At 31.1% G+C, this 71,865-nt stretch overlaps 6 protein-coding genes, 1 long non-coding RNA gene and 1 pseudogene across 8 annotated transcripts; 5 read left to right on the top strand and 3 right to left on the bottom strand.

The window, feature by feature from the left end:
- The first annotated feature begins 73 nt into the window (after positions 1-73).
- Positions 74-600, top strand: LOC114367296. Its single transcript, XR_003657159.1, has 2 exons — positions 74-310; positions 411-600. It is a non-coding gene; the product is annotated as an uncharacterized LOC114367296 (long non-coding RNA).
- A 5,272-nt stretch (positions 601-5,872) lies between these two features.
- On the bottom strand, positions 5,873-10,037 carry LOC114425732 (aldehyde dehydrogenase family 2 member C4-like). Its single transcript, XM_028392683.1, has 9 exons — positions 9,819-10,037; positions 9,034-9,176; positions 7,866-8,249; positions 7,319-7,408; positions 7,046-7,219; positions 6,838-6,975; positions 6,532-6,669; positions 6,370-6,431; positions 5,873-6,273 (listed from the first exon to the last, which is right to left on the bottom strand). Exons 1-9 carry the CDS (start codon positions 9,919-9,921, stop codon positions 6,000-6,002), a joined length of 1,506 nt encoding a protein of 501 aa, XP_028248484.1. The 5' UTR covers positions 9,922-10,037; the 3' UTR covers positions 5,873-5,999.
- An 11,696-nt stretch (positions 10,038-21,733) lies between these two features.
- Positions 21,734-29,161, top strand: LOC114368858 (aldehyde dehydrogenase family 2 member C4-like). The gene is made up of 9 exons (XM_028326129.1): positions 21,734-21,994; positions 23,525-23,667; positions 26,910-27,293; positions 27,403-27,492; positions 27,836-28,009; positions 28,098-28,235; positions 28,368-28,505; positions 28,610-28,671; positions 28,774-29,161. The coding sequence occupies exons 1-9, from the start codon at positions 21,892-21,894 to the stop codon at positions 29,045-29,047; spliced, it is 1,506 nt and encodes a 501-aa protein (XP_028181930.1). The 5' UTR covers positions 21,734-21,891; the 3' UTR covers positions 29,048-29,161.
- Positions 29,162-32,336: 3,175 nt separating this feature from the next.
- Positions 32,337-40,697, top strand: LOC114368859 (aldehyde dehydrogenase family 2 member C4-like). Of its 2 annotated transcripts, none has more exons than XM_028326131.1 (9): positions 32,337-32,435; positions 37,648-37,790; positions 38,091-38,474; positions 39,049-39,138; positions 39,235-39,408; positions 39,502-39,639; positions 39,799-39,936; positions 40,121-40,182; positions 40,287-40,697. In XM_028326131.1, exons 1-9 carry the CDS (start codon positions 32,375-32,377, stop codon positions 40,558-40,560), a joined length of 1,464 nt encoding a protein of 487 aa, XP_028181932.1. In that variant the 5' UTR covers positions 32,337-32,374; the 3' UTR covers positions 40,561-40,697. The 2 variants fall into 2 exon arrangements, with proteins under 2 accessions (XP_028181932.1, XP_028181931.1); XM_028326130.1 differs by lacking the exon at positions 32,337-32,435 and adding an exon at positions 35,919-36,125.
- Positions 40,698-40,957: 260 nt separating this feature from the next.
- LOC114368489 lies at positions 40,958-41,929 on the bottom strand (annotated as a pseudogene).
- A 31-nt stretch (positions 41,930-41,960) lies between these two features.
- LOC114366961 (DNA mismatch repair protein MSH7-like) lies at positions 41,961-50,513 on the top strand. Its single transcript, XM_028324022.1, has 17 exons — positions 41,961-42,299; positions 43,246-43,786; positions 43,908-44,003; positions 44,093-44,148; positions 44,366-44,432; positions 44,868-44,963; positions 45,049-45,180; positions 45,289-45,322; positions 45,624-45,671; positions 46,410-46,606; positions 46,712-46,838; positions 46,937-47,214; positions 47,690-47,884; positions 48,369-48,773; positions 49,088-49,184; positions 49,403-49,530; positions 49,869-50,513. The coding sequence occupies exons 1-17, from the start codon at positions 42,034-42,036 to the stop codon at positions 50,343-50,345; spliced, it is 3,240 nt and encodes a 1,079-aa protein (XP_028179823.1). The 5' UTR covers positions 41,961-42,033; the 3' UTR covers positions 50,346-50,513.
- Positions 50,514-51,717: 1,204 nt separating this feature from the next.
- Positions 51,718-57,655, top strand: LOC114368488 (ARF guanine-nucleotide exchange factor GNL2). Its single transcript, XM_028325737.1, has 3 exons — positions 51,718-52,293; positions 53,498-53,979; positions 54,592-57,655. Exons 1-3 carry the CDS (start codon positions 51,718-51,720, stop codon positions 57,653-57,655), a joined length of 4,122 nt encoding a protein of 1,373 aa, XP_028181538.1.
- A 2,107-nt stretch (positions 57,656-59,762) lies between these two features.
- Positions 59,763-63,271, bottom strand: LOC114368857 (trihelix transcription factor ASIL2-like). The gene is made up of 2 exons (XM_028326128.1): positions 62,026-63,271; positions 59,763-60,106 (listed from the first exon to the last, which is right to left on the bottom strand). Exon 1 carries the CDS (start codon positions 63,222-63,224, stop codon positions 62,031-62,033), a length of 1,194 nt encoding a protein of 397 aa, XP_028181929.1. The 5' UTR covers positions 63,225-63,271; the 3' UTR covers positions 59,763-60,106; positions 62,026-62,030.
- Between the last annotated feature and the right edge of the window lie 8,594 nt (positions 63,272-71,865).

The raw sequence follows: 71,865 nt of genomic DNA, 5'->3' as shown, positions 1-71,865 counted from the left end.
AGTCGAAATCCGTGACGCGTCTTCAAAAACTCAGTGTTTGTTTGGTTGAAATTTCTGACAGACGCCACGCCACCACAACAGGCTTTCTCATTTGGCTCCTCTTATAAATATCACCCACCCTTCTTCAAACACAAACACCCTTTTCAGATTTTATTTGTTCAATTTCCTCCCTTCAAACGACATCGTTTGGAAATGAGGACTGTGAGTGTTTTCGCTCTCCCACTTGTCGCTTTGTTCATCATGGCAATCTCCCGTCTTGGCCAAGCTCAAGACTTGCCTCTTTCTCCAGCACCTCCTCCAACCAGTCATGGTCATTTTTCTTCTCCTTTTTCACTTCTTAATTTATATCAACTAATAAAATTCTCTCTTTTTATTATTTATTAATCCTGTTTTTGTTTTGATTGTTGCAGGAAACGCAATTGATCAAGGAATTGCTTACATTCTTATGCTGGTGGCTCTCGCAATCACATACATGATGCATTAATTTTTCTTATTCTTATTCTTATTATCATGGCCAGATTAGAGAATATTTCAGAACTTTTTGTACTGTAATTATTATTCATGGAATTTGTTATTATTTATTCTGACTCACTTTCTTCAGAGGATGGTTTTTCTTCTTCTTCTCTCTCAGCTCTTTTTTCTTCTTTTTTTGTTCAAATTTCCTCTTTAATTTGTTGTATGTATGGGGAATTCTCTTTTCATTATTCAAGCTTCCATTTTTTAATGACGCGGTTTGGCTGTGATTCTGTCAGATGACTCATGATAGAGATAGGAATAGGATTCTACTCTTATGCGTAAAAAAAAATCATTTTGATGACTTTAAAAAAACCTAAAATAATAGATTCCCAATTCTACACGCTTACAAGCTGGTCAAGCCGTGCGAATTTGAATGTTATGGGCTCAAAGGATTAATAACCAGTTATTTATTTATGGGTTTTTATTGGGTTAAGAGGATATGCTACTAGCAAGCAAAGTGCCTGAGTTATTTTGTAACTAGGTTCACTGAACTTACACTGTTCATGTTCTGTTAATCAATTTTTAAAGTGAATTTCTGATTCTGGTTTATTTGACTTAAGGTTACTGAATTGGCCCTTCATTTCACTTAACAATGTTTTAAAAAAGATGGAAAGGATTCATCCAAAATGTTGCTTATATGAAAAATCACACACGAACAAAAAATTATATTGGACAGGATTATTATACTCATCGAGATGAAAAAAGGTGGAAAACCAAAACGTAGCATACGCTCAACCAAGTATGTGGTTAATATACATGTGTGTTGGATGTCCATCTAAACGTACTTCATTTGAGATTAAACTTGAAATGTTTGTCTGTCCAAAATGACACTTTAGACATATACACCTCTTGTTTATGTTTGGTCTTACCCATCAACATGGAACTTGTTTTATTTTCCAACACTTCTCCTTGAGTTGAAATAGATTGACCCAATTATAACTTGCCTTCAATCTTCAAGTTGGCCTTCTACTTCATGCTTAAGACTTGTAGAACATAGTTTTTTTTTCCCATTAATTATCTACACCTTTGTTAGTTTTCTTTCTTGAGTCTAGACCACACGTTTGCTTTCATTTATCAAATGAACTCATGGATGAATTCACTTGTAGGTTGCAAGTTCGGAGGACCTTGCCTCCCCCTGCCCCCTTTTTTTTAAATTTCTAAATTTTTTACAATGTAGAATATTTTAATTTAGTATTAAATTAATTTTTTTATAGGATTTGATTATAGAAATAATAGTACTTAAGTATTATTTATCTCTTTCCTAATTTTGACAAAATATTCTAATTTTCTTTTATAGTATTAAAAATAATATCATTCTTTCTCTTTTTAGAAGAAAAAAATATGATTTTCCTCTTTATAATCTTCATTTTAGAAATAATTACACTTTTCCCTTTTTAGATAAAATATTTGAGTATTATTTATTTCCTTTTTAATAGTATTTTCCTTTTGCAATGTATTGTTGTTACTTTGAGCGTTTGGTACAAGATTCTTTTTAATTTCCTGAGAATTTGAAGTTGAAAATATTTGTTTTTCATGTTTGATTTGTTTCTAAAAAAAATAATATTTCCAGAATTTAATGCTCCTTGGTTATTATTATTATAAAAGATAGTTTGGAGAGTAACATAATTTATTACGATTTAGTAGATTTTTAGAACATAATTAATATAGTTTTTTTTGTAAAAAAAAAATACTTAAGCAATTTTTCTTATAAATTCAGGAATTTTTTTGGATAGTAGTATGTAAAACGATTAATTAACCTTTGTAATTTTTGGTCTTTTAAAAAGATTTTATTTTCATTTTCTATGTATAATTTTTATTATTATTATAGTCGACTCCTATCATTTAAATATGCTTGAACTTGTCCTATTTTCATAGGTTTTAGAGGCTACTGGATAAGTCTGATCCAAGTTTGATGCAGCAGAATGCATCATCTTCTTCATTTGAGCTTAAGTTTGAGATTAAGATGTTTGTTTGCCCCCAATACCCAAAAATACTTTAAATTTATAAATTTCTTGCTTATATTAATACAAGGGTAAATAGTCATTTTTGTTCCTGAATATGTAAATCGCTGATAAATTTATTCATGAAAGATTAAAATTCAAAATTTAGTCCTCGAAAGTGTAAAAAGTGCGATAAATTTATTCGTAAATTAACTTTTATCCATTACCGTTGATAAAATAATCTACGTGGTACAGATGGATGAATTTGTCACAAAATTGATTGACAACGTGGCTATGTTGAATAAATTAGACGAAAATGGTAATAAGTTATTATTATTGAACCTAAATGTTAGTAATTTTTTGTTGGAGAAAATGTCATTAATTTTTTATTTGACCTAAATATCAATATGTTTCTATTAGACTAATTTGTTAGACTCCAAATTTCATTTCATTTAAGGGTAAAATATAATTTTAGGGTAAATTTCCCCAAATTTTAAATTTTAATCTTTCAGGGATAGATTTGTTAGCAATTTACACATTCAAGAACAAAAATTACTATTTTATCCTTTTTTATTGGTAACTCAAAAGGTGTGACTTCAACTTGAATGTGTGGAATTGCTGTGATATACACTAAACAAACTTGGAAAGAAATGAAAAATCTTAATTGTGACTATATTTTAAACAAGATTTTAATATTATTTTTTAAGAAAGAAGATATACCTATGCATAAAAAAATTGCCTAAAAAATAGAAAAAATACAAATAGTTTTAATAAATTTATATTTATTATTATTTAGAATGTAAACATACTCATTTATTTCAGGTAAACTAAAATGATAGTTAAAAAATTGTAAAATTCAAAGATGATTTTAATATACAATTACTTTATGAATTTAGTTCATCTTAAGTCTGTTATATTTTCATTTGGAATAATATATATATATATATCACTTTATTAAAAAATGGTTTTTTTAGATTTTTAGTTTTAATATCTACATATATATTATTTAATTTATTTCAAAATTTACAATAATATAAAATATCGAAAGAAAAGTGTTCGATGACGTTAATTAGAATTTTATTAGAAGAAGTCTCTTATTTAATGTTTAATATTGTATCATATTTTAGTTTTGTGTTAATCTTTTTAACATTTTATATAATCATATTAGTATATTTATTTGGTAATAAACATTTGGGGTCTAATAAGTTAGTCTAATAGAAACATACTGATATTTAGGTACAACAAAAAATTATTGGCATTTGTGTCTAATAAAAAATTACTGACATTTTGGTCCAATAATGATAATTTATTGACATCTTTGTTGAGTGGAAACGTATTGACATTTTGGTCGGGGAAAAATAATTATTGACATTTTTGCCCAACAAAAAATTATTAACATTTAGGTCCAATAATGATAACTTATTGACATTTTCGTTCAATCTATTCAATATGACTACATTGTCAATCAATTTTGTAACAAATTCATTCATCTATGTCAAGTAAATTATTTTATTAATGATAAAAAACGTAGGTGAACAACCGGATAAATTTGTCAGACTTTTTACACTTTCGGGGACTAAAGTTTGAAACTTTAGTCTTTTAGGAATGAATTTATCAGTAATTTATACATTCAGGAAAAAAATAACTATTTAACCGTAATATGTAAGTCTCATTTTATTTTCCAACAAACTTAATGGTGCTCGTGAGAATGCTGCTATTAAATAATGCTTCATTTTTCTCTTAGCATGCACTGTTAAATATGCCTCACTTAGTCACATTATCAATAACAGTAAAATTCTAGTTTCAATAGAAAATCCTAATAACCCACACAGTTAAATGTAAGTTGAAGTAGAGATAGAGAAGTTCAGTTCATAAAAAAATGAGTTTCTGAGAATTTCTCTGCCTAGTAATACGTCTCCAAGTAAACCATTACGAAAGGTCATTAAACACCCTAACCGCAAAATATTAAATTATAACAATGCTGCTCCAAAAGAAAGAAAAAAAATCATTCACATGGCAAGTTGCTCCATAAACACAGCTCCACAAGGCAATAGGATGCAGTATGTCATGTGCATCACGTGACCAAGTTACAAATACACATTACTGAATGTGATAACATATTATGATCCACATAGTCTAGATAAAGTATTTGGTGACGTTGGTTTTGGGGTAGGATCTTTTTTATTAAAGAGAATAGTATTTTTTGTTCAGTTGAGGTTTTCTGATTTGCTTTTACTACTTGGCCGGTGAATAACAACACCATTCTATGAAACCTAAAAAGAAAAAAGTAGGGTCCTAGAGAGTGGCTAATTCCCTTGTTTCAAATCCAAAACCACGGTGCTTATATATATATATATATATATATATATATATATATTTTTATTTTTTTTATTTGTCGGCAAATATTAAACGGTAGTTTGCTAGTTTTTTTATCAGCGAAAAATCAAACTCATGAATTTTCCCTCTTCCTCTTTTGTTAGTTATATCCAAAGTCTCCTCACTTACCTGCACACATTTTGAGTTGAGAACACTTGAACTATTTGTTCTAGTAAAGCCATGGATATAAGAAATTGTTGTCATTCATGCAAGAGAATCACCATTTAATCAGGAATGTGTTGTTGCAATGAGATTGAGCATGCAAATTGTAAATCAAGATGAGGTGGAAAATGTTGTGGATGAAGCTCAAGAAAGAGAAGAAGACGCTGTTTGAGTCTGCATCATCACCCCTTCAGGTCCCTTATGACCCATACAATTACTCTCAAAGTTTTGACCAAGGGACTGCAAAGGATGAGCCAGAAAACTTCTCTGGATCCTTCTCTGTTCGGTTTGCTGATCCTTCTACTTCTAGAGTACTTGTGAAGAAAAGGGTGGTTCAAGACAAGGCTTTGGAAACTTGTGATTTTACTATCTCTGATTGCAATGTTGAGTGTGCTTACATTTAATGTACCTCTAACTCTCAGTTTCCCCTCAACACCTGGCCTGATTCCATGTGGTAACCACTTCTCTGAATAATTTATATAACATGTGAATATATGCGTTTCTTAAGGTCGTGGAACCTTAAGTTCAGGTCGAATTTTTATTTATTTAGTTCCCTTCTGATTGAATATTGTTGCAGGGAGTATCATTAATGAATTGAATGTAAAAGTTTCACCTAGTTTTGAAGTTAATGATTTTATCATCTACTTTAGAACTCAAATAAATACTTTCACCTTAGTTTTCTTCTATTTTATATTTAAGTATTTTCAGAAAGTATTCATTATAAGGGGCTAAAGTACTCCCTCTATTCAAACTTCTTAATTCTCCTTGTAACCGACCTTATCTAATGGGATAAGTTCACAAGACTTTATTTGTAATTGTTGTTGCATTACTTTTCTTTGAAGTGCTTGGGCATCACACAAGCTCTTTACAAATTATAATTACTAAGAAGATGCCTAAAACTTAATGCTTAGCATCCCAAAAAAAGAGATAAAAACGTTGTATTAAGTAGTTGATCCAAATGATGTATATGTTTAGTGTTTACAAACACCCTGGGAAAATGAAGTTTCAAAGCCAAGGAGAATTGTAAATAGGAGTTGCAACAGATTTAACTTTGAGAAACTTATGAAGTGCTTCCAGTCCATAATCTCTTCCAAATCCACTCATCTTATACCCTCCAAAAGGGCAATCAATATCAAAGGCAAAGAAGCAATTGATCCAAATGATGCCTGCACGGATGGACCTTGATACAGTGTTTGCAATATCCAAGTTCTTGGTCACAATCCCTGCTGCTAGGCCATATTTGGAGCTGTTGGCTTTCTTAATTCCATCCTCAATGGTCCTGTTGCACGTATATCAAACTTGGTTCAACATTCAGTTGCACAATAACAAACTTTTTTTCTTGTACTAAGTGAAAAGGAATATAAGATGGACTCACTTGAACTTGGAAAGTGTCATCACAGGTCCAAATATTTCCTCTTGTGCAATCAGCATGTCCTCCTAAATGAATTTTTCAAAAAGAAGCAAAATAATTAAGGTCAATTGTTCAATTATGATAAAGATAGCCGGTTTCACGCTTCTTTTTAGAGCTCGAATGCACCTTAACATTTGCAAAAATGGTAGGCTCAATGTAGTATCCCTTGTTGCCCGCTGGATTTCCCCCAGTCAACAGTGTGGCTCCTTCACTCTTTCCATGCTCAATATAGGAAAGAATTTTATCATATTGTGCCTTACTAGTCTGCATTAGAAAATCATGTCAGAATTACATCGAAGAATTTTCTTTTTATGCTAGCAGCTACATGGAGATTGAAAGAGAAAATGTTAAGAGGGTTACTAGTAATGAGGTACATCACTTTAATTCTAGTGTGAAGATAGTTGTGCACTTGGCAATTTTAAGTATTCTTACTTGGGGTCCTTGCTGAACTTTAGGATCAAAAGGGTCCCCCACAACCCAAGTTTTAGCCTTCTCGACTACCTTCTTCTCAAATTCATCATAAATCCCTTTCTGGACATAAACTCTGGAGAATGCAACACAGATTTCTCCCTGAAAATTATTCAAACTGCATAAGTCTGTTCTTTTCTATGTTGCAGAATTTCCTTGGAAGAAAATATACCTTGTTGTGTAGGATGCCAAAGAGAGCAAGATCAACAGCTTTGTCTACATCAGCATCATCAAAAATCAAAAGCGGTGACTTTCCTCCTAATTCGAGTGAAACAGGTTTCAAATTGCTTAAGGCTGCAGCCTGCATTATTTTACGACCTGTTTCTGTTGAACCTGTAAAACTGACCTGTAACATAAAACATAATCACAGCAAAACTTAGGAGTTGGTGACAAATGCAATACCCTTCAACTTTATCAACGCCATAGAACGTTTCACACAAATTACCGCGTCAATGTCCATATGTGAACTTATTGCAGCCCCTGCAATTGAGCCAAATCCGGGCACTACATTGAGCACTCCATCTGGGATACCAGCCTTAAACAAAAGGGAAAACAGAAAACACCTTGTCAGCATATATTCATGTCCATCATCCATGTATTAATGGTACTAACAAACCAAACATAAATTTCCAAGATACCAAGATATGCCACATGCTAATGTTCCTAAGGTAGCATTTGACTTAAAGACGTGTTTCATTTTCTTTGATTCAATTAAAAAGGGTAGAACCAAAATGTACCACTTTTTTACTCGATGTTCTATTTTTAAGATGTACCAAACATAAAATAAAACAGTACACACGGGTGATATGGCTAAAATGCTTAATGTAATATGGAGTGAGAATCTCTCCACTTATATACACTATTTTGATCATATCATTTGTCAATGTGAAATCTCCAACATGGTATGTTCTGTCCCATCTTAACACATCTACCAAATGCTACTTTAGCTGTGTTTGATAAGCAACTAATAAACAAAATGTGTTTAACCATACCAACTTAGAAAGATGAGCATAAAAGAGTGATGACAGAGGTGTTTGCTCAGAAGGCTTGATGACCACGGTGCAGCCAGCAGCCAAGGCCGGGGCAACCTTGGCGAAAAACATGACGGTAGGGAAATTCCAAGGGATAATGTGTCCAACAACACCAACAGGTTCCATCAGAGAATACAAGTGGAGGTTGCGAGATGTTTTGAACACATCTCCATGAATTTTATCAGCAGCACCGGCATAGTAACGTAGGATGTTGGATGCTTCAGGAACATCCACAGCCTTACACCAACTGAAAAGCTTTCCCCCATCAATGGTGTCCAATGCTGCTATTTCTTCTGCGTTCTGTTCAATTAGCTGTGACCATTTCAGCATAATCTTTGCTCTTTCCTGTCCAACATCCCATGATCATACCAAGTTAGTTAATGCTGCACACTGCTTTTGACAGCTTGAGAACATTGCCTATCTTCTGCATGTGTAAAATTGTTGACACTTGACTTCTTTTTTATTATTATTCAGAAGTTGTACGTTAGATAATGTGTGAACCTTTTGCAAACTCTATTTCATATACTTTTATACTATCACTTTTATATTGACATTCAATAAAAATTCACATTATTGTCGTATCAGATTAATAAACATGATAACATAGTAAAATGGTGAGGTTGGTGTAAAAATATATTGAAAGGACATGCAAATTAAACTATTTTTATTTTGATAACCATGCAAAAAAACCAATTGGAATAGAATGCAATCATATGAAAATAAGTAGAGCAGATTATATTAACTCTCCCTATCTTAAGATTTTATTAAAATTGCACATGATCTTCTATTTCTTTTAACGTTTTTCAAACGATTAAGGAATATCAGTAGAGACTAGAGAGATAAAAAAGAAGAGGTATTGGAAAAATTTGACAAAACTTGAGGACAACAGCTAAATAAATAAAAGCAGTGACTAGAATAGTTTTTTTTTTTTTTTGACACAGACTAGAATAGTTTATAAAGCATTTGTATTCAAACAATTAAATTCTTTTTTCAACTTTTGTTATGAATAATGGTGAAAAGGCAACTTTCTACCTTGAAAACTCACAGCTCAGCTTTTGGTAGTGATGAGTACACAACTTTTCAGTTAATTATAATTGAAATAAATAGATAGGTGAAGAGCTGAACTTACAGCACCGGGGATGCGTGGCCATGGACCAAAATCAAATGCTTCACGTGCGGCCTTCACAGCAATATCAACATCTTCTTTGTTAGCCTCTGCTATTTCAGCAATCACTTCCTCTGTTCTTGGGTCAACAGTCTCAAACGTTTTTCCTTTTTTTTTCCAAAAAAAAAAAGAAAATTCTAAGTGCATACAAGTTTTAATAAGTCAGTTGAACTTTTCAAAAATAAAAAAGAAGGGATCATTTTAATTAAATACGTTTTTACTTGCAAAAGAATAATTTCAAATTTGTTAGAAACAAAATAAAGTACTGACAATTTAACATGTATTAACAATTCTAACATAAATGCATCATTCATATCAATTACTAAAGGCGTTGTATAATTCATATCAATACTATTCTTATCAAACCAACCCCTCCTCCCTATTAAATGGACTTTCCAAATTGTATGTAATTACAAAATAAAGCTTCCTCTTCTAGAATAAAGATATATTTCTATGCCAGGTCCATGTATCTAATCCATTTTGGTTCTATGAAAAATATTGTTTCTTTTATATACGGAGTTTAATTTCTACTGTAGCCAACTAATCAAAATTTATTATTGATATAACTTTTATGATAGTTATTACAAAACACAACATATTTATAATATATTATGATCTGTGATTAGATAACAATATAAAAGAATCATTTATAACTTTAAGTGAATAAACTATTTGCTTTACATATAAAGGGAAGAAACATTTACTAATGTTGTAGAATAGAGGTAAATGATGAGGAAAGTAATTGGAACCTGAAACAGAATCTAGGAATTCTCCATTGATGAAAAGCTTGGCAAACTTTACTGTTGGAATCTTGACAAAGGATTCTGAGTGGCTATTGCTGAGATTTGCCATCCTTATCCACTTGAGTGAATCTGAGTGTCAAGTACCAAACAAGTTTCTGGGAGTGTGTGTAGACTGTAGAGGGAGCACAAGAGTTATTTATATGTAGCACGACACAACACTGCATATGCATTATATGAATATGATGGTATATATTGGTAGCTAGCTGGTTGATCATTTGGTAGGTAGATGGCATAGCTAGGTGGATAGATATCAATCTCAAAACGGTTTAGTTTGTTGGCAATTGGCCTCCCCTTAATACTTGGAATTCACCCTTTTTCTTACTTTCGCATTTTCCACGTTAAATGCCACATTATGGTCAGAATTTCTGGGAATACAAAGAATGATGCAAAACCAAGAAAGGAGGAAAATAAAAGTCCCTTAAAAAAAAGGAAAATAAAAGTATTAAATGTAGAATTTAATTTCAATTTCAGTTTTATATCTTTATTAACTATTACCGTTTCTATTCAATTTCTTTAATTTACTATTTCATTTAATAAAAATTTCATAATTAAAGTAAATAACCTTTAATTGTATGTTTACTTTGATATATATATTATATTTAATAAATTTATTGTGTTTAATAAATACAACATTTAATTTTATCATAATTATATATTATATTTAACAAATACTATAGTCAATATGTTATAAGTAAAACTGACTATATATGTTGGCTATGAGTATTTATATATTATATTTAGCAAATACTATAGTCAATATGTTTACTTCTGATCATTATCAAAAAAAAAAAATGTTTACTTCTGACGTCACATTTTTTTTCCTTTCCTTCCCTAGAATCAAACAATTTACCGAGACTTAGAAACAAATTAATTATGGATGCGCAGTCGTTATTATTAGATCAAGTATAGTACACAGTTCTCAATTTTCAATTAGCTAGCGCGGTATTGTTAAAACAAATTATCAAGCAGTAAAAAAAATGATCAAACTTACTTCACAAAAACGAAAAATAGCTCCGGTATTAGTGTGTATAATTTTTCAAACCTTTTTCTTTTAATATAAAAGTCACACATGAAATGGTTTAATTAGCTGCCTTGCAACAATATAGGATCAAGTAGATACAAATTAAGTTTTATAAGACTTATTTGACGACCTTCGAGTATGACGTATTTGCAAGCAAATTTTACTTACAATATCAAAATTTTAATTTTAGAATTGTTAGTTTAGAATGAAAGTTTTATTTAAATATTATATTTTAATTCAAAGATTCATTTCCCAACCATTCTTGTGAGGATATTAGTAAAAAATTAAATATAAAAAAAGGTTTAGTTAACTATTTTTTATTCTATACTTGTGTCTACTTTTCGTTTTAATTAGTTCATGTTTCTAATTTTTCCATGTTTTTATCCTTCTACGCGCAATTTCTTTATATTTTAGTCCTTATGTTTCAACTTTATGATACTTTAATACTGCCAAAAACTAATAACAAGGGATTAAAGCATAAGAAAATTGGTCGTATAAAAACTAAAATGTAAAGCTTCTAGGTATATGAATTAAAATAAATAATAATAATACAACTACATAAATCAAATGAATAACTAAACCTAAAAAGAAAGTCTACCTCACCTTAATTGATTAGAAGGTTTTTTTTTATGAAAGAATAATTATATGCGTATAGACTTTAAGTTTTTTATAAGCTAAGTAGTACAATAAAAAAAAGTCTTGACATCACTTAAAAATCAAGGTGAATAATAATTTATAAAAATTTTATATTGTTAATGTATTTTTTTTTTTTTGTATTTTATCATGTACAATATGATTTTTTATTTTGTAATAATTACTTTTAAAATAGTTTCTACTTATAGTTGATATTGTAAAAATATTTATACTATTAAATATTAAACTCATATATTATAATACAAATGTTAAGATGTCATTTTTAACCATTTTGAAATTAAGAAAAGTTTTTTTCACCAACCTAATGATTATAGCAACCATTTCACCGGTGCTATATATGTTTTCAGTATGTCATGATATCTACCTAACGAAATTATTTGTTCTTACAAATTTAATTTAAAGTTCCAATCAATATATCAATATGTAGTCACAACTCTCTGCCATCCTGATCCTTTTAAGATTTCAAAATAACTTAATGATAAGACTTTACCATCAATTAATTGTTAAGTCAATGCATGTCAATCTCTCGTGCTTTGGAATAATTCTTAGATACAATGCAGTGTTAGGTGTAATAAAAGTAAACCCTTCATCCTATAATCTAACTTTAGATGCAAGTTACTTCTCTATAATTGTGGGGAAAAAAAGTTGAATTGCATGATTAAAGCATTGATTGGTCTAATTTTTCGTTTTTGGTTTCTTTAAAAGAAAAGTTGGGTTAAACAGGCATTTTAAAAAAACTCTTAAAATAATAAAATCTATTTTTTAAAAACCAATAAATATTTTTTTAATTAGGTAAATGAGTTAACTTCTATACTCTCTTTCACTTTTTCCTTGTCTTTTGTTTCTCTTTATTGTTATCTATTTCCTTACTCATTGTCTTTCTCTCCCACTCTCCTCTCTTTTTTTATGTGCTCTCTCATTTTCCTTACTTTCTTTTGGGTCATCTCATTTAAGTTAAAAGAAATTAAAAAAAAAAGTGTCAAAATAGTGTTCATTTGCTCTTAAACTTCTACTTTGAACTTTAACTTTAAAGTAATAATTTTAAGCCAAAAAATAAAGTTTCGCTAGGCATAGTTTAAGATATTGTGCACATATTTAAAACTATAAAAGGTCTTACAAATTTATATTTTAAAATATAATAGAATGAAATAGAGCAAAATGGAATAAAATATAATAAACTTTCATTTTATCATTTAGATATTTTAATAATGTAATACAGAAGAAAGAAAAAAGACTTTTTCTATCACATTCCATCCAAAATAGAGAAAAAGAAACAAAGTGATCGAGAAACTAAAAGGAATAAGATGAAATCTATTTATCATGTTTCATATCATTCTTTTATTTTAAACAATAAAACATTTAATATAATTTGGTACCAGAAGTACCTAAGTACAGAAACAGAGCACAGTCAATGGTTATTGCAAATAAATAGTATATAATTAGAAGCTGTCCCCAGCCGTTGGAATGAGAGATTACATGAACCATTTTGTTCCAATTACCAACAATACCATTCCCTGTTAAGCTTACCCCCGATCATCTAAGCTAATGTGTGCAGCAGGATCTCTATATATGCCATAGCACAAAAGAGCAATTGAAATCACAGGCAACTGAACCATATTAATCGGTTCATAAACAATTTAGCTTTTCTTCTCAGATGATGTGGTTAATTTCTACTCAAAATTAGTACAATTTGAGTTTAGAAACCAAACTGAATCTTACCAATAATGACAAGTTGTATCACGTATGCAATGATAGTTCGTTGTTTTTCTCTTCCGTTGAAGAATATGTTAACTTTAACTACACAAATACTTTTTTCTTATAATCCGGTTTTTTTCTTTTAACAAGATAAAGAAACAAATTAAAACTCAAATTACAAAAACTTAAAATTAAAAAATTAGTATATTAATAAAAAAAACAAAATTATAAATAAGTTTTAATATAAAATGATCATATTTTGTCCATGATAAATAATAAAAGAGGAACTAAGGCATTATTTTTTAGGGACTAAATTTAAAAATTAAATTAAATTATAATTTTAAAATGATACATTAAATTTAACCAACGAAAAAACTTCATAATAGTTGATCACATATCACAAAAACTAAAATTATATACAAAATTAAACAAAAGATACAGGAGTATAGTGCTATTGCGAGAGAAAAATATTCGTTTTTTAAAATTCATATTTAATAGAAATTATAATTATAGGAAATTTTTATTATATTTTCATATCAAAGTTAAAATTTTAAAACAATAATTGACCCTTAATTATATTAAAATAAAATTTAATTTTTAACTTGGCAATAATAAGAGTAATATATCGGTCAAAATGAAATACTATAATGAAATAATATTCTTTTAATTGTTTCTATTAAGAAACAATTACCACAATAATATAAAGACTTTAGAAAAATTATGAGAAATGATAGTTGTATATAATTTGGGATGTGGATTCACTTTAAGTGATAAGAGAAATACAAAGAGGAAAATAAAATGATAAATGATATTGCCTTATAATATATAGTATATACGTAGTTGGAGTTTTTTTTTTATTATTGTAATGCTCTTGCATACCTTTTTCTAAAAAGAAAAAAAAGAAAAGAAACCTTATACTGTACAAGTGTTTTTCATATTGAAAAGTATTTATAATGATTGTTATAATATCACATCTCAACTTTTTACTAAATGTAATAGTATAATAAATATTACTATATTTTATATATCACACTAAAATAAATCTGTCAATAAAATATAATTATCACAATATATTTAAATTTTAAATTTTGAAAGAAAAAAATCAACAAAAAAATAACGGGTTAACTTAAAAAGCTCACAACTCGCTTAGTGTCAAGCTTAGACATCAAACTAGATGACTCATAAAATTGAGATTTTTCCTCTAGTTCGTCATAATCAGTTATCCTCATTCTATCAACTTGTAATGAGCTGGATAAGGAATTTTGTCACCTCTAAGTCTCTAACAATAATATATATTTATATTTTTTAAATACTTATATATATATATATTATTTCACCGAACCCATAAAAAATCACCAAAACTGTTTTTCATTAATTATCCGAAGAATAAAGTATGCCCCTATCATCAGTTATTACTCCTGAAATAACGCAAGGAGCAGAAAAGACATCGAGTCAGCATGATTTAGCTCAACTTAAGTGGCATTCATTTACAATAAAGTAAGAGAAATGCAACTTTGTACTTTTTTTCTTAAAACTCTTTTGGTTCTTGTGACATTTATTTGATATTAAATAAACTTCTAATTTATGCGGAGCATATCTTGGTGTGATTTTAGTGATACCTATGATTTTCTCGTTTGAAATAGTGAACTTGCTATTTTTAATCTAGTTTTTTTTTTCTTTTTTATTGTCTGAAATTTGTTTTTATTCAAATATGAATATTCCATGAACGGGCCACTGGTAACATGGGCCAACATAAATTAGACCATCTCAACCTATACGGGTTGCATTTGTTACTCTAATTCAGGCCTAACCGTTAGCCCGTCCTGCATGTTCTTAATATGATTAATGATTAATTCTACTTAATAGATATATTCCTTCAAGTCTTATATATTGATCACATTCTAAAAAGAATATTTGATTTTATTTATAAGTTATCAACTAACCTATTAATAATGTGATTTTCCAATTCTGTCTTTTATATTATTTTTAACACTTCATTATTAGAGAAACCTATTTTTCTCACTCCATGTTATTGGTCCATATCCATTGATGGGGATAGTAGAGTAATGAATGAATATTAATAATGGCGTGAAAGAGAGAGAATGTGAAATGATAATTTAGGCCAAACATTTAATTAGTTATTAATAAAATTAGTTGGATGTGTAATTATGTTAGGGTATAATTGGAAACTTGTTTTATTTTCAGACATATTTAATGACTTAATTTTTCTTTTTTAGTCTTGATGATTCGATTGAAAGTGATCAATATATAAGATCGGAGGGAGTAATGAATAACCAATGATTACTAATAACCAGAGAAGAAGATTGTGATTAGGGGTCAAAAGGTAACCACCGGAAGGATTCGAAATTGCTAAAATAAGGTGCGCGATTAAAAAGATAAAATATAAAATTATGATTGTTAATTAAAAATTAACAGTTTAAAATATAATAAAGTGTATATTAATAAAATATAAATATGGTAACAAACAACCTTGAGGATTTACACAGACATTGAGTATGGCTGAGTGGGTCTGCCATTCTCTTACTGAGTCTATGGGGGCTATTATTGGGCCAGTCAGTACCCATGCCCACTGCACCGTAATTATTTCTCTACTCTGCATTCTGCAAACACGCCACAGCGTACATGGTATGCTCCATATAATTGAGACAATAGGATAATTTATTTATTTTATCTATCACTAGTTATTTTAGAACAGAGACATGAATTAATAGTTAGTTTTTCCAAAAGCATCACTTGCAATCCTCACTTAAGTTATTACTTACTTTCTATATATCCAAAACAAAATGCATGTGATTATTATTTTATTGAAAGGCTTAATTATGTTTATAGTCTTTAAAATTTAGGGTGAATCCAATTCTGGTTCTCAAATTTTAAAAGAAAAAATATCTTAATCTCGCATATATGAAAAGAAAAACAGTTCTAGTTTACTGTTTAGGGTGAATAGTGTTTAGAGGAGGAGATGTAGAAATTGGACAACTGTGCATTGTATTAAGGCCATCTCATATTATGACAATGGTTCTTGCATAGGAAAGGTCCGAAATTGGGCATAGGATTCCCAGGATGGTGTATATATGAAGTTTGAACCCAATTCAGTGGCTTTATTCCTGAACTGGTGTTCGTGGTGTGTCCTGTGATTTTTTGGTATAGGTATGATATAGGAACTTTGTCAGCCTTTATTATTTTTGTTGGTCCCATTTTGTATAGCCATCTATGTACACCGTAGATAGTCCTTCTTGAAAGTTAATATATATATATATATATATATATATATATATATATATATATATATATATATATCAAAAAAGAATTGAGGGACTAAAATGTTCTTTTTAAACTTTAGGGATCAAAATCATATTCATGAGTTAAAATATAATTAAGCTTTATTGAAAACGTAAAGTTTTTGTTGAAAAAACGTGGAGTATTGATAAACTTATCTAGCAGTTTCATTAAGCGCTTAATAAAGATAAGCATCAAATGGATGTTGATGGATAGCATTCTTTCAAAAGTGATATGCATAAGGAGTTTTGAGAGTGTTTTAGAAAGCAAATGGTAACTTTTAAAAGTTGTGGACACTAATTTTGAAATGATTATACTTGACGTGATCCACTTGGGCAGCTATTTGCTAAATCTTTTTGTTGAAGGATAATGTTTGGTTACAGGAATTTCTATTTCAGATCAATTCAGTTCTGAAGGCTGATGTACAGAACCTTGGCCTTTGATTAATTTTAATAATATTTTTTCTTTAATTTATCTAATGACTTTTATTTTAAATTATACAAATTAATTTTAGTTTCGGAAAAATAAATCTATTTTTCTCTTATAAATATTTATGGAGAAATGTATTCTAACATATTTCATTAATTATTATTTGAGAGCACGAGTATTTAAATAAATAAAAAATTATAATTGAATTTTGTTTATTGTGATACATTATTGGATGTGAGTGAGTCGGACGTTATATTATATATATAAATATGAAGACACTTTGGCAAACAAAAATGTTGTAACTTACTATTAGAAATTGGTATCCAATGCAACCTGCTAACTACTAATTTTAAACATTAATAGAATTCTAAACTTTTGTTGTCCTATTTACAACTACCGGACTATATATACATATATTTTGACTCGAGACTATAAAAGTTCTAACACTTTTTTATTAATCAGAAATAATGTGATTATGATTTTTAAGGGATTTATTATAAAACTCGATAAATTTAGTATGAGTACATAAGTACATTAACAAAATGCAATGTTTGTGGAGTTTGCTAAAAGAAGTTGTTCTATCTTTAAGGTATTTATCACGTTTAGTACTTGTTCTATCTTTCTTTCTCTTTAAATTGTAAAAGGAGTAGTAGAAATTAATTAGTTAATATATAATTAATTTTTTAAAACAATTTAAAAGGATTTAAAAACGATACAATAACTTAAAAATAAAAAAATTAATAATCTCTTGACTTAATTTTAAATTATTACATAATAATCCCTGCAATTCATCCTTTGTCTCTTCCTCCATCATTCTTCCTTGTTACTTTAACTCTCCAACAAAAGTACAAAACAATCATTTTCGTTCTTGAACAATGCTACTACCTACCTCTCTGTTTTGCATATACCCGGTCATATATATCGTTCTTCGTTCTTCATGTGTTATATTTTAAATAATGTTAATTTTTGGACAAGGAATTTGTCGCTCTTGCCGATGAAAATTAAAGTTGAGAATCACCCGCACAATCAAATCTTAACTCCCTTATATTAATATATGTCCTTTTTACCTTCAAACTTTTGAACTAAAGGAAATAACACGTTAAAATAATGTGTTTTTTCCTCCGACCAAATACTCAGAAGAAGAAGATAATGTTTTATCAATTTAAAAGAAAGTAATATCAGAATTTAGACTCAGAATTTAATTCAATCTCACAAAACTTGGATATGTAAGCTAAGAAGTGCTTAAGTCTTCTTGATATATCTATCTAATCAGTAGGATTAGATTTTTAACACACCCAAGAGCCAAATTGTATTTGATGAAATTAGATATTGTGCTTGGTAGTGGTGTAGAACACAAATTAAGGACTTTAACTTTTAATTTGTACGTTTATTTATCGACAAATATTTCACCTTTTTCTTCTTTCCTTTTTTTTTCAAATCTTAACTACTAAACTAACTTTATATTTCCGATTTCTCTTTGTAGGTGTAACGTGTGGCACGAGCTTGGACCCGGTTTACTGCATGTCTCAGATTTAGCAAAGACATTAAGGATGGTTGGTGTTGTTAGAGGATTTAGGGATGCATATGGGAAGGTCCTGCTGAGAGAAAACAATGCTACACACATGGCGTCGGTGGATAGAAAATAGGAATGAATTTAATATTTAGTTTTGATCTTTATATGAATTTAGTTTTGATCTTTTTGAGTGCTAGCTGTGTGATCATAACACATTTTGTTAATTCTGTTATGGTACAAAGCATTCATAGGTTGACTCTGTTATGGTTTAGTGATGTGTTACTACTTGTGGCAGATCCTAAACTTTGTTCATTTACATGATATATATACATATATTTTGGTTGTTAAAAAAAAACACGAGCCAAGACTAGACATATCACATATGAAACTAGCGTAAACAAACTCTAGTGATCACCTAATAATACCATCAGACATCTAGAACATTGACCTAATAACATATAATTAAAATAAACTTTGATGTTGGCAATTATTTAATTTAAAATTCGAACTTAGAGCCTAACGAGGTATGTCTCTTACGAATACGAGATGTTGGCAATTAACATGTAATGTATAAGATTACGTAATAAAATAAAATTTGAACAGCTAGATCTATTATGAGTATGCATCCTCTATGTTTATGCTAGACTAGTATGTAAGTCTGCTCCCATTTTCTTATCAAGTTTTTAATTTTCTCTGTCTTTGTTTAGTCTAGATCATAGAGGTGGTGGATAATAAAACTATTAACGCATGTTAACTTGTGTTGCTTTAGAATATGAATGTGAATCACTGTTTCGGCGGCTTTAAGTTCTTCTTCGTTCTCTCCAAAAAAAAAGTGTTTCTTGGTTTGCAGCCACACACACACACACACACACACATATATATATATATATATATATAGGGTCTCTTAATTAGGTGAAAGCTACGTCATGATTTGCGTTCTTGTTTAATTTAATTTAATAAAAAAAAAAGGTTACATCTAATGGCCCTCCACTTCATAATTTAATGTTACTTTGACCTGCTACTATAAACATTGTTGATATTTGAGGAACATTAACGAAAGTCTCTCACCATCGACGTGCATACAAGAAAAGAGGATGAAATATAAGCTAACTCTTTCGCTTTAGATAAATATTGTCTTTGAATTGAAATTTCTATTTGATTACACAACATTACACAATATAATGTTGCGTACAAGGTCCACTTTAGATAAATATTGTCTTTTAATTAATTAATAATGTAAAGTCATTTTAAAATGATAATAATAATATTGTATCGAAGTTAAATTCTATGTTTTACTCTCACGTTTAATTAAAAATTTATAATAATATTTTCTTTTATTAAATTTTAAAAGTATGATTTTACATATTACAATTTTGCTGTACAATGTTTAATAGATTGTGTTACAAATTTGTGTGTGTGTTTTTTTTTTAATTTCATATTATTGAATTTTTGGTGAAAGAAAGCAAAATAGGGTGGAAAAAAAAATTAAAAAACAGAAATACAAAGGAAATTGAAAATTGTGGGCAGGAGGAGGATCACTATCGTTGGAGACGTGGATATCGTCAAATGTCGTGCCATAGTAGAAGAAGATTGATTCAATGGTGACTGTAGGAGAAAAGGAAATTGAGTATCATAGCCAAAGAAGAATTGAATTTCTTGCAAATTGGTTGTCTCCTCCACTCTTGGAAATGGTCGTGCATGGCTGCAAGCACACCAAGGGATGCGAGGGGGGGAATTTTTTATGGCTATCTGATTATTTATTTTTCTTATCTTGATTTTTGATTTAGAAAAGGTTCCATGCACACCAGGAGGTAGAGTTGTTTAACTTAATTTGTCCCTGTATTTATCAGTCCATTGATCCTCATGTTTGTAGTATATTGACAATCACTCGTTTTCTCACAAGAATAAAATGTTGGGCTAGTTGGTTATTTAAAATAAGTATTTATTTTTTTATTTTTTATGTATTTACTTTTTTTACTTAAAATAAATAGTTTTTTTTACCTTTTTAAATAAATTTTATCTTGTTCTTAAAAATACTTGTATAAAAAACCTTTTTTTTTAAATTACTTTTTTAAGTTGAAATAGATTGACATATTTTTTTTTTTATGAAATCTGATAATGATTTAATCCAAGTCTAGCTTGGTTAGTTGAACAACGTATTTAGTTATAAATTCTTCAATATCTATTTTAGATTCCCATGGATAAAAAAATGACATAATTTTAGAATTGAAAATAATAATTGTAATTTATGACTTAAAGACTAATTTAAAAAATGTTTTCAGTATGAAATTTATTTAAAGGTGTAGTGTCTATAATGTCCCTAATTTGAGCGGAAAATTATTATAATTTCTGATATCATATTTTCTTACTTTTATATGTTAAGATACTCACTACTACTAACTAAACAACATTAATAATATAATACAAAAAAGTATAAAAAAATAATATTAATATAACACAAAAATTAATATTGCATTGATATATTTATTAACTTATTAATGAATTTAGTATCATTAATATTTTTTTAGGGGAGTATCATTAATATCCTAAAACATACAAATTTATATTTATTAATATTCATTTTAATATTTTATTTATATATTTACTAATTAATAAATAAAAATCAGTATGTTTTAGGATATTAATGAGATTAAATTAATTAATAAGTTAATAAATTTTTGTCAGAGAAAAAGTTTAGGTGACTAAAAGTTTAATTAATATGATTGGAGACAAATGTAATTGAGAAGAAAAAATCTTATTAGTTAAATTTTTCAACACATATTAGCTTTTGATAAAATTTATGAATATTTTATATTAATGATATCATAATAAAAAAAATATTTCAAACAATACATTAACATTATTAACATTATGTTTGATTAGAGAGAAAATAAAATATAATAGGAATAAAGATGTATTTTTTTAAAGAGAAAATAAAAAGAAAAAAGAGTCAACTCAAATGATTGTCATAACTTTGTAAGATTTGATCTATTGTGTTTATATAATTAAAAATGATTTATTTAGTGAGATGATATTTGTTTGATTTTTATTGTATATATTATGAATTATAAGTGATATTAGTTTTTAACCCAATAAATTAAGAGATAAGGCGTCATTAGGAAAAAAAGGTTATAAAATTCTATAATTGACATAATAAATTAACAATTAATTAATTGATTCTATAAAAGCGTTATACTATTAGTTTATTATAAAAATAATATAAGTCTGGCTGGCTCGTGAGTCGTATGTGAGATGTACCTTTTCTCTGTCGACTGGTTGTTCTTGTCTCGGAGTTAAGTGTGCGTAACTCTGTATATATAAAAGAGGTCCCATTCTCACTTTTTCGAAAAACACGTTTGCCTTTGATCTTCTTGTCTCTACTGCTTTTATTTGCAGACACCCAATTAACGATGGCTGCTCTCTCCAACGGCCACGGCTCTTCCTTCTTCAAGATGCCCCCAATCAAGTTCACAAAGCTCTTCATCAATGGGGAATTTGTTGATTCCCTTTCAGGTTTTTAATTAATATACTTATGCCTCTTCTCTCCTTTAATTAATATTCTTTTATTGCTCTTCATCTCACTTTTTCTTTTTATGTGGAAAAAGTTATTCCTACGCTGTATTTTTTGGTGCATAAGTGAAAAAAAAAAAGTTACAAGTATGACCAATGATATATAATGAAACATATAGAGACAGGGAAAATGGCATAAAGTGAAGGACTAAATTTAGATGTATGTTATTTTATGAAAAATCTAGTTGATTACTCGGGGCGGGTCTCCCATCTTGTACTGTTCTGTATTTCAAATCAGAATTCCATCTCAATAATACATGCTCATGTTTAATGTAGATTTTTATTATACATGTTATGAGATAAAACTTCAATTTTGATTAGACAATAACACTAATAACACTTAAGAAATCGCATTTAAATTTTGTCTTCAAGTGAAACGGAAGAAAATTTGGATGTATAATGATAAGATTCTTTCTCTGCTAATCCTATTCATCCTTCTCTGTTTTGCTCTCTCTCTTTTTTAGACTCAATATCTTTCGTGTAAAAATGAAATAATTATGAAGGTCTTTGTTAATCAACTAGAGCATTGGTTAAAAAATTAAAAAATATATATTTATTATGAACAAATTTAATGTATTTTAATATTTTTTTTAATTTCTTAACCAACATCATACATACTTAAGCTACAAATCGAAAGATAGATGATATGGAAATTCCTTGTAGAGGTTAGGTTTATTCAATGGTTTGTGTAAAGCTGTGAATAGATAAGAGTTTCCCACTTGGTCCAGCCTTTGCTCTCAACCATGCAACATACTGTAATATTCATGAAGAAAGGGAGTTTCATTAAATAATTTTTATTTTAATTCCGAAAATATAAAAACAAAAGGTCAATAAGTAGTTCCTACTTTAATTTTGATAATGTATACTTATAACAATAATGAATATGTTTATCTCGAGGTTTGAAAATCTAATCTATTTAAATAAAAATTTATGAATGTTATAATTTCATGCTTATTATGAGTTTTAAAAATTATTTATAGGTATTGACTATGTTATAAATGTAATGTTAACTTTTTTTGGTATACATTAATAAAAATAAAGTTAGAATTTAAGACCTCGAATACTATTCGAATTCTCTACAATTAGATGAATCCTAGTGAATCATTGATGTACAAATTTAAGATTTCACAACAATTATGTATCAATATCTTTGACCGTAATGTCAACTTTGATGGGTGGGTCTATTTTTATTCTCGTTTTAAAAGGTGCTAAAGTTAAATTTAATAATGAAAGCATACGTAACATTATATCTTGAAAGCACCCAAAGGTGGAAAATGCACCAGCACAGGTATCAATTGGAAAGGCTGATATATTAAGTTATCAACCAAATATTCAAGTGATGAATTTTTTTTTCTTTAAATAAATTGTGAAAACCTTCCTGAGTTTTTGTTCTCTTTTTATTTTTAATTTTTTTACTTACCTTTTTTAATCTAGTATTTGTTTAATTTTTGTGTATAAACATGGAAAAAACAGGGAGGGAGTTTGAAACAAGAGACCCTAGGACAGGGGAGGTGATTACAAGAATCGCAGAGGGAGCAAAAGAAGACGTTGATGTTGCTGTCAAAGCGGCACGTGCGGCTTTCGACTATGGTCCATGGCCCCGTATGCCCGGCGCTGTACGTTATCATTTCTCCATTTCTTTCTCTATAACTGTTGTGTTGTGAGTTATGACAATTAATTTGTGGGTCTCACTAATTAATCTCACTACATTTTAGGTAAGGAATCAAAGTACGTAAGAAAATTTATTAAAAAAAAAAATACGTCAAGATAGTACTCCCTCGTGTCCTTTTTTTTTTGTAGTGTAAAAAAAGAAACTCGCTCGTGTTCTAATTATAAGGCCTAAATTTCCATAAAAAAAAGGTTTAAATTAAAACTGTAATTTGTTTTTTTTTATTATAAAAAATTTAGGTGAGTTTGATTTTGAGAGCTGAGATTTATTTGGTCTCTTTTTAATAAAGTACGATCTAAGATATCTCAACATTATTTTTTATTACAAAATATCCTTCATTGACGTTAATTTTGAAATGATACGCCAATGTGACTGTGATAGAAACATAATTCATTTGGTTAGTTTTTTCACAAGAATAGTTTTGAGAAGACCAATTAAGATAAATTTAATGCTCTTAATTAAAACAATTAAATTTTTAATCTTGATAAATTAATTAATTAGACTTTATAATAAATATCGGATAAAGTATTACTAAAAAATATAGTCACTACTATAATAAATAAAAAATATGAATTATTTTCAATATAGAAAAAAATGATCATATATAAAAATTCTTAAGTTTTAATATCTTAACGAATTATCTTTGACCTGTTTTCTGAATTAGATTTTCGAACTGGATTCTTAAAGATGCTGGTTAACTTCATCTTGCTTCCTTTCAGAAGAAAAAATAACTTAATCTTGCCACTCAGTATCATTTATTGATTTGACTTCTTTTCCCCAATAAACTTGTCATCAATCTTATCGTATTCATTAATGTATTGATATTTTCTTCCCACTTGTTTGATAGCTGATGCTAGAGCCAGCTTCGATCCTAGCATGATTCACAGGTCATCGCGTCCCTGTGAGTCTGTGACTTTGATTGACACGTATGAGTGTGTTTGAGTTTTGAGAATGCGTTCAAATCATATTATTAAACGGAAAAAATGATTTTCTAATGCAAAAATTAAAGTGTTAATTTTGCGTTCTGTCAAAGAAAATGCAGACACAAACACCCACACACTTATATATATATTGTTTGTATTTATTAATTTTTTTTAACTAAATGTTGGCATGCATTGCATGGTTCATATTTGGGTTCGAGGGTAACGAAATAAAAGCTAGTACGTGTTTGGTAACAAGTCGATTAGCCTGATTTTTACGTTAATTTTAACAAAAAGACGCAGAAGCATATATATGATAAATAAATTTAATTAAAATACATTGCAATATATATATATACATTGTCACATTACTAAAATTAAAATTTTACTATAACAACTTTAAAAATCCCATGTAAACCGTTGTCTGATTAGTTAATAGTATAAAAATAGCAATATATTAAAATTCATCTTGAAGAACCCTAAGCGGTTAATTAATCAGTGCAAATGATTGATTGTTTATTAATTATTTTTTTTATTTAAAAATTATTTAATTGTATTTTAGGATATTATTTAATTGCTAATTGATTGATTTTGAGATTTCTTAATTCTATTAAATAATCATTCAAATAGATAATATTGGTCAGTTTATTTAAACTTATTTATTAAAAATTATAAAGATTTGTAATTAAAAAAAAAACAAAACCATACGACCTAAGCGTTTTTTTTTCTTCCATTTATTAGTTAATCTCAGCTGACCAAGAAATTGAAAATTAAAACAATACCGGACCGCGGGAACCTCGGCCTTGTTTGGTTGTTGAGGAAAAAAAATGTAAATGTATTAAATTTTTTTAAAAAATTGACATGGATCTCACACTTTCATTCATACATTACTTAACTTAAAAAAAATCTCAATTTCATTTTAAAATATTTAAAATTTTAGCAAATTGTTTTATTTCAATATAGTTGTTATTTTAAAAATTATGAAAGTTATTTCTGTTTACTTTTATCTTTTTAATAACTTTCTCGAATAAAATAGAGTATTAATTAATTTATAGTTTTCTGAATAGTTTATTAAAAAAATAGTTAATGAGAGTCGCATTTTTTAACTTTAATTACTTTATAATTTTTCTTGAATTATATATGTATTTAAAATTGCTTATAAAAAAGATTATTAAAAATCAATATAAGAAATATTCAGGCTAGTTGAATAGTAAATTTTATACTTTGTGAATCCTGTTAAAAATCACCTTATCAAATAGCACAAGGGGAAAAAGGGAGGGGACGGTAAAGCATTAAACTATCTCTTACACGATGAATTTAAGTCTGTTAGAAATTTAAGATGTGTGAAAAAAACTAACAGTTCACATAAGTATTTGTGTATTAAGTTTTGTATGTCTTTTACCGAAGTATGTAAAAACTTAGTGATAAAGATATAAAACAGTTTAATAAGTAGTAGAGTAGAAGAACTTGCAACTTAAGCATGTTGCTTTAAACCGTGCACGGCACTTAGCTCCTTTTCCATTCTTCTCTCCTTCCTTTTATTAATGAGATCCTATCTAATTTTTGTTTTTTCTTTAAAAAATCATAAAAATATGTATATCTAGAAAAGGGATATGATTTGAATATTTAGCCTTTATGAATTACATCAAAATTGGAAAATGTGGAAGAACCTTGTACTCGGTTATACACAAGAGTCTCGAACGTATCGTGTGTTTTGAGTTTGACTTAACATGTGTGAACAAATAGTCTAATAGTACTTGTTAAATTAAAATCCAATACAACATAAATGTTTGGCTAACTCCCACCATGTATACTGTCTAGATACTTTACTATATATATAAGCGTTTATCTATAAATTGTTTGTAAAAAAGAAATTGAGTTAAATTATTTTTAAACTAATTGCAAACTATTTTTATAATATTTTAAAAAAAATTATTGAAATAAGCTGAAAATTATTTTAAGGTACTATAAAGTATATTCACAAGTTTCTATCTTTTGAAAAACCAATGTTCATGACTTAGTCAGATAATTGCATTTCAGATCCTGTAATTAATAACAAAGCTCTCGACCAAGCTCTAGACATGGTTACTTACTACGTGATAATGTTGATATTAAATGTAGTAATGAATTCTCGCATAAAAAATAAATTGTCATTAGCAACCAAATGGATATTTTGTGTTTAAAGGGGAGGGTTGTGGATGTTATGACTTGTTAATGTTCATCCTCTTTTGCAACATAGTATCAAACTTTGACATGGTTTGAAAATCAGGAAAGAGCAAAAATTATGATGAAATGGGCAGACTTAGTTGATCAGAACATTGAGGAAATAGCAGCATTGGATGCCATTGATGCTGGAAAGTTGTACCATTGGTGCAAGGCTGTTGATATTCCTGCTGCAGCAAGTACTATCCGTTACTATGCAGGTGCTGCAGATAAAATTCATGGAGAGGTCTTAAAAGCTTCTAGGGAGTTCCATGCATATACTTTGCTAGAACCAATTGGTGTTGTGGGACACATTATTCCTTGGAACTTCCCTAGCACCATGTTTGTTGCGAAGGTTAGTCCTTCCTTGGCTGCTGGTTGCACAATGGTCCTCAAGCCTGCTGAACAAACACCTCTCTCGGCCTTGTTTTATGCTCATCTTGCTAAGCTGGTATGTGTCTTCAACAAATGCTTCATTTTCTTATCAAATGTAATTGACATTGGCAAGTTATCTACTAAAGTCTAAGTTGATTGATGTTCCTTGCTTTTATGTTTTGAAGGCTGGAATTCCGGATGGAGTGCTTAATGTGGTACCTGGATTTGGCCAAACTGCAGGTGTTGCAATAAGCTTACACATGGACATTGATAAGGTAACTCAAATGTCAAGCATTTGGAAATTGGAAGTATGTTATGAGTCCTACATTGATTGAATGGAATAAAAAACTTAATTTGGTACTTAAGTTATTAGTCTTTTGGGTTGAACTCTCTTTTTGTGCTTAAGTCAGAATAATTGGTGCTTTTGTTGAGAGAGTTGGGACGAAAAGGCCTACTTATATACAGGCTAAATTAAGGTGCAATGTACTGAATTCTGATAAATGACCACCTAATGGACTAGTCATTTTGGATTTATCTCTTCTTTGTGTTTAGGTCATAACAAAGTGCCATAACCAATGTAATTGGCTGATTGTGAATTTTTTATTTGTGCATATGTAGGTAAGCTTTACGGGTTCGACAGAAGTGGGGCGTGAAGTAATGCGTGCTGCAGCTAATAGTAATTTGAAACCAGTTTCACTTGAACTAGGAGGCAAGTCACCCGTCATAGTTTTTGATGATGCTGATGTAGATAAAGCTGCTGAACTTGCTCTCCTGGGCATCCTATTTAATAAGGTGAAATTTCTTTCGTGAAATATGATTCCTTTTGACAAAGTAGTCCAATTGTGCATATTGCAACATTTAATTTTCTTGTTCATTTCAGGGAGAAATTTGTGTTGCGGGCTCCCGTGTGTTGGTTCAAGAAGGAATCTATGATGAATTTGAGAAGAAATTGGTGGAGAAAGCAAAAGCTTGGGTGGTTGGTGATCCTTTTGATCCTAAAGTTCAACAAGGGCCTCAGGTATGAACTTAGTAGCACAATCATGTCTACATTTGTTTTCTCTAGTGACCCTCTAACTATTGAAACAGAAATGAGAGTAGTAAAAATATGAAAACCATTTTTCTCTATCGGCTAATTATCTTCATGTTGTAGGTTGACAAGAAGCAATTTGAAAAGATTCTTTCCTATATCGAACAAGGAAAGAAAGAAGGGGCAACTCTTTTGACAGGGGGCAAAAGAGTGGGCAACAAGGGTTACTACATTGAGCCTACAATTTTCTCTAATGTTAAGGTGAATTTTAACGCCACAAAAGTATGAAATAAGGTTCCTGCAGAATAATTGGATAACTAACCATCCCATTGTCTTTTGCTTTTTATTCACAATATCTTGTTTAGGAGGACATGCTCATAGTACAAGATGAAATATTTGGCCCTGTGATGGCTTTGATGAAGTTTAAGTAAGTTATTATAAATCTATTTATTTATTCTTACTATTGACTTAATGTCATCCTAGAAAATGTTTTGAGAGTTTGGTCATGAATTGTATAAATGAACAACAGGACTATTGAGGATGCAATTAAGATTGCCAACAATACAAGATATGGCCTAGCATCAGGCATTGTGACAAAGAGTTTGGACACAGCCAACACTGTGTCAAGGTCCATTCGTGCTGGCATTGTTTGGATCAACTGTTACTTTGCCTTTGGGAATGACATTCCTTATGGAGGGTACAAGATGAGTGGATTTGGAAGAGATTTTGGAATGGAAGCCCTACACAAGTATCTTCAAGTTAAATCTGTTGTAACTCCCATTTACAATTCTCCCTGGCTTTGAATATCTCTTTGTGTTGTGTGGGTATAAACAATCGTGAACAATGCAGAAGCTTCTTTACACATATACTTCATCAGATTAATAAAATTGGGGCAAGTTATCTTACTCTACCAGTTCTTTTTATGGAGTTTAATTTCTATGTAAAGTAAGTACATATTATTTTTTTTATTGTCAAGCCAATAAAAAAGTTATATGTAGTAGATATAAATTTTAAGGTAATTATTGTAAAAATCAACACACTTGTCATTATTGGATAATACAAAATCACTTCTTTACGGGTATGTCTTTCTTAAGTTATCAAAGGCCACTGTTGAAACTCGAAATAAGATTGCTCTGTCGTATTTACTATTGCTTTGCCATGTGTTTGGTGCTATGTTTTTTTGTCCTTCTTTTCAGTCTCACTGGGTTTATTTCAATCCATTTTGCTCTAATGCTCAATTATTTGTCATGATTTAGGTACTGTCACGTTCATGTATCTTCAATTGTTTCATAGTTTTGTTAGATATGTTTACTATCTTCATTTGATTTCAGTTTGGATCTTGTGGTTGTCAAAGCAGTCATACAAATAATGGGCTTGGTCCAGTTAGTATTACTAGCTTGTTTTATTTTTTAACACGAGTTTCTGATAATAATTTGTTTAATATTCTGGTAGTAAAAATAGCAATAGAAATCAATAAAAAAAATTCCCAAATCAAATAACATTAATTAAATTAATCCATATTCCTTCTCCTTCCTAATTCCATCTTTTATTTGCTTTATTAATTGATTTATATAATACGTTAGTTTTTTTTATAGGATATATTACGTTAGTTAAATGTTGCTTGGGGCGTTCATATATTTTTATATTTATAAACTATATTATAGCAAAATTGTTACATTGAGCGAGCATTCGTTCCCAAAAATTGGTTATTAGATTATAAAGATAAAATAAAAAAAGGGATAAATATGTTCTAAAAAATAGATATAAGGTTGTATATGATAGCCATTTGGATCTCATTCCTACTACTAGTTATTGGGAAGAATTTATGAAACTCTAAAATTTTCTATTCAGTAATTATAATTTCTAAAATAAGGTTGTTAGTGATAGCTTTTTGGATTTCCTTCCTACATAGTTATCATGAACACCTAATCAAATATTAAATATTTCCCAAAAAATATTTACAATAATATTTTAATAAAGATTATTATCAGTAGTTATTTGGATTTCCTTTCTAATCTGTTATTGAGAAAGTTTTGCAAAATAAAAATTATTAAAAATTCAAAACTATTAACCAACACTCATTTTTTTCCTTCCAAAAGAATTGTGTAACTTTGACTTTTAATTGTATCCGAGAATATGTAAGATCACGGCTGTTCAAGTTAAAAAGATAAAAAAAAAATTGTTATAGTAATAAAGATCTTTATTTTCATTCAAAAAATATAATATTGTTGTCTTTTAAGGGATAAAAAAAATAATTTCAGTTATATTAATATTACACATTTAATTATAGATAACATTTTTTTCTTTAAAGTAAAGGTTTTTGTATCATTTTTTAAAATAAATGTTAGTGCCAATTCTTTTGCCTTTTTTTTAAAAAAAATCAAATTTTGTGATCTTGGTTGCAACAGCCCATGATTTGGCATGTATAATTTTAGTCCATGAAATTTAATAATTGAGCAATTATGCAATTTTAGTCCTCCAAATTTTATAATTATACTTTTTATATTTCATATCTTATATCATATTAAAATTTATAAAGGTGTATAATATGGTAAATAACAACTTTTATTTATTAATTTATATTTCTTTAGAAGTATATGACAATATTAAATGATACTATTTTATAAATTAAATATTAAGTATAAATTATATATTATTAAATATATGTATAACAAATGTACTGAGTAGTACGTTCGATGGTAAATGTACTACTATTATTTGGTACTAGCAAATGATGCATTATGAAATGTTTCTTTTATTCGAAGCAATTAAACTTAGATATTAAAAAATTTATAATAATTCACGTATATTATTTAATCAATTAAGTTAGGCTTTTTTATATACTAATTATATATATATATATATAATTATTATAGACTAGTACTTTTAGTTCTATTTACTTTATTTTTCAAATTTGATATTTGTTTAAATTTAAAGCTAACAAATATAACAAAGAGGAATCCTAGTGTAACACTCTTCAACACACTTTTAGAGACACATTTTTTTCTACGGGTTAAAATTCATTACAAACTTGAATAAAAAATCAGGAGAAAAAATCATTAAATAAAAGATAGAATCCATAATTTTTTTTTATAATTTTTAATAAATTTTAACCAATAAAAATATATTAGAAAGAATGTTTTTAGCATTTTTCATATAAATAGTACATGGATGATAACTAATTAGTCAATAGTCAATGCATGAATTAAACTATTCATTAATGGCACCGTTGAAATTCACTATCCATCCCTTAATACATAATAAATTAATAATAAATATGCATTTAAAATCTTCTATTAAATGTTCCACTAATAATAAATGTGCATTTAAAACCTACATTCTATTAAATGTCTCATTAATTAATAAAATTTATTAAATAAATTAAAAGTAAAACGTCTATTTGTTTTTTTTTGTCTAAAGTGCTCGAATAATGCATGAAAAAATCTTTCTTACTTTATACTATAGTGAGTTATATATATAAGAAATAAATGATAATATTTTTTGTCCTAATTATAAAAAACATATAACCACTTTCAAATATTGAAAGTAAATAATAAATAGTCTTTCAAGGTAAATGTTAAACGTTTAGTTTTTATATAAGGAATCCAATCATCTACGCTGAACCTTGTTGGTGTATTTGTTGAACTATTAACAATATAGTACTCCTTAATTGGATGAAAAAATTATTCATTAAATTATAAATAATGTAAGTATATCTAATCACCACTTAAACCAATTAATTTTATGAATAGTCTTAAAATATTATTTAAATTTATAATAATATTAATTAAAATAAATCCATTTAATAACTTTTATTAATATTGATGAATTATGTATATGAGATTAGAGATATATAGAATTAGAGGTAATATGGCAAAAGATTTTAAAAAAATATCACAGATATAATAAAATTAATTATTGAGAATTTAGTAAGTGATTGTTGTTTTAAATATAAACACCCCCTATCACGTGATAGAATACAATAAAAAACAAAAGATTATAATATAAGCGCTCATTTCTTTTCTTCTAATATATAAAGGACGTGCTCTAAAGTCCTTTGACAATTAATTGCTCAGCTTGCTTAGTCATCCACTTTGATCTCTTTGGCCACCCTGCTTTCTCCTCCAAAAATGCCCACCACCAAGTTCACCAAGCTCTTCACCAATGGAAATTTTGTTGATTCACTTTCAGGTTCATTATCTTACTAAAGCCCCCTTTCTCTTTCTATTATTTTCCTTTATTGATTGTTCTTCGCTTCAGGTTTTGTCTTTTTGGATTATATTATAAGAATACGAAATTAATTAAAAGATTTTAAAACATATTTAAATAAAAGCATTTCAAAAGAATAAAAGACTCGCATTCATTTTTCTAACATCATAATAGAATGTGCCCAAATAAATAATAAAATGATTTCGACTCAAAACAATATTGTCCAAGACTTCATACAATTAATGTAGAAACCTATTTCTCAATGTCACATGCTATCAAAGCATTGTATTTAAGCGCCCTCTAGCATGAGGTTTCTTAAAATCATCCACTTAGTCATTTGCTCCCACAAACACAAGGTTGGAGATCATCATAGGATCCAAACACAAATAACACACAGGGAGTGAGTTATCACATTTCTAAAAAAATACAAATAAACAAAGACGTGATCAAAATAAAATAGGGAAGTATTTATAACATAGCTCTACTTAATACGATCCACGTCACTTTATCATTTAAAATTTATTTTTCAATCACCAATCACATTACACATGAATCACACATTCAGGTCAAGACGTAATAATACTCATCAATTTCATAATAAACAATTAGCAAGCGTCATGCAACAATTATACTAAGACTCAAGCCTATATGCAATGTGGTATCATGTCAGTGAAAAACCGCTCTGGGACGCTTAAGAGTACATAACAAAACACACCACATAATTAGTATGTCAGGTCACTCTCACTAAGTAAAATCATAAGGTGATCAATCAGGGTCACTCTATTTTGCGAGAATGCTCCAATCATATAGGGTTAACATAGACTTAAAGGAGCACTCTAACCGAGTGTCTTTACCCCCAAGGCCTAGACTTTGAAGAATCTGTTAGAGTCTCACCTTCCTGATTCAGGTTCAACCCCTAAAACAATTTTTGCAGGCAAATACTACTCATGAATTATATAATACCCACGACCTCACACTCGTGTTTCAAACACGTTTAACACATTACACTACAATTTAACACTTTAGATTCCTAACTAGGAATCCTACACTTTCCCTTTAACACTGCTCATAAACATTTTTCTCAAGGTAAACACAAGTCGAATTATTTTATAATTCACAGCTCATAACACAAGTATTGTCACATCAAGTGTTAATCACACACTTATTCACAACCAATCTCATGTCCACAATTTAACATCTCATAATATCATAATTCACCATTACATGTATACGTGTATCTCACAAATTAAAACATGTTCAACTTTTCACTTATACTCAATCTCAATAACAATATTATAATCTCAGAGCAACATGTTATCCTATAATTCATCACATATTCAATTTATCACTTATACACAATTTCATAATCCTAATATAACTATTTATCACACTAATTTTATCCAAAACACAAACAAATTATACAAAAAATACTTCTCACAACACGGGGAGTAAAACCCCTCAATTATTTTCACATAATCATACAGGAAGAACTATAATACAATAAACATATCAAAATAAACCTCAATTTGATTCTCTAAGGACTCCTACATATGTTCATTCTAACTCCAATTACGATAAATTCATCCCTTACCTCTAAGAGGGCTCACGTGTGTATTCTGGTAGTGATAGAGAAATCTCTAGTAGTTGTCTAAGATTTCTCAAGTTTTTCCTCTAGTTGCTCTATTAGGGTTTCCAAGCGTTAGAGCAAAAGAAAAGGGATTAAAACCTCCATTTTACTGTCTCTATACAAGGGATATTTCTCTCTCTGTGGAAATTATTTTACAAATCCCAACGGTGGAGATGGATGAAAATGAATTATGAACATGATTCGTAAATTTCACGATGATCCAACGGTTAACGAGTCTTGAAACATCATTTTACTAAAACAGATTTGAGTGCATGTAGGAAAAAGAGAGGATTTTGAGAGAAAAAAAAAAAAGAAAACAAAATTAAGAGAGGGAAGAAGTATAATAGAGACGTATCATCAGTCTGAAAACTGACCTAACGTGACTCTATTTATAGTTAAGATACTCCCAACCTATCATTTACTCTATTTTTCTTTATTTTTATTATTTTATAAACAAAAACTTTATTTTATTTCCTATCAAATAAATAAATAAACTATACTTTTTATTTTCTTCAAATCATTATTTTAATAAAAGTTACTTTTATTTATTTAACTATAAAAACCTCATCATTTTTTAAAAATTCTATTTATTTTTAAATAGAAATATTTTTTAATTTATTTTAAAAAAATGAAATGTTACACATGAACTGTATATAGTTTTGGAGGAAAACTTATGTTGTTGCATAGGGTTAATGGTTAAAGGATAAATTACACTTGCACCCCTTATTTTTTTTATTATACACAATAACATTTTTTCCTATTCATGCATTAACCTCCTTAATGTTTGAAAACATTACATTAATATCATTTACACTAACTCCTTAATTTTTAAAAATATTAATTAATATTGTTCTCGAAAAAAGCTTCCTCGTAACGAAAACGACCTAATCTAAAACACTAAAATGAGGTGTAAAGTTTAACCTATCTTCCTAAGTCAGAAGGAAAATTATTTATCATCGTCAATTGGTTGACCTCATTCTTATATTCCGGGTTAATTCATTTATAACATATCAATATATTTCATTGTATTCTCCTTGATCTCCGAGTATAATTGGGTTTAAATTAGTTAAATTTTTGTAAGTGAGGTTGTTTTATTAGAATATTTCTTTTAATTCCATAATGTTCACCTCAGGTTGAATCAATATCGACATTATAGGATATGACTCGGATTATAGTCCCATGATTATGTCCACCCCCCATTAATGGGATATGACATGTAATAGGTATCAGGCTTCAATTCGATCTAGGTATGTGCACAAACCCCCTATGCACAAGGTGTGTAAAGGCTATAAGCGTTCTGACTTCTGATCATGGTCTAATCTGATATGTATAGATACTCGTTTATATATTAAACCAAGGCCACCATAAGAAAAGTTGCTGTAAATATTACACAATGAGATATATTGTGTAATTTGAGAAAATTTTAAAAAAATTAACGTAATTTGCCAAAAAAAAATAATGTGACAACTAAGAACTCATAATTATTATCATAAATTAAAATTATAAATTTCAATCAGACAATCATACTTGAATGGTTTTTTTTTATTTAAAAAAAGTCATGCATGAATGACCAAATTAAAAATTTCTGAAAATTTTTAAAATTGTATATTTACCTTTTAATTTTTACCATTAGTATATAATTCAAATTTATGATTTTTGCTTCTCACAATAACGATTTTTTTTTTTTGCTTCATATGCTTCCACGTTTTAGATCACAAATATGCTTTTATCATGGCATGAGTATAATTTTACTAACAAGTTTGTCTGAAATATAAAACTATTTCTTATTGGGAAAAAATATAAACTGTCTTCCCACGTGGTACAATAATAAAAACACAAAAGAAAATTACTATGATGTAAGCCCTCGTTTCTGCTCTGAAGACTGAAGTTATAACCGGTGAAGTTGGTTGTCCTCACGCCATTCATTATTGTACCAGGCTCTTCATCAATGAACTCCAATGGTTACCCTGCTTCCTCCTTCAAAATCCCCACCGTCAAGTTCACCAAGCTCTTCATCAATGGACATTTTGTTGATTCACTTTCAGGTTCATTACCTTTACTTATCGTTTCTCTTTCTACTTTCTTTTTTTTCCCCTTTATTGCTCTTCACTTCAGCTTCTTTCTTTATTTCTTTCTGGGTACGTTACACTGCTCCCTCATTCCTTGCATTTTCCTCCTCTGTTTTTCATATTAAAGTGAAATACTAATACACTAGATGAAACATCACTCCTCAACTCTATTTTGTTGAGGAGGAAAATTTATGTTGTATAGTTTAAAGAGTATGTTTGACCCAGTTTATTTTTTTTTAAGGAAGAAGCTTGACCAAACAAATTTTAAAATAATTCTTATAAAAATTAAGTAATTAGAAGAACAGAACCAATAAAATAATAATATTGGATTCGATTTACTTCGGTAAAATTTAAGTTTCGAGTTTTGAGGATGAAAAAAATTTAATTAAACCAAAAAATCCACTAAAAGTTAGAAAAACAGAAACAATAATTAAAGAACTTTTAAAAAAGCTATCTTGAGGAGCTTTTTATTTACTTAATTTATATGGAGCTTTTGTTTTTCAAAAACCACACTTCTATACCTGGGCTGGCACAAGAATCCCCTTATCAATTCTAAGAATTACAATCTGATTATTTATTGCAAGTTCTTTTATGACAATGGACCTGCTAGTATATATAATAACTAACAATTAATATTTTCATTTTAATAAAAAAATAACTTCATTCATATTTTTTTCCATCAACATCAATGCTTTTAAACATTTATATATTTTGCAAATAATATTTTCAAATTAAAAAGTTTAAATATTTGTATTTTTATCATTATTAAAATAACTTTATATACATTTTTTTTTCGTTGGACGAGATAATTATTTTCAAACTTGAAAGGAGCTTTTAATCTAAAGAAAATGAAAATTATTAAATAATTTCTAGTTATTTTCTTAAGCTAGACCAAATAACCTAGTAAAGATTAAAGGAAAATAGTAAACTGATTTATCATTGATTAGATTTTAGGATGAGATTTGCCTTAACAATTATTCTCAAACATGCCAACTATGCACACTAATAATTTGTATTTAATTTTTATTTTTTAACTTAAAAAAACTTCAAAATTAATCATGACATGGTTGTCTGTATTAGTTCACTTATGCTGTGTTTTTTTTTTATTGTACATACTTACGCTGTTTTGTAATGGTGAAAAAAAATTAAGAAAAAGAAAAAAAAAATTGAATGAAAGAAGAACTAGCATAAAAGAAAAATTAAATGTTACTTGTGGACTTAACTTTTTTCTATTTCCTTTCTTTATATATATATATGGGTGTGAAAAATGTTATACAGAGACTTATGTAGTTATGTAAGGAGGTGTGGCGTGTGCTTGTAAGCTACTAGCTTTTCATTTGTTTTTCTTCTTTTTTTTTCCTTTAAAAGAATATAGCCAATTGACATTAACAAATATCAACCACTAAAGTTGTTTTTGTTTAGATAAATGAATAACAAATCATTTACATTGTTTGTGCCTAACTTTGTTTTTATTTCTTAAAAAAATATGGTAAAACAGGAGGAGAATTTGAGACAATAGACCCAAGAACCGGAGAGGTGATTGCAAGGATTGCAGAGGGAACCAAAGAAGACATTGACCTTGCCGTCAAAGCGTCTCGTCTGGCTTTCGACCATGGTCCATGGCCTCGTATGCCTGCCGTAGTACGTTATCATTTACTACCTCCGGTTCTCTTTTTACAAGAAACAAGTTTTAATGTAAAATTTACAAGGGAGTATTACTTTTTAATACTTATATTCTATTAAATGATAAGATATAAATAGAGTAAGAAAATTATACCATTATTATTATTATTACAGATAATACTTATATTCTATTAAATGATAAGATATAATTTTTTTTCCGATTACAAAAAAGGAGCTCTATATTACTTTTTCCACTTATTCACTCTTCTACTATTGCTTGTAACATGTTAATTAAACTTGACATGATTGTCCAATCAGGAAAGAGCAAGAATTATGATGAAATGGGCTGACCTAATTGACCAACACGTAGAAGAAATTGCAGCACTGGATGCCATTGATGCTGGAAAGTTGTACCATATGCTTAAGGCTATTGAAATTCCTGCAACAGCAAATACTATACGTTATTATGCTGGTGCTGCTGATAAAATTCATGGAGAGGTATTAAAGCCGGCACGGGAGTTCCATGCATATACTTTACTTGAACCAGTTGGTGTTGTGGGACATATCATTCCTTGGAATTTCCCTAGCATCATGTTTGTCTCCAAGGTTAGCCCTTGCTTGGCTGCTGGTTGCACAATGGTCCTCAAGCCTGCTGAACAAACACCTCTTTCAGCTTTGTTTTATGCTCATCTAGCTAAACTGGTATGTATTCAACAAGTAGGAGTCTTAACAAAACACTTCCTAACATACTCCTTCCAATGTCTTCTTTATTATTGGTTATAATTTAGAGTTTAATTTTTATGCATTGCCAGTATACAAAAAATTAAATTAAGAACAAATCAGAAATCATTAGTAGATGATTTTTAAGATTATTATTATAAAACACGATAGTTTTTTTTAATAAGTTCTTATGTGACGATTTGTAATTAGATGTATAACAGTGTACACACACTGCTTTCTCTAAGATTGACCGGGAACTATAAGATCATAGCTGAGAGCTTTTTTTGGACTGAAATCATAGCTGAAACTTATTAAACAAAAAGCATCAACAACACAATTTTGTGATTTTTGATATATTTTAGTTAATAATAAAGATTGTTTAAAAAAAAAAAAAGTTAGAAAGTTTATTACTATCATATTTATTCAATATATCAGCAAAAAATATCATTTTGATACAACAAATGGTTCATTTCCTTATAAAACATAATTGGCATTTACAAGTTAATTGCTAGAGGCTAAGCTGATTGTTGATTTTCCTTGGTTATATGTTTTGAAGGCTGGAATTCCAGACGGAGTGCTCAATGTAGTCCCCGGATTTGGCGCAACTGCAGGTGCTGCAATATGCTCAGACATGGACATTGATAAGGTAACTTATATGTCAAGCATTTGGAAGTACCATGATTTAAATATAAATAAAGTAAGACTAATACAATTGGTTTGTTTCTCAATTGTGCATGTGTAGGTCAGTTTTACAGGTTCAACAGAAGTAGGGCGTGAAGTAATGCGTGCTGCAGCTAACAGTAATTTGAAACCAGTTTCACTTGAACTAGGAGGCAAGTCACCATTCATAATTTTTGATGATGCAGATCTAGATAAAGCGGTTGAGCTTGCTCTCATGGCCGTAGTATATAACAAGGTGAAGTTTCTTTCAATAATCATATTCCTTTTTACATAGCAACAACACATCTTCATTAGTGACAACTATTTATTGTTGTTGTCTGGTTTTCAGGGAGAAGTTTGTGCTGCAGGCTCCCGCGTATTTGTTCAGGAAGGGATCTATGATGAATTTGAGAAGAGGTTGGTGGAGAAGGCAAAAGCTTGGGTTGTTGGGGATCCCTTTGATCCTAATGTTCAGCAAGGGCCTCAGGTATAAACTAGCACAACCCCATTATGTTTACTCTTGTTCTCCTACAACTTTATTTCAAGCATTGCCTTAGTAAAAAACAGAGAAATGACCCAAACAAGAAAAGTTAATTACTAATTAGGATCCTCCTCTAGTTACTTACATTACTACTTGCTATGGTAGGTTGACAAAAAGCAATTTGAAAAAATTCTTTCCTACATCGAGCATGGAAAAAGAGAAGGGGCCACCCTTTTGACAGGGGGCAAAAGAGTGGGTAACAAGGGTTACTACATTGAGCCAACAATTTTCTCTAATGTTAAGGTGAATTCTAACTCCTGTGAAATTTTCTGCAAATCTGCATGAAATTCATGCAGAAAAATTTCACACAATTCATGAATTTATTGTATTGTACAAAAATACAAAGTAGGGTTTCATTAAGAAGATTAAATAACTGAGTAACTAACCATCGTATTGTACTTTTACTTTTTATTTTTAACATGTATAGGAGGACATGCTTATAGCACAAGATGAAATATTCGGTCCCGTGATAGCACTGATGAAGTTTAAGTAAGTGAATACTTTTTATTTTTTTATTTTTTGTAGTTCCAGTATAAAAAATATGTGCAATTGTTCATGAATATGAAATTTAAGTATATATGATATATGAACAGGACAATTGAGGAAGCAATTAAAAGTGCTAACAACAGCAGATATGGCCTAGTAGCAGGTGTTGTGACCAAGAGCTTGGACACAGCAAACACAATGTCAAGGTCAATTCGTGCAGGGGTTGTTTGGATCAACTGTTATTTTGCCTTCGAAAATGACATTCCTTATGGAGGATGTAAGATGAGTGGATTTGGAAAAGATTCTGGATTGGAAGCCCTACACAAGTACCTACATGTTAAATCCGTTGTAACACCCATTTACAATTCTCCTTGGCTTTGAATTCCTGTGTCTTGTGTGTGTGAATGTTGTAAACTATACTATCCAAGACACGAGTTTCTATCAATATCCTTTGTCTAAGCAAATAAAATTGGGGACATTTTTATTTTGCATGCAACCAATTTTACATGCATGTATCATCTGTTGTATTTTGCTTTCTCTTTCTCTCTGTCGCTTGACCAAAATATACTTAAAAATAGAGTAACTGAAATGTATTCTTATAACTTTTCATTAAATATAATTATATTTATATACTTTTTGTAAATATTTATATACATATTAATGAATACATTTAAAATATTGGTATAAAAAATTTGTAGATTCCAATTTCCAAATTTAATTATCATATAAAAAAATAATATATAAAAATATAATGATTAACTAATCTTAACTTCTTTTATTAAGAAAAAAAACTAATCTTAACTACTAGTATTAGATTTTGATGAATGGTAAAAATGGAGAGAATAACTATATTAAGATCATCATCATTGAGACGCGCCTTCTGGATCGCGTGACGCACCTCCGCCGCCACGCGCTCAGCGCCGCCGGCTCCGTCCCCTCCTCCAGCTTCCGAGCGTCCAGCGCCGGGCCGGGTTACTTGTTGGAACCGGCGTCGAACTTCTTCAGCGTCAGCACCTCCGCGCCGGAGCGGAGAGCTTGGTTGACGGCCTTGGGGTTGCGGAGGTCCTGTGCCTTTAGCTATTTGAACTACTACATTCGGCTTCTCTCGGGAAACTTCCATTAGTGTTGTTCCGTTCAATCATACAAGGAAAACTCAGATATCTCCTTAGTAATAATAAACATGATTGTTTTGTTCAAATAGTTTTTTTTTTTTATTGAAAATAAATTAGGAAGAAAAAAAAAAGAGATTGAACAATAGATTTTATAGATACATAATGTGACAAAAAAGAATTGGAGAGAAATAATAAGTACTAGTGGAGTGTTTGTGACGTTGAAGTGTATAAATGTAATTATTTAAAATAACTTTTTATTTATAAAAAACAGTAGATATATATTAAACTTTTTTTGGTATATTTTATGTATCCACAAATTTAAATTTTCTTTTTTAATATATATCTACTATCTGTACTGAGCATATATCTATCAACTATGTGGATATCTATCTTTATCAATTAGCTTTTAAATTCTAACATAAAAGATTTATATAATTCTTGATGATTTCTTTTAAATAAATTATTAAAATTTAATTTAAAAGTAAAAATATATAATTAAGAATATCAAATATACAAATACAAAAATAAACCGATTAGAATTTTGTATAATATAAAAATTTCGCATGTAAAAATTAACTAACTATTTCCCCGAAAAAGCCGAGCAAAATTAAAGCAGTGGAAGCGAAATCCACTTCCATTGAATAGTATAAAAAGTCTCTCCAGCTAATTCTACTGCGTACGAACTACTCAAACTCAAAGGTTAAGCGCTCAAATATTTTTTGGCGCCAAAAGTTTCCACACTATGCTTAGATATTTTCACCGAATTTCCGGCGACCGGCCAGCCACCGCTCCGAAGGTTCAGCAACCCAATCACAACGTCACTGCCGCCGTCAACCAACCGCCGCCGGCAGATGATGTCAGAGGAACCGACACGCCGCCGGAGAAGGTGCCGCGGCGCGTTTTACCGGCAAATTTCGCGCCAAACGAGAACAACTCTGGTCCCTCCCTGTTTGAGAGCATCATGCACAAATTCGTCAAGGTCGATGACAACGAAAGAGTTATTCAGAGGTACGCTTCGCTATTTTCCTTCTCCGACTAGTTACCTTAGGGTTTTATGCAAGTGCGAGAGAACGGAATGTGTTTCGTTTGTACTTCGGGACATTTTGCTATTTTTTTTTTTTTTTGCCTGTTGCTTTGATATTCGATTTGCGTCAAAGGTGAAACACTGCTGCAATTTGTTTCCATAGTCTATGAAGAAATGATGCTAAGGAAATGTCGTTGAACTATTCTGTCAAACTGATAGTACATTTTAGGTTGAATAGAAGCAGGTTTAGGCATTTTTGGGATTTGAAATATTCAAACAGAATTTCAGTTTATTGGATGGCGTCGATATTGAAACGGAAGCAGTTTTTGTTTTGTAATGGGAAGTTCTGTTTATTGGATGCTACGAAGGATGTAAATTGTGGTCGCGGTCGCAGTTTCATTGCAATCGTTGATGTTATAGAAATTTGCAGACAATGCGGCAGCAATTGCAGTTGCAGTGGCTCCAAAAATCTTAATGTTGCAGACGAAAGTGGGCAGAGCTCCTTCCTTCATAGCTGAGTTATGGGGATCCTGAAGCAGTTTGTTAAGACTTAAGAGCATCACTGGGTTCTTGGAGGGTAGTACGATGGGTTGGAGATTGATCCTTGAAATTTGTAGACTACTGAATGATGGATGGAGTGTTCGTGTTTCCCATATTTACCGAGAGGGGAATGCCTGTGTGGATGCTTTAGCTAATCTGGCCTACAATATGGAAGTTGATGTCTTGATGTATGAGCAGCCACCTGCTCAACTGACTTCGTTGCTTCTCTCTGATGTTATTAGGGTCACTACCTGTCATTTAATTTTGTTGTAGTTCATTTTTTGGGCTTAGGCAGCTAGGCTCCATTGAATTCCAAAAGAAATTACAGGTGTGGACTGTTTTTTAAAGCATGTCTATGAGTATCTTACGTGCATTTTTTACTTTTTGCAGGAGCCACTCATTGAATGGTAGTTTGGCTAAATCTTCTTTACCAGTGGGAATATGTGCTGATACTGATCGTAAAGTGGTGAACATGGAAGAGACAGCTTTTCAACCTTTAGGGAAAGTGAAAGATAATGCTGTGAATTTCAAGGAAAAGGCTAATCAGGAGAACTTTGCACTGGTTGAAACTGATGATGATGTTACTGGACCAGAAACCCCAGGGATGCTGCCTCTTGCTTCTCACCTGAAGCGAAGTCGAGAGGATGGATCCAAGTTTGGTTCGTTGCTGAATTCTGGCAAACGAGTTAGATTTCTCGACGATTCACTGGAATTGGACATGACTAAGAAGGAAGCAGAAGTGGCTAGCAAGTTTGAATGGCTCAATCCTTCTCGAATCAGGGATGCTAATGGAAGAAGGTCAAATGATCCTTTGTATGATAGGACAACGCTTTATATTCCTCCAGAAGCTTTGGGGAAAATGTCAGCATCACAGAAACAGTATTGGAGTGTCAAATGTAAATATATGGATGTTTTGCTTTTTTTTAAAGTGGTTAGTCAATCAAGCTTTTTAAATATTGGTGTTTTAATGCCTTTGTTTCCTGTGCTTTATTTGTTTTATTTTGGATAGCCTTTGGTTAATAATAGTAGGCCACAATTAATGTTCAATATAGGGAAAATTTTATGAGCTTTATGAAATGGATGCTGACATTGGCCATAAGGAGCTTGATTGGAAAATAACGTTAAGTGGTGTTGGAAAATGTCGGCAGGTGATTTCAAATTTATGCTTTTGTTGGTTCATGACCTGTTTTCCTGTTAGTTTATCTCTTCAGTGAGTGGTTTTTACTTGTTGGTTCAGGTTGGTATATCTGAAAGTGGGATTGATGATGCTGTTCAAAAGCTGGTTGCATGTGGGTAAGGATGACATGGATTTGATTTGATAGTTGGTAGTGAACTAGTGATACTATATTTATTATATGCAAATTCCAAATGTTGATTTTGTGCTCCATATATATCATTGTAGCTAATTCTAGATAGATTGGAATGTATGTGTTAAATCTCAATAATAAATTTACTTGTTGACTTCCTAATTAACTTGTTGTAGACTTAGTACGCTGCTTTCATTGTGAAGGTATAAGGTTGGACGAGTGGAGCAATTAGAGACATCTGAAGAAGCAAAAGCTAGAGGAGCTAACTCTGTAAGTTTTCTCATCCTTGCAGTTGTGTTGGCTACCTAGCTTCAGAAGGTTCATGTAGATGTTTTCAACATTTGGCTGTGCTTGATGAGTTATGCTTCAACAATCATTATTTTATACACACACACACACACATTCTGTAGCCTACTGTAACTACACGAGAGATTAATCCAGGTCTCTATTTCTTAAGTTAATATTGAATCCCATGTGTTAATTTTAATTTATCCAAAATGATGTAGGGAACTTTTATGAAGTTTCTAATTGATATTGGGACTGTAAATTTGACAGGACATACAGTTGTCACTTGAAAATGTTCCTTTTTTTTATTAAATTATTATGAGAGTTCAGAAGTCTTTGTATAATATCGTTTCTGGTATCTTGTATGCTTTTGAATTGACTGCTTTTTTGCATGGTATGGCCCTCACCACTGGATTGCAGGTTATTCGGAGAAAATTAGTTCAGGTAGTCACTCCATCAACCAATGTGGATGGTAATATTGGTCCTGATGCTGTTCACCTTCTCTCAATAAAAGAGGTTCTTACTTCTCACTGTTACTTAGTTATTCATTTTTTTATGCTATTATAGCTATTTATGATGATGAATTATATGTTTTCTACAGGAAAACAATGGCTTGGATAATGGTGCAGTTATGTATGGATTTGCTTTTGTTGATTGTGCTCGGCTTAGATTTTGGGTTGGCTCTATAGACGATGATGCATCCTGTTCTGCTTTGGGGGCTTTATTGATGCAAGTATGCTCACAATACCCCTATTCCTGATTTTGGATTTAGTTTATGTGAATGATCATTCTGATTTGTCAAATTGTGTTAGCTAATTTGATTCTGGGAATTGGATTTTAGGTGTCACCCACGGAAGTTATATATGATAATAGAGGTGAACACTGAGAAGTCTTGTTGTTTTGCCTTTAACTTGAATCAAAATGCTGGCTACACGGTATTCGATATATTTATTTTTTCTTACATACTATTAATGGGTGAATTTATGTGAATTTCTTTGAATAACTTGAGCCAGCGTGCCCACTTTTTATTTATTGGGTCTCACATAAAATTCACCCAATAATAAAACAAATGTGTTGGAAAGAATGTATTAAGGAGTGTTGGTAGCATTCCTCTTGACTTGAATGCACTTCAATTCTAAAGGTTATATCTTCATGTTAAAATATGATGTTTTACAGGTTTATCCAAAGAAGCTCAGAAAGCACTTAGAAAATTCTCGTTGAATGGTGAGATGTGATCCTTCATTGTGGTTTAGGGGTACACTAGCATGATATGGAAAGTATTCTATAATTTTAAACGTGTGTTTCTGCCGCTGTATTTATTATGCTTTGTCGTTGAAGCTGTATGTGAATTACAACACTAGCTAAAAAATAATTATTTTACACAGTTTTGTATCATAAGTTAATAGCAAACATCTAGTGGTGGTCAATTATTGTGACCTAAGTAATTCCTTGGTAAAGAAAGCGATGTTTTAATGTTTACACTATAAGGTGTACTTTACAAATGACCTACACAGTTAATCCTTGTGCTGTATCCCTATGATCTGTAAATATATACAGAACAAAATGGTTCCATAGAATTAGGCTACCTATTGCCTTTTGAAATTAAGCTGGTATGGATATTACCTTTGTGATACTGCAAATGGTTTTATTTGTACATTTCATATCATTTTTTATATGCTAAATTTCTTCAATTTGTTGTTTGAGCGAAAAAAAGATTTTGCTCTCAATATATATTATGTCCCCGTGTATATTAGCTACAATGGGAATAATTTGAGACATGTCACGTTAGGAATTGGAGTTATTTTTGCACTTTGTTGCATTTAGATATTTAGGCATAACATCAACTTTTTATAGCATTAAGTCTTCAAAATATTTTTTTTTACTGCGTTAAGTTGAATTTATTCATTTTAAATTTTGAAAAGCATTCTTGAATCTCATTATTGATTTCTGATCCCATTGCAGGTTCGACGGCACTACAGTTCACTCCAGTTCAGTCGATGACTGACTTGGTGAGCAATGAAATTAGGGATTTAATTCACTCAAAGGGATACTTCAAAGGCTCGTCTCATTCACTGGATCATGTACTGAGAAGTGTGATTCATCGTGAAATCACCTTGTCTGCTCTAGTTGGGCTGATTGATCATCTGGATAGATTGATGGTACACTTTTGTACTTACAATGATGCCCTTCTTGAGATGGTTAGCACTAAATGTATCTGCATGAATGTTGTTTTAGATAATTAATCTGTTCCACTTTTCATACAGTTGAATGATGCCCTACAGAATGGGGATTTATATACATACCAAGTTTACAGGGGTTGCCTTAAAATGGATGGTCCAACAATGATAAATCTAGAACTTTTTGTCAATAATGAGGATGGTGGCAAATCAGGCTAGTACTTGTCCTATTTGAGCACTCTTAACTTCCCAATATATTTTCATAAAAAAATTCTGTGTGAAATCATGACATCTATTCTGTTTGTGTTTCAGGTTCATTGTACAATTGTCTTGATAAGTGTGTAACTTCATCTGGAAAGCGGCTTCTTAGGAACTGGATCTGCTGTCCATTAGTAGATGCTGAAATAATTAACAACAGGCTTGATATAGTGGATGATCTAATGGCTAACCCAGAGATTGTGTCACATATTGCTCAACATCTTCGCAGGCTTCCAGACTTGGAACATTTGCTTGGCCGAATTAAGTCCAGCCTTCAATTATCAGGCCCTCTCTTATTGCCCTTCTTGGGAAAGAAAATATTGAAGCAGAGGGTGAGTTCTGCTACTGTTCTTCATGTCAATTTTGTAAAGGATATACTTATTATTTCTTAGTATGACTTCTGAACAATTTTTCTTCACTCATTTTAATATAAAAAAATGAAGACTTGGCGGCTACATCTTATTTTAATATCTCAATACTAGTGTTTCTCGTGTCTATATTACTTAGTCACCTATTTCATGCCTTGGAGAATGGAAATTGGAGACTGCATTGGTTAGAAGAAAAAGCATGTGGCTATTACATAAACAGTGTCACAGTGAAATTGGCATTGGAAAAGTTTATGGGGAAAATTCTGATCATATTGTTTGTTCAAAACTTAGTTGTCCTTGCTGGATAACCTACATATACATGTTTGGGATTTTTAGACTAATTTTTTATATGTATAAAATCTCTACTGAAGGTTATATTATGATTTTTGTTGTACTACTTTTCTGTTGTTATGTGAACATAATTTTTAATGTAATACAGGTGAAAGTGTTTGGATCACTTGTGAAAGGCCTTCGGACTGCTTTGAGCTTGTTGCTTCTTCTACAGAAAGAGCAGCCTCTAATATCGTCTTTGACCAAAGTTTTTAAACTTCCAATTCTGACTGGCAGTAACGGGCTCGACCAATTTCTTGCTCAGTTTGAAGCAGCAGTAGACAGCGACTTCCCAAATTACCAGGTGTTTTTTCTTACTTGGCACTTGAATTTGGGTTTATCTGGCCTGATTCGGGTCATAGTCTAATTTCATGCCTGGCTGGGCCAAATGAAAATTACTAAATCTTTATTTTCCTGACTCAGTCAGCCCATATTTCAGGCTACTCGGACTAGTTTATTAGGTTTGAGTCACTTGATTCATTTTGACACCTTGCGTAATAACCCTTTTAGCAAGTTTGATATATTATAACCAAGATCTTTCTAATTAAATTTTCAAATCATCATAATTATTAAATCCATTTCTAGTTTTTGTTTAAGATAAAAAGTTTGCAGCATTGTTGATTCTTACTGAAGTACCTTTTACTGTAGATAATTGGCATTTTTAGCAGTTTGATGTATGGAAAATGTTGATTTTTATTTTCATCAATTATATGGTCATGTTTGGGAACATATGCAGTGTTGTGTTATCTTTTGGGTGTATGTACGTCTAACTGTATAGTTGGTGCTAGAATCACAACGTTACGGATTCAGATGCTGAAACACTCACAATACTTGCTGAATTATTTTTGGAGAAAGCTGCTCAGTGGTTTGAAGTTGTTCATGCCATCAATTGCATTGATGTATTAAGATCTTTTGCTGTTACTTCTACCTTTTCTCGTGGAACTATGTCTAGGCCAGTCATAGTGGCATCAAAAGGTACAAGTAAAGACAATGGAGGAACTGTGCTCAAGATGAAGGGACTATGGCATCCATTTGCCCTTGGAGACAGTGGATGTTTGCCTGTCCCCAATGATGTAATCCTTGGTGAGAATGAAGATGGGTCGCATCCTCGAACTTTGCTGCTTACTGGACCAAACATGGGTGGAAAGTCAACACTTCTGCGTTCCACCTGTCTAGCTGTTATTATGGCCCAGGTTTTCCCTCTTCTCTCTTTACCTGTTTGATTAAGCTAGAAATCATTGTTGAGTAACTTATAAATTAAACTACTTTGATCTCACTGGCTGGTTAAATATATACAAAGAAAAACACTGTAGAACTTTTTTTTCCTCCTGGTAGGGAAAAAATATTACCCAATTTGCAAAAAGGATGGGCATTTTATTTAGACATACTGAGGGTGATGATGCACGATACTGAGAAACCTCAAGGGAAGTGCATGTGACATTTTATATGGTTTACTCTGTCAGATTGTTTTGATGCCTCTTTTATAATGTTACCAATGTCTTTGCAGCTAGGCTGTTATGTACCATGTGAAAGTTGTGTTCTCTCAGCTGTGGATATCATCTTCACACGACTTGGAGCCAAAGATAGAATCATGACAGGCGAGAGTAAGTACTCTAACAAAAGCAAATGTGCTTTATGGTTTTGTGACATGCTTGCGCATGAGGCTTTTCCTACCTAAACACATTGATATTTCTGTTGACATCAATATGGTTTTTCAGAACTTGGAAAATGTAGAATTGTGGTCTCAAAATGTGCATGTGCATAGAGACAGATTACTTGACTTTATGTATTGCCAATGCCAACAAACTTTGTATTTTTTTAGGTACCTTCTTTGTTGAGTGTACTGAAACGGCCTTGGTGCTTCAGAATGCTACTCAAGATTCTCTTGTTATCCTTGATGAATTGGGTCGGGGAACAAGCACTTTTGATGGCTATGCCATTGCATATGCAGTGAGACTCCACTCTTCACTATTCTTTTGTCTTAAATGAAATTTTTGGTTCTGTTTTTAAGTACTGAATTTCTATACTTTACTGAGTTGATATGCTCAAAAGTTAAACACTCGAGTGCCCATTGGAAAAGCTAAAGAAATAAAAACTGTAACAATGGCACTATGTTTCATGGTAATGGGGTCATCCATTGAAAGAAATTGTGTTAAGCTTTCTCTGTTATCCTGTAAGTTTGCTCCAAGCATTGATAAAACCTTTTAGTTTATTATCACTTTTAGTAATTATGATTTTGATAATGTTTCAATATTCTTGTCTCTTTCACTAATTCTGGATTTGCACAGGTATTCCGGCATCTGATTGAAAAAGTTAACTGTCGCATGCTATTTGCCACACACTACCATTCACTCACGAAAGAGTTTGCTTCCCATCCACGCGTCATAATGCAACATATGGCTTGCGCTTTCAAGTCAAAATCTGATACCCATTCCATGCGTGATCAGGAACTAGTTTTCCTATATCGGCTTGCCTCCGGACCATGTCCAGAGAGCTACGGGTTGCAGGTAGCCCTCATGGCTGGAATCCCAGAAAAAACGGTAAACATTGCTTCTAAGGCAAGCCAACAGATGAAAAAATCAATTGGACAAAGTTTTAGGTCAAGCGAACAGAGATCAGAGTTCTCAACCCTTCATGAAGAATGGTTGAAGACCTTGGTATCTATCTCAAGAATAGAGGATTGTAACTCTTTGGATGAAGATGCTTTAGATACATTAATTTGTCTGTGGTATGAACTTAAAACTTCATTTATATCAGGCAAGTAGAGATGTGGGGCGCGATAGGTAGGGCCAGTAATCTGACTTGAATAGGAACTGCAAGTAATTATTCTTAAGTGCGTTTAGTTTCATTTTGTGAAATAGAAGGCTCCTTTATTTCTTGTAAGTCTACAATCATTCTCTTTTATGCTAGAAGATCAAGAGATTAGCTGCAAACGTAAGTATCTTTAGCTTTTTGTGTTTGGAGGTTTTATTGCCTTGAATTGGAGCAACATCTCCTTCCCTAAATTTTGGACATCCAACAAAAATCAGGAGATTAATTCCAAACTTAGAGAAATTTATTTTTGATTAAAATATGTTTGTGATTTCTAATAAATATTTAAATTTTGTGTTTGTTATCTAATAATTTTTTTTATATTAATTTTTTATAATAAAATAATAATTTTGGTTTTGGTCTTTTGATATTTTTTTAATGTTTAATAAATTAATGAATTTTGTATTTATTTTCTGATAAATATTTTTCATTTGTTATTAGTCTTTTTTTAAGGAACTAACATAAAATTTAGATATTTATTAGAAATTACAAACATATTGATCTTTATTTTTCATACATAATTCTTTTCGTTATAATTCTATTTTTATTCGAATTATATATACACATGACATTTAATTGGTGTTATTCATATCTTCTGGTAAAATTCAATTTAAAAGACAGTATTGGAGCTTTTAACTCTAGAAACAAGTTTAAAACCTTAAAATTATATAGGCACCATTTTTATGTATGTAAAATTCATTCTCAAATATTTAATTTTTCACTAGAATATCAAATCAACACTTGGGATGTACCAAAAAACAATAAATGCTTGAGAAAAATGAGAAATTAAGAATGACGCCATTTCAATTAGCCATGCGTATTAAACACTTAAGATTGACGATACTCTAAAATTTCCTTTACGTACCAGTTTAAACTGTTTGTTCGGGTAGCATTACTTTTCAATGAACTATAAACGTAGCATTACTCCAAAACAAAATGCTACATCTCCTCCTCAAATATTAATTAGCAACCATAGAAAAATTGCAGCAATTAATTAAGATGATAAAATAAAAACAAATTAAATATCTACCACTTCTTTCCCAAACAATCCGGCCATCATTTTTCCCATGATTCTTTGTGTCCTCACACGCATACGAAACTCTCTCTCTCTTTCCTTTGTACTCGGTCTTCTCCACTCTCACTGCAACCTAGGTACAACATTGAAGAAAACAAAAAACAAAAAAACACGTAAATTTCAATATCACCATGCACAAACACAGCGAGTATAAAGTAGAGTACGTCCTTAACATGCAAGGTTAATTAATTAATAACCTGTTTTGAAAACGAACGTTAATTTGCACCTACGTACGTACGTTCATGCATGCAATGGAGAAAGAAGAAGATTTCATGCACGACGATGGAAGCAAGAAGGAAACAAGAAAATTCAAAAGAAGACAAATGGGACTCTCGTGCATGCTTAACACCGAAGTTGGTGCAGTTCTAGCAGTGATTCGTCGTCCAGAATTGACTCCTCTCTACAACATCCCTTCCTCCGAAGATAGCTGCGACTCTTCCGTCATCAGTTCCTTAAGATCCCTTCGCTCTCTCATCTTCAACCCTCAGCAAGAGTGGCGCACCATCGACCCTTCCATCTACCTCGCTCCCTTCCTTGATGTCATCCAAAGCGACGACGTTCCTGCCGCGGCCACCGGCGTGGCCCTCTCTTCTGTTCTCAAGATTCTTAAGTTTGAAGTTTTTGATGACAAGTCCCCCGGCGTAAGAGAGGGTATGGAGTCCATTGTCTCCGGGATCACCAGCTGCCGGCTCGAGAAAACTGACCCTGCTTCGGAGGATGCCGTGATGATGAAGATATTGCAAATTTTGACCGGGATAATGCACCACAGGGCTTCAGCTTTGCTCTCGGATCAATCTGTTTGCACCCTCGTCAACACGTGCTTTCAGGTGGATTAATTAATTAAGATACTATGTTACTATTATTGTGTTAGTTTTTGTCACTTTAGTTATTAGAAAAAACATTGGGCTAAATGGTAGAAACCTAACTAGTTTTGGGACTTGTGTAGAAGTCACATATAATCAAATTGAGGATATACTGTTTTTTTCTTCTTTTTTTTTATTTTTTTTTAATTTTAAAATGTTGGTGTTGAATATTCACTTATTTTACTTATGATTAATTTTTCGAGAATCTAATTTATCATTTTTAGTGAATTTTTTTAATTATTTTTATTTATTTACAAAAATTAAATTCGAGATCTTATTTAAAAATATCATATCACTCCAACGAGTTGACAGTGGAGGGTATTTTGTAGGGCATATTGTATAATTGTTAGAAGCCGAGGAAACCGGGAAAAAATATAGTTGAAATCATAGCAAATGATTTAGAGGTCAATGGTTTATGAATTTGATTAGTTAGCAACGCATATTGGACTGTTGTCCAATCACAGATTGTATACTTTAAAAAGTTATATCTAGAATGATCTTTTGATTGATGGGCAATAATATAAGATTTTTACAGTTACTTTGTAAGAGAATTATATTCAGTTTATTTGTAAATATGATTTATGATACGACATTATATAGTATTGTTTGATCCATGTAACCTACACATATCACTTAACCAAAAAAAAGATGCTTTTAATTGTTATTAAGGTTTTAAAAAATAGGCTGCGCAACTGTGACTTAGAGGGTAACGTCAAGGTTTTTAGAGTTATTACAACTATAACATTGACTGTATTGGTTGCATTTGTTAGTCATTTTCCGCAATACAAAGGAACACAATGAAACTACCACCATGACCATAATTTAAAACTTTGTTCACTAAAAAGATTATTTTAAGTTTGTTCACTAAAAAGATTTTAAAATAATGTTGTGGTTGCAATTTTGTCGCGGCGACTGATGCATTATCAACAACAGTCGCATCGTAGTCGTGGAAACACAAAAAATCTTGATGTTGTAACTAATCGCAGTCACATACCTGTTTTAAAACTTTGTTGTTATTGTAGTATCAAAGACAAAGATAAAAAAAAAAAAAACATTTATCATTGTAGGATTTGTTAAATTTTGTTTATATATCTTTTCTTTCATAACATGACATTATGGTGCTACTTGCTAACATGGGAGGATTCAAAATAAAACCTACTACTTTCAGGTTGTTCAACAATCCGCGACAAGAGGAGATTTGCTACAGAGGAGTGCGAGGTACACCATGCACGAGCTTATCCAGGTTGTGTTTACCAGGTTACCAGAGATTGAGGCCAAGGATAGAGAAGGGGACTCAGAATCAGACATGGAGGATGGTGATGAGGGCGGTGGCTTGGAATCTGGCTACGGTGTTCGTTGCGCCATTGATATCTTTCACTTCTTGTGCTCTTTGTTGAATGTTGTATCCATAGTTGAGGCAGATGGGTCTACTTCTCACACAGCTGATGAAGATGTTCAGATTTTTGCCTTGGTTTTGATAAACTCAGCCATTGAACTGAGTGGGGATGAAATAGGGAAGCACCCAAAGCTCTTAAGGATGATCCAAGATGACTTGTTTCACCATTTGATTTACTATGGGACATGGTCAAGCTCCTTTATCTTGTCCATGATTTGCAGCACCGTCTTGAATGCCTATCACTTTCTCCGAAGGTTAGAGATGTTTCAAGGAAAGAACTTACAAAAGCTTCAAGAGAGTTTAGTTTGGTTAAGAAAACATAAATACAAAGTTTTTACTAAAAAAATAATATTTATACTACTGCTGAAAATCCAAAAACCATTTAGGGTTAAAATATTGAAAAGAGTAAGTCAATAAATTATTACATGATTTGTGACACTACCATGTGTTTACGATCCTAACCAATTTACACCTGATATATAATCTAAACTTTCTATTTATAAGAGACTTTATAAAGTTCCGTAGATATTAATTGAGATCATGATAATTTTGAATCATGTAATAATTTCTCCTCTAAACTTATGCACTTGGTTTAGAGGATAACAAACTCATATGTCAATAATTTTAATAAATCAACAATATAATATTTTTTTTCTTACATTCTCAACCAATTAAAAGTTATCCTGAGTATGAATTCTCAAGTAATTACAATAAGAGCCAATAATTTTACGATATATCATCATTTTTGACATAAAAATATTTATGTGATTTAATACATTTTTATTGCTTGAAGGAGAGAGATTCAAGAGTTTCATTTTTTGTTGTTGTTGTTGTTGTTATATTTATCTTTGATTTTGTTTTTGTAGGTTTATTCGATTCCAACTAGAAGCATTCTTTGGATATGTGCTGTTTAGAATTGCAAGTTTTGGGAGCACAATTCCACTTCAAGAAGTGGCAGTTGAAGGAATAATAAATTTCTGCAGACAGCCAACATTCATCGTTGAAGTTTTTGCAAACTATGATTGTGATCCATGTTGCCGGAATGTGTTTGAGGAGGCTGGGAGGTTGCTTTGCAAGCACTCATTTGCACTAAATGGCCACCTCACTAGTTTGCACATTCAATCCTTTGAAGGCCTATTGATCATGATTCACAACATTGCAGATAACATTGACAAAGATGGTCATCATTTAGGTCCACACACAATTCAATTGCCCACGTATAGACCCTTTTGGGAGGAGATGGATAAAGAAGAAGAAGACTTGGAAGATTGGGTGAAACATGTAAGGATGAGAAGACTTCAGAAGAAGAAACTTTTGATTGCTGCAAACCATTTCAACAGAGATAATAAGAAGGGTCTTGAGTACTTGAAACATGCAAAGTTAATCTCTGATCCTCCTGATCCCAAGGCTTATGCTTACTTCTTTCGTTACACTCCTGGCATAAACAAGAAAGCAATAGGGGAATTTCTTGGAGACCCTGATGCTTTCTACCTCCAAGTTCTCAAAGAATTCACTGCAACCTTCCATTTCCAAGGCATGAATCTTGACACTGGCCTTAGGTTTTATCTAGAGAGTTTCTGGCTGCCAGGAGAGTCACAAAAGATTCAGCGTGTGCTTGAAGCATTCGCGGAGAGGTTTTACGACCATCAATCCTCAGACATGTTTGCAAGCAAGGACACTATTCTCATCTTGTGCTACTCCCTCATCATGCTTAACACTGATCAACACAACCCCCAAGTTAAGAAGAAGATGACAGAAGAGGAATTCATCAGGAACAATAGAGCAATCAATGCGGGAAAGGATTTGCCTAGAGAGTACCTTTCTGAGCTTTTCCAATCCATTTCCACTTGTGCATTTTCCCTAGAGAAAACCACTGTTTCACTAGACATGAACCCGAGTAGGTGGATTCAGATCATAAACCGATCCAAGGTGGTACAACCTTTCACCCAATGCGACTTCGATCGTAGAATATGTAGAGATATGTTTGCCTGCATTGCCGGTCCAGCAGTGGCTGCTCTTTCATCATTCTTTGAGCATGCTGATGAAGAGGAGATGCTCCATGAGTGCATTGAAGGGTTATTCTCAGTTGCAAGGATTTGTCAGTATGGACTAGAAGATACCCTTGATGAGCTCATAACATCATTTTGCAAATTCACAACACTACTAAATCCTTATGCTTCTATAGAAGAGACCATGTTCACCTTTAGTCATGATTTGAAGCCCAGGATGGCAACAGTTGCTGTTTTCACCATAGCAAACTACTTCAGAGACTCAATTCAAGGAGGTTGGAAGAACATTGTTGATTGCTTGTTGAAACTCAAAAGGCTTAAACTACTACCTCAATCTGTCATTGATTTTGAGTCGGTGGATGTCCCAACAACACCTGAATCAGGTGTCGTGTCTCCAACTGATGATCATAAATTTGGAAGCCAGAGAGTCGCTAGCATGATCTCTCGGTTTTTGCATCTTTCGTCAGAAAGCATGGAAGATGGTTTGACCCTTGGTAGTGAATTTGAACAGAACACCAAAATGATCAAAATGTGCAATATTGGTAGCATCTTCAGCAATTGTTCAAACATCCCCAAAGAATGCTTACAAAGCCTTGGGAGGTCTTTGATATTTGCAGCTGCTGGAAAAGGCCAAAAGTTCAGCACACCGGTGGAGGAAGAGGAAACGGTCGAGTTTTGTTGGGATTTGATCACTGCAATATCAATAGCCAATGTTCATAGATTCCACATATTCTGGCCCAACTTCCATGAGTACCTTCTTTCAGTTGCTCAGTTTCCCATGTTCTCCCCAATCCCATTTGTAGAAAAAGGTATTTTAGGCCTTCTCAAGGTCTGTCTCAAGCTCTTTTCTGCACCAAGAGACGAAAAACAAGCCGAGGAACTTATTTTCAAGTCCGTAAACTTAATGTGGAAGCTTGATATAGAAATCCTCGACACGTTTCACGATGTCATATCACATTCAAGTAGCAAAATACTGATTGAATACCATGCAAATTTGCAGACTCAAATAGGATGGAAGTCAGTGCTAAATCTGTTATCACCTGTTTGGAGGCATCCTGAGAACTATGATGTGGGATTTGAGGTCCTGATAGCATTATTTTCTGATGGCACTCGCTTATCACGCACAAACTATGGAGATTGCGTAGATTTTGCCTTTGGGTTTTTCTTAGCCAAGAACATTCCAGGGGAAAAAAAGAAGATGATACTAGACCTATTGGTTGGTTCAGTAAAAATGTTGATTCAATGGCACAGAAATCAATACACGGATCCGGGAAGCAATGCCAGTATAGCAAGCTACTCAAGCAATTCCTCCATAGAGGACTATTCAAGAGGTACTGTTGCTTCTGCAAACTTCATGAGCCAATTATCGAAACTTGGAGAAGTATTCAGAAGGACATGCTTATCAAGACAGGAGGAGGTAAGAAACCATGCAGTTTCTTCTCTTTACAAGAGCTTCAATCTAGCTGAGGAACTGTTTTACTTGTCGCCAAACTGCGAACACTATTTCAATTCTGTGATTTTTGCCATGGTTGATGAGATCCATGACAAGATGTTGGAGTACTCAAAGAGGGAAAATGCTGAGAGGGAAACAAGGAGTATGGAAGGGACCCTTAAGCTTGCAGTGGAGTTGTTGTCAGATATGTACTTGCAGTCATTCAGACAATTAACCGAGATTCCGGGATTTAGGGGAATCTGGTTAGGCTTATTGAGAAGGATGGACACATGCATGAAGGCTGATTTGGGACAGTATGGTTCATCAAATTTGGGTGAAATAGTCCGTAATTTGTTGAGAAAGATCATAACACAAATGAAGGATGAGGGAATTTTGGAACCAAGAGAAGAAGATGATATGTGGGAGATTACATATATTCAGATACAATGGTCATGCCCTAGTCTCAAGGATGAGTTATTTCCCTTATAGACCAAATTTTACACCATTCATTGGTTTTTGTAGCACACTCCCTTTGTTTTTCAACTTCTTTTCAGCTGATGTAAAGCAATAGCAGTATTTTATTCAACTCCTTGATCTTAGTGGACAGTCCATTATTTAACATATATAAAACATACATTTTCTTGTCTCACATACATACATAAAAGATAGCAAAACTTTGTATTTTTTATATCCTCGATGAAATAATTCTAATTTCATTAGTATTTACTACCTTCCATTACTTAATATCACGACTTAGTATAAACCACGAATGCATTATTTACTCAAGACTTGGTTTCAATCTCATATTATACTGTTCTTTGTATCACACTGATACTAGCAAAACTAAGTCTTTGCATTTTTTACATCCTTGAGGATATTCTGATTTCATTACAACATTCCATTGCTTACTATCCTGAGAAATGTAAACCGTGACTGCATTATTTTTTCAAGATTTGGTTTCAATCTCATAATATACTATACTTTATATTTTTTCATGAGTTTTTATTATTATTTTATATAGGAGATATAAGGTTAGTCCAATGGTTAAAAAATGATAAAGAAGAGAGAGAAAAGATGATAGGTTTAAATTCCTCCAAGTAACATTTTTAATAAACTTTGATAAAAAAAAATACTACACTTTATTATATCACACTAATGCTGGCATCCGAACCAGTTTTAGTTTGTTGATTCCTCAGTTTACGGGCAAAGTCAAAGCAATCTCTTCAGTTAGGTTTGTATTCCACAGTCAATAAAGCATCTCTGCCCAAATCTATTACAACAATGGCCATGCTTATTTGCTTGAGTCAACCCCTTTTTAAATTTATGCAATCACTACTTTTGTTATTTAAGGAAATTTCACATCAATTATAAAAAACGATGTCATTTTGTTTCTTCAAAAATCTCGACCATCAATAATGTCATTGATTTATTCCTTCAAGCATACAAAATTAACATCAATTTAATTATTCAATGATAATAATCATACAATTTTGTCCTTTGGTTTCGCGTTCCGTACACAGAAAGAAGATTATAATGACGTCAATATATTTAGCAAGACCGAAAAAGATTAACTCTAATCATTTCAATGAATTTTGGCGTTCAAATTAATGTATCTATTTATTTACTCCATCGAATGAAAAATTGAAGTAAAATGTTTTGCTATCTCACAAAAAAATGTTTTTAAAATTGCTATTAAACAGATAAAACCCTGATCCACGATTCATTAGCTTAATTGTGATTAGACTGAAGTTGAATCAATAATAATAAAATATACTATTAATCCTAAAAACTCATTATATATTTTGTAAAAGAATCATAATAAATAATTCAAAACATAACAATCTATGCATAAACACTTGTTTATTTTAAATTAAAAACTCATAAATAAACATTTTTAAATGGTTTTCTATATTTTAAAATCGTTTTCTATACTACTACTTATATAATTCAAACTGATTTTGGCTGTTTTTTTTGTTAGTTTTCTAATCCTGGTCAGTTTGGTTTTAACAACTGCAAAAGAATAAAGGAAATGGATCCTCGATCTACACTAATAGTCATTGGATGAAAACTTTTCATCTTTCAATAAATTTTATCAATATAATATCATTCTGTTTTTAAAAAATAAACAATGAAATCAAAACATTAGGCCATGTCAACTTTCTGTTTTTTCAGTGGAGATCTGTTCCCAAATACAGATCATCTGATTTCCAATTATTGTAGAGTATCCATTTCCTTTTTCTTATTCAGTTTCCAGAATGACGGGTTTTTTTTGTATGTTATAACAAAATATTTCAACAATGCTATAAAGAAAATGGCAATTAGAGCCTGAGGAGCAATTCCAACAGCTCAGTGCTTGCTAGACATGACCAACAAAAAACTCTTTGATGATACATTGAAATAACAAAAAAGCCAACAAAACCATTTCTAAAATAAGAGGATTGCTAGAAACATACTTTCAAATATCAAACAGACTCTCTAACTGGTTTTAATGTTAATTCGTAGTAATTTTTAGTCGGTTGTCTAATAGACATTATGCAAGAGTTGCTCGAGCTCAAGCGCCATAATAAAAAAAATTCCAAATGGTGACAACGAGACATATTGCAGTTGGCGCGTTTAACTTTAGCATACTATTAACACTTAATTAATAATTTCCATCCAAAGGCACGTATTTGGATGAAATGAGTTTTACATAAATGTGCTGCAAATCATTTAAAAGAGTACCAAATTTATTGCAACTTACCCATACAATAAATTACTCTTTCGAATCAACTACCCCATTATCAGGGTACACGAGGGTTGAAACTTGAAAACCTTACTGGGTGCAGCTCTTTTCCAGCCTGTAGACAATCTTTCCTCCAAAACTGGTGCACTCTATCCAGATATCACCACCCTTTCGAAGATCATATCTCCTCATTTTCAAATACAAGAGAATCAGATGCCCTGCACCATTTAAAATTAATAGTCAAGTGCGCTAGTATATAATATAAATTATAAGTCCAGACAGACAGTATGAAAGCACTCCTATTACGCATAATGAATCAGTGCAATGCAAACTGCCCCATAACTAGATTTTAGTAAAACCAAACAATCGAGGTAAGGCAATTGGTATAAGAACAAATGCACTTTCAGAAGTAAGGCAAGTGGTATAACACCATTTCTTCATGCATCTCATCTTTCAGAAGAACTTTTCACAGATACTAATCATTACATTTTCCAACTTCTTAAGTTGTTTGGCATCCCAAAGAATGAATTTTGAGCCACCTCAGCATTCAAACATCTACTATATGATTAAGCAAATGGTATCAGCCACACCTCCTTTTGCTACTTATCAATACAAATGTTATGTTAAATTGTCAATACCTGACTCTCTTTCTTTTATCCTTTAGTTTTAAATTTTTTAATGTAATATTGTCAGTCCTTATCAAAGTCAAGTTGTTGGGCTCTACCCTTGCCCATTTCCTTAAGTCACTACTCACATTGAAAAGACTGTTCCATATCATTTTTCTTACGAAGCCTCAAGTTTGTCCCTGATGATGCATTAGTCTCTAAAAATTACAAATGTTGGCCATACTAGTCATTAAGCACGGGACATAGTCCCTCAAAAGGACCAATATAACTGACATTTGTGATTTCTAGGGACAAATGTAAGCATTTTACATTCCAGAAGACTGATGTGTCTGTTGTAAAAAATTTCAAGGACAAACTCAAGAGTTTAGTCCCTCTTTGTCACTGTCAGTTTTTCTTAATTTTATGGCACAATGAATCAGTCTCTCATATGATTTGTAAGACATCACTTTCAGCACTTCACAAGCATGTATAAGTCAATTACTAGGTTTATATAATGTTTGTTATCATATAAAACTTAAGCGTGGTTCCAATTTCATTTGACTGCGATCTGAGGACTCAGGTAATATGAAAAGTCTAACCAAATCAAGTTAATGATTCTTATATGATGTGCATTGGTGCATGAGCTATTCAAATAGCTAAAAGAGTGAACCTCCTTTCACAAGTTCATGCCCATAACTGTGTCAATCCATTGAAATTTTTTAACTTCATTGATTACCAATTGCCGGGGTACCATTACTCCAGTGATAAGGAAATCATTGACAAAATAGAGAGGACTACAGACAGCCTTACGAAAAATAGTAAAATCATATTCAAGATTTCTTCCCAAAATCCAAATCAACTAATATAAAGTGGAGCATATATTCAACCCTTCATCAGAGAATATTCCTATCTGGAACCAAACCATAAATAATATTCATACAGTGTTTTGGTTAGAAGTAAGCATTTATTGAGCACCTTAGGAAATTAGTTTGACCATAGTCATGTTCCTAAAAGTATAACACCTTAATCCAGGGAACTATTTAGCTGTCTTTTTGAACCTTATAATAAGGTTAAGCTATTTTCATTTAAATTATAACCTACATGAAATAAGCTGAAAACAACTTACTGAGAGATCATAACTCATAAGCTACTTTCATTAGCTGACTCAAAGACTTACATAAGTGCTTATATCATATAAGATAAGTCCTGATAAACTAAAAATAACTTCTTCCAAATGCACCCTTAATCAGCAACCAACCTACCTACATCATTCATTGAGATCACCTATAGTTAATTACTTATCATACAAGTGTTTTACCTACAAGTTATTTCTATAATTGAAACTATTCCAAAGAATTTATTAAAATAAGTTTTAAACAACTTTTGAACATATCATAATTCATAAGTCAACATCTGGACACATCAAAAGTTATTTTCACAAGTTCTCCCAATTCCCAAATACTTACAAAAGTGCTTATATCATTAAATAATTCCAAATACACCCATAATTCATAACCAACCAACTGACCTACCTAGATCATTCACTGAGATTCTCCCCACCGGAAGTGTCGGTATCCTCCTCATCCACTTCCTGAATTTTGGCAATCTCGGCCTGCGCCCTCTCGAGGATCTGCTTCTTCTGCAGCTCCAGCTCCCTGTTAAAATCCAGCCTCATCTTCTCCAGCTCCATCATCTGCTGCCTCTTACTATTCTCAATCTTCTCGTATATCTTCCCAAACTTCTGAATCGAATCTGCCAACACGCGGTATGACATCTTGTCCTCCTCCTCATCCTCATCCCCACCACCACCACCACCACCAATATCCTCCTCTTCATCGTCATCATCGCTCTCAGACTCCCCAGGACTGTCCCTCATCTCATCAAACCCATTGGAACTGTTTAAGTAAACCCTAGTGTTCATAAACACGTACTCCCCGGAATCCACACCACAAGCAAGTCCATACTCTTGCCTTGCGGAGGAAGCCATCAACATGTCCATCTTCTTGAAGAAGGCCCATTTACAAGAGCCAAGGCCAATTTCGTCCATTCTAGCCTTCTCTTTCCTGTACCTTCTTTTCAGCTTGTCCAACACGCTTCTACACTGTGTCACCGTTCTCTCTGTTTTCAATTCCTCGGAAACTTTTTCTGCAACCTCGTGCCATTCCTCGGATCTCAAACTGTTCCTCCCGAGCTGGAGGAACTTGTCTCCCCAAACTTCTAACAGTACGAAAGTCTCGTGCTCGTTCCACTCCTCGCCCGAACCCGAACCGCGGGAGTTTCCGTAGGAGAAATTGACACGTGGCGCGAACTCGTAAGAACCTCCTGCCGCTGCAGTGCCGACTACCTTGCGCTTCTTCGGGATCCGAGGATACGCGGCGATGTTGTTTTCGTCGTCGTAACCGTTTTCAGCTTCGTCGTCGTCGAAATCGTCGGGTTCGTTGTCGTCCTCATCATCGTCGGGTTCCTGGTAGCGCGTGGGCATTGGGCGGTGGTAGGGGGCGGCGCGTATGGGGTGTTTGTGGCGGTGGGAAGGGTTCTGCCGGTTGAGGGAGAAGGACTTGGGAGGGTACCTTGCGTCGTCTTCCATGTCGTCCATTGGGATCGAAGAGAGATTGCACGAAGCAAAATCGAGATTATAGGGAAGGGATTTGAAGGAATTGAATTTGGGGAAGGGTAAAATTGGGCTAGGGTTTTGTACGGTGTGAAGTTTGGGGAATTTTTCGATTTTCATGCATCTTCTTCTCTTTCCTTCTTTTTGTGTTTGGGTTGAAGGTGAAGTCCGTGCGGGGAGTTAGTGGGCTTTGGATATGAAATGTATCACAATTTTGATGCGGCTTTTGCTAAGTACACCATTTGTTTTTCCCCACTAATTTTTATTATTGTTATGTTATTATATATCAGGCTTAATTACTTAATTCATCAATATTAAGAAAAGTGCTTAATTTAATTAGTAATAATAAATTTATCTTAAATTTATAAATTTATCCAAAATTATGTTTGTCATTAATACATCTTTCTTTTCTAATCGCCCGAGCAGTTCATTCATTTAACTATATACAAGAGCTATTTTTTATTATGCAATATTTTGTTGATTAATTACTCAAGATTCTTTCATTTTCATATAAAGATCATTTTCCTCACGAGTATGTTCACCTACTCCGCAAAATACAAATACACCTTCATGAGCTTTGGCAATATTATTGATCAATTCCATAATTAATACCATTTTACCCACTCCAACTCCACCGAAAAGTCTTATTTTTCCTCCCGACGATAAGGAGCTAAAAGATCTATTTCTTTTATTCCAGTTTCAAAAATGGCTAATTTTGTATCTAATTGCATAAAGGCAGACACAAATTTATGAAAAGGTTTGTCAATACATTTTCTTTCTTCTCTTAATGAGGGGTATTCTAATCTAAAAATAATTAATACATGGAATATTATAAAAAATAATAAACATCATTTCAAACTTAAGTCTTATTAATAGAAACACAAGGAATATCATATATATCCTTTATACTCATAACCTTGATGCATAAACATTATTTTAGAATGTAGTTTTGGGAACAATATTTTGTTTTTAACATCCTATAAAGTATTTTCTGAAATGTTAAAAATAAAATTGTATTTTAGAAAGCATTTTTTGAAATATTATTTTTGAGTTTTGGAAAGTACTTTACAAAATGTTTTGAAAAACATATGGAAAATTCAAGTGAAACACTATGATCATTAAAATTCCTATAAAGAAAATTTGGTACAACAATGAAGCAATGGAAGTGAAGAGAGCATATAGTTGATATTGGTCCTTCAATTTTGACGACTTTAAGAGGTACTTTGCTACAATAATTTGGACAAATTTGAGATTTAATCATACATTATTGCGTATATAAAATAAGAGACATTAATGGTGTTGCGTGAGGACAAAAAAACATGAAAGAAAAGTAGTTGAAAGCGTATGCATGCTATACTACATTGGAGTTTGGAGGATAAAAATCTGAATGCTAGAGCAAGAGAGGAATAAAGGAAGACCGGACCAAGAGATCAAACGAAAATGAAGGGAGTAAAATAGAGGAGAAAGTGTGATACAAGAGAGGGAGAAGATGTGTTGTTGATATGAAAGACGAAATGAGTGAGTGAGAGAAGAAGAATTAAAAATTAAAGGTTATCTAATTAATTTGATTAAAAAAGGAAAAAAGAATGTAATTAGCAAAAAAGGAAAATGAATATAACAACAACCTTTTAATGTGCTAAATTGAAATGAGAGTTGGGAATTTTGTAAGAGTACACTATTAAATTCATATATATACAATTATTTTTGTTAACTTAATCCTTTAAGTAAGAAGTTGTCAATCAATATGAATTTTGCTGCAATTTTGTCAACCCATCAAACATGAAAATGCAACACTAAGGTCATCTCCAATAGATAATCTTGGAGAGAGATCTAAAGTTGAAGATTTGTGGTTTCAAGATCCAGCTACTAGAGACTTCCTCATGATCTCCATGCTAGAGGTTTGGTTCTTGTAAAAGAACCCTAAAGATCTACACATTTTTTTCAAAAAATCAATTTTTATTGTCTCTCTCCCTAACTGATTCTTATGGGAACAAGGGAAGAAACAAATCAACCAAAAAAGAAAAAGAAGAAAGGAAGAAGAGGAAGATATCAACAACAATAACAACAGTACACATCTAGAACAAAATACATAACAATATAATTTTACCAAAAAATACATAACAATAAAATAATTACAATAACCTTGTGGAGAGACACAACGATGGACACAAAGTGGTTGACGATAGCCCCATGGCCAGATCGGAGGCTCGCATGACCATGGCACCCAAATCAGAGCATCACGAGAGTTTGGCAAGGAAGGGGTGGGTAGGGGAAGATGAGAGGGGTAGAGCAGAAGGGGAAGGTGGGGGAAGAAAAGAAGAAAAAAAGGAAGAAGAAGGGGGTGTAGCGAAGGGGGGAGAAGAGAGGGAGCAGAGGAGGTGGGGGCGAAGAGAGAAAAGAAGAAAGAAGAATTTGAAGGGGTAGACGGGGATGGGTGGGGAAGGAAAGAGGGGGAATAAAGAAGAAAAAGTAGCATTTTTTTTGCTCGTTATTTACTGTTATTGTAGCTTTCTAAAATTTTTTTGGACGCTATTGTAGCGGTCAATTTTTGCGACCGTTATTGTAGCTCAGTGTGACCGTTACTATAGCTCGACATGATTGTTACTATACTGCATCAAAATTTTTTAACATTGATGTAAGTTGTTCATGTTGCATTTTTTTCTAATTTTTTTACAATGAAATTTTGTAAAAATTAGGTCCTATAAATTGGTGATTGTAGGATTTTTTTCGCACAATTTTCACATTCTCATTCTTATTCCCATTGCCATTCTCAAATTCTCCAATTTCAATTTTAAATCTTGCTTTATTTGTTCCTTGCCATATGGATCCAAATAAATTTAATTGACAAGCTTATATGAATTTGTTGCAAAATTATCAACTATCTCCTTCGAATGAAAATCCTTAACATTTTACTCTGTTGTTTTCATACATGCAATTATCACCTCCTTTGAATGAAAATCTGCTACATCCTTCTCCGTTGTTTCCATACATGCCACTACCACCTCTACCAATGAGTGAAAATTCTCAAATTCTTTCTCATTTCATTCCATATTTGTCATTACCACCACCACCACCACCAGCAATTTATAACCAACCCCCCTTCTACCAAAAATTCTCAAAGTTCTCAAACCTTTCCTTTGATGCCACAAAACACCTTCAACGTGTTCCATAAGCCTCCCAATAATTGTAGAAATGCACAAACTCCTTCAAATGAGGAAGTTGATACACAATTTCCTACTCAAATTGAGTTAGAAGATATTATTGTATAGGAATGAGGAGGGAGTTTTACAAGGAAGAAAAAGGACACACGAATATTCTTTTCAATTGAAGAAGATAAACTTCTCGTTAGTTCACGGCTTAATGTCTCACTCGATTCAATCATCGGTGATGGTAAAAAATTAGAGGTTTTTTAGAAAAAGATCGTAGAAAATTACAACATATCATGACAATCTAAGTGAGAGATCCACCAATCAATTGTAATTTCAATGATACAAAATTCACTATGTCATTCAAAAATCAATGATTGTTACAAGCAAATTGTTGCTTTGAAGAAAAACAGCTACACAGAGAATGATGTGATGGTTAATGAATATGTTATTTGGAATGACAACGAAAAAAAGGATTTCACATTGGAGCATGTATGGTGACTATTAAAAGATCAGCCTAGATGGTTAGAACAATGCAAAAAAGTTTCTTCAAAAAGAACAAAGATAAATGAAAATTAGAATTACTCATTGTCATCTAATCCGGAGACACCAATTTAACTTTCTAAAAGTGACACTTCTACACCATTGCCTCGCCCAATGGTACAAAAGGTGACCAAAAGGAAGGTCAAAGGGAAAGAAGCATCTTCTTCTACACCGGTTGTGGACTTGTTGGCTTTGAAAAAGAAATGTTGTCAAAAACAAATAGCAGAGGAAGTGTGGAGTTCAATAATGTCTTGAAGATGTATGATATTCTTATGAATGACACGTCTAACATGATTGAAGATCAACGCAAAAAACATGAAATCACTTGTAAATATATTTCAAAGAAGTTTAGTAGTTACTATTTATGTCTTAAGTTACCGTTAATTAGTTGCTTGTTTAAGTTTGTTTTTAATTAGTTTTTTTTATTAGTTTAGTAGTTTGTTTTTCAAGTGTTAAGTTGTTAGTGATTATGTTGTAACACATTTTCTATTAGATGAATGATGAAGTTTATTTTTAATTACATAAGTTATTTGCTAATTTTAAGGTATCATAAAAACTAGTCGTTAAAAAAACTAGTTGTTATTTGAACTAGTTCTTATAAAAACTAGTCGTTAAAAAAACTAGTTGTTGGACAATACTATTTAATTGTTTAGTTTCGTTTCATTCATGCACCCACCTTCTTCTTCAAAATTGTTGTCTTTTTTCTACTTCCACTCAGTCATAAAATGGCTCGAAACTCTACTTCAATAGAGTTTGACAACAAATTGTAGATGAAGCACTTGAAGAGAACACCGATGAAGAAATCATAAGATATTTATGTCAGCTACAACAAGAAGCAAATAGTATCAGTCGGCCCACACGAACAAGAAGAAACATAAATTGAAATCGTGAAGATGAACATGGTTGTTTGATGAATGACTACTTCTATGAAAATTGTATATACATAGAGAGTCGATTTCAACAGAGGTTCTAAATACAAAAATAGTTGTTTCTTCGAATTGTAGACGATTTGAGTGACTGTTATCCATATTTCCAAATGAGATCTGATGCATCTGGTAGAAAGGGTCTTTCACCTTTGCAAAGTGCACTGCTGCAATTTGTATATTGGCATACAGATCACCTGACGATAGTGTGGATGAGTATGTCAGAATCGGCGAAAGCACTACAATTAAATGCTCAGCAACTTTTGTGAAGGGTGTGAACAAGATATTTAGAGATGAGTATCTAAGAAGGCCTAACAACAACAACATTAATCGCCTACTACAAATTGGAGAGGCAACATAGGTTTCCGGTATGTTGAGTTCTATTGATTGGATGTAGTGGGAATGGAAAAATTATCCGGTTGCATGCCAAGGGCAATATCGTATAGGTGATCATCGTAAACCCATAATAATACTTGAGGTCATTACGTCACAAGACTTGTGGATTTAGCATGCCTATTTTGGAGTTGCAGGTTCAAACAATGACATAAATGTGTTAAATCAATCTCCTATGTTTAATGATGTTATTCGAGGTTGAGCTCCTCCAATACAATTTAGAAATAATGGAACCACACACAATATGGGGCACTATCTTACAAATGACATTTATTCTGATTGGGCTACATTAGTAAAGACCATCTTGATGCCACATATAGAGAAAAGAAAGTTATTTACAAAATGTCAAGTGACAATAAAGGATGTGGAGAGAGCATTTGGTGTGCTCAAATCTTGTTTCGCAATTATACGTAGTCCATCGCATTATTGGCACATGGATATCATGAAGAACATAATCTTGACATGCATTATATTGTATAACATGATTGTTGAAGACGAACAAAATACATACAATAGTAATGTTGATGTTAATTACGATCATATTAACGAAGGGATTTCAAACATTGTCGTATCTCGTGGTACTCATCCTGACTTTATTGCATACCTACAAACAAGATGTTATATGCATACAAGAGGAGTTCATCAACAACTTCAAACAAATTAGATAAAGTATAGTTGGGAAACGTTTCTATCACAATAATGATAAAATTTAATTTTTGTTGCTTAATATTGATGTTTGTATTTTTTTTTATCAATTTTATGTATTATCATAAGTTTAAATTATAATGATAGATAAATATTTTAATTATTAATAAATTTTATATTTTCCTTATAATTTTTTTGAAATTAAACACAAATATATAATTAATTATTTTTTATTGTTTTAAAATAATTTATAAATAAATATTAGAAAATGAATCTCGAGTAAAATTTATAAAAAATAATTTAAGATCTCAAAATAAAATTTATTATTAAAAATATATATAAAAAATCTAAAGAGGAATATAAGATAACAGAATCTACCAAAAAAATAGTTAAATCTATTGTCAAAAAATACCCAAATAACCCTCAAACTAATCAACATAATGTCGTCTCTTCTTCCTGTCCATTATTGGTATTCTTCCTGAATTCCTTTTGATCTCTTCTCCATTATGATTTGAAATGATGTGACATATAGCATTGTGGAGATGCGTTGCGTCATGCATGTGTACTATTTGGAGTTTGTGATGGTTCGAAACTTTGCATGGTGGGTGATACTTCTGATGAATTGGGGCTCCTGTGTGGAATCGGGTTGCAGTGTAGACTGCGTGCAGAGGATGTTTAAGAATTCTTTAAATACTTCATTAATTGTTGGGAAAATTCTTAATTACCCATATTTATTAAACTCTGGAGATAATTTATTAATTTTTATAATTTTATGAGTTTACTTACCTATAAATTGACTCATATGTAATTTTTTTTTTATAAATTCTATACGAACTTCATAAACCTTTAACTATCAAGTTTACCAATCAGCACATCAACAAAATTAGTATGTTGTTTTTAAATAAAAAAATTCCCACCTTTAATAACATCAAATCTTTAATGGAAATTATCTACCACTAACATCTATTATCTAATAGTGATACATTACTAGACTTGATTGTTTAAGTATTATAAAATTTATGATTTATTATTTTATTTTATTATATTATTGAAATGTTTAATCAATATGATATTTATAAATAATTTGTTATTATTTTTATATGAAATACACTTTTATCAATTTACGAGTTGAATTCACAAGTCGAATTTATGAAACTCTAATGAGTTTGATAACATTTTATACATCCACAAAATCTTAGATAAAACACCTTAAGCTTTTTTATTTCTTGACTTTATATATAAAAACAAATTGTAATACAAAATTGAAACACTATTATTATTCTAATCTTAAAAAAAATCCTAAAATAAATCAAAACAAATTGATTATATTTTTAAATATAAATAATATTTTAAAGATTTAAAGATAATAAATCTCTAAAAAAAAACTCCGCTTAAATGTTCACTCGTTTTATTTACTTTGAGATTTGAATTGTTATTATATTTTTTTATCCAGATATTTCATCTGATCACATCATATTATTTATTGCTTTATTATTACTTATTTCTTAAATTTCCTTGTCTTTGTTTATCTTTTTAAATGTTTTGTTTCTCTAAAAAAAAATGTTTTGTTTGGTGGAGAAAAAATTGAAAAAAGAGGAGTAATAGATATAATATATTTTGTTTGTTTGGTGGAAAAGATTTAGAGTAGAATTAATTGTAAAATATTTAGATTCATTGTATTATTTTTTATTTATTTTTACTTATCTTTTTATCTCTTTTCTCATATCTTCAATCAAACACTCTTTATTCCTACTATATTTCTTATCTATTTTTATTTATTTATTTATTTTATTCACCATATTTCTCTGAGCATAAGTGTCAAGAAGACTTCACGTGTCTACCTATACAGGGACGGATTGTTATAGCTTGTGGGGAAATTGCTCCCACTATTTTTTTTACTTAATATATATATATATATATATATATATATATATATGAAAAATTATTCCTATAAAAAATAGATATCCTCTTTATAAGATAATTTTTATAAAAAAATAAAAAAGAGAAAATTTAATTGATATTAATTTTAATTTTATTATTTTAATTTTTAGATTTAATTATTATTTTGATCCTCCAATTTATTTTTTAGGTTTAATTTATTTCATTTGATTTTAAAAGGTTCAATTAGTTTCTTTATTTTTTAAGTTCAATTTAATTTCATTTTTCTTCTATCATCTTTCATTTTTGAGTATTCTAAAAAAAATGAGACTAAATTAAATTCATTTTAAAAAATAAATACCTAATTAGAAATTTTAAAAATAAAGGGATTAAGTTGAACCTAATATATAAATTAAGGGATCAAATTGAATCTTTTAAAAATAAAGGACTAAAATGAAACTAAAAAGTTAGAGAAAAAAAATAATAACACAATTTTTAACGCTCGAACTCCTCTTATACACATCCAATTGAGCATATAAGTTCATTTAGTAACTTACAATACACTTTTCATTAGAGTGATTTTATTTCAATTTTCAAACAAGAAATTAAGAGAATCTGTCACTTTAGATGTCTCTTAAAAATTAATTTTGTAAAAAATAAAATACACAATCACATGAGAGAAAATAAATGATCGAATAATTGTTTGGTTTTATATATATATATATATATATATATATATATATTAACAATGAAATAATCATAGAATATTTTCAATGAAAATTATAAAAGACAATTGCAATTTATATAAACTTAAATATTTTAAATTATTCTTTTTTCATAATATTATGTATTTAGTAAAAAATTTGTGATATTTTTTTTATAAAAATATTATAAATTATTTTTGTTTCTACAAAGAAATTTTTCTGAATTTCTCATAATACCTATATCATTTTCCTTAAGAATAAGAGAACAAACTATTTTTCCTCCTTTTCCCTACCCTACAATGCCATTTAACGACGATCATGTCATATCATTGGTTCATGCCATTGCATGTGTTTGTTAACAAGAGAGACAGAGGACCACATGAAACTCTTCGCATTAAAAATCATTTTTAAAAAAGAAAAAGAAAAACGAAGGTTACTTACGTAAAAGGCAAAATTAATTACAATTTTAACTCCTAAAGTTTTCAACATTTGTTAAAACATGGTGAACGAATCAAAACACTAATATTTG

Source organism: Glycine soja, chromosome 9 (assembly GCF_004193775.1).
Source record: "Glycine soja cultivar W05 chromosome 9, ASM419377v2, whole genome shotgun sequence".
In the NCBI taxonomy this organism is placed as follows: domain Eukaryota; kingdom Viridiplantae; phylum Streptophyta; class Magnoliopsida; order Fabales; family Fabaceae; genus Glycine; species Glycine soja.
Note: the sequence above shows the minus strand (reverse complement) of the source record. Positions and strands in the feature narration are given on the sequence as shown.

What these genes read in the sequence shown, in the direction of transcription:
- LOC114425732 (XM_028392683.1), bottom strand. Translation starts at nt 9,921, where the DNA reads ATGGCAAATCTCAGCAATAGCCACTCAGAATCCTTTGTCAAGATTCCA. An exon ending in TTGGCATCCTACACAACAAG is followed by an intron (nt 6,976 to 7,045) that starts GTATATTTTCTT and finishes AATAATTTTCAG; the next exon opens with GGAGAAATCTGTGTTGCATT. An exon ending in CCATTTTTGCAAATGTTAAG is followed by an intron (nt 6,432 to 6,531) that starts GTGCATTCGAGC and finishes AAATTCATTTAG; the next exon opens with GAGGACATGCTGATTGCACA.
- LOC114368858 (XM_028326129.1), top strand. Translation starts at nt 21,892, where the DNA reads ATGGCTGCTCTCTCCAACGGCCACGGCTCTTCCTTCTTCAAGATGCCC. An exon ending in GGCCCCGTATGCCCGGCGCT is followed by an intron (nt 23,668 to 26,909) that starts GTACGTTATCAT and finishes TTTGAAAATCAG; the next exon opens with GAAAGAGCAAAAATTATGAT. An exon ending in TGGGCATCCTATTTAATAAG is followed by an intron (nt 28,010 to 28,097) that starts GTGAAATTTCTT and finishes TGTTCATTTCAG; the next exon opens with GGAGAAATTTGTGTTGCGGG.
- LOC114368859 (XM_028326130.1), top strand. Translation starts at nt 36,029, where the DNA reads ATGAACTCCAATGGTTACCCTGCTTCCTCCTTCAAAATCCCCACCGTC. An exon ending in CAATTTTCTCTAATGTTAAG is followed by an intron (nt 39,937 to 40,120) that starts GTGAATTCTAAC and finishes TAACATGTATAG; the next exon opens with GAGGACATGCTTATAGCACA. An exon ending in ATAGCACTGATGAAGTTTAA is followed by an intron (nt 40,183 to 40,286) that starts GTAAGTGAATAC and finishes ATATATGAACAG; the next exon opens with GACAATTGAGGAAGCAATTA.
- LOC114366961 (XM_028324022.1), top strand. Translation starts at nt 42,034, where the DNA reads ATGCTTAGATATTTTCACCGAATTTCCGGCGACCGGCCAGCCACCGCT. An exon ending in AGTTATATATGATAATAGAG is followed by an intron (nt 45,323 to 45,623) that starts GTGAACACTGAG and finishes GATGTTTTACAG; the next exon opens with GTTTATCCAAAGAAGCTCAG. An exon ending in TGAGGATGGTGGCAAATCAG is followed by an intron (nt 46,839 to 46,936) that starts GCTAGTACTTGT and finishes TTTGTGTTTCAG; the next exon opens with GTTCATTGTACAATTGTCTT.
- LOC114368488 (XM_028325737.1), top strand. Translation starts at nt 51,718, where the DNA reads ATGGAGAAAGAAGAAGATTTCATGCACGACGATGGAAGCAAGAAGGAA. An exon ending in TCGTCAACACGTGCTTTCAG is followed by an intron (nt 52,294 to 53,497) that starts GTGGATTAATTA and finishes TACTACTTTCAG; the next exon opens with GTTGTTCAACAATCCGCGAC. An exon ending in GCCTATCACTTTCTCCGAAG is followed by an intron (nt 53,980 to 54,591) that starts GTTAGAGATGTT and finishes TTGTTTTTGTAG; the next exon opens with GTTTATTCGATTCCAACTAG.
- LOC114368857 (XM_028326128.1), bottom strand. Translation starts at nt 63,224, where the DNA reads ATGAAAATCGAAAAATTCCCCAAACTTCACACCGTACAAAACCCTAGC.